Below are 65,871 nucleotides of genomic sequence, written 5' to 3'. Positions count from 1 at the left end.
GGAGGCGGATCTCCAATCATCCGGAGCATCCGTTTGTTTTGCAGGTACAGACGTCCGGTTTCAGTCTCGGAATTGTAACTCTCCCGCAGGACATCAGAAAACCCCGAAATAGTTATTGATCAAGGTTTATCAACTTTCAAAACCTTAGGTTAAATTTGGTTTTTTGATCAATGTGTTTATCAACAACCAAAGAATTTTAAAGGTGAACAAGTAGACATATCAAAGTTTCTAATTTTTTCTGCCAAAAAAAAAAAAATAAAAAAAAATAAAGAATTCTAGTTTCATATTGGCCTGGCACAAAGATTAGGACAAGTTATTAAATGTAGACTTTGGGGTGTAGCCCTTTTTTAGGCAAGGGGAAATAAGGATTAGTGATTGTACACTAAAATTAAAAAGTTTGTTATAGACATGCAGCTAGGGATGTAAAGGTGACTAGCTAGTAGCTAGTCCAAAAGTTACTTCATATCCCCCAACATCACCATAATGAACCATAATGAAGATCACGTACCTTATCTAGCTAGTTTAATCGATAAAAGTTTTTAGAGGATGATATCCAAGTCAATCAAATGTTGTTTACATCGTTTTTTATTACTAGATAAAAAGAATTATATTAATTGTAAAAGTTGACAAAATATACGGAAGAAATCTCGTGTCATGACTCCACTTGATCTTGCCTTTTTTGTTAGGATATCTAGAAGCTTGTTGGAAGATATTGGTTCAAACACAAGTGAAATGTGAAAGTGACTTGAAGTTGACAATTTGGGAAGATTATTAATGAATACAACAAACGTACACACTCTTAAATTAAAATTTGGACGAAATTCTTTACTTTTGGTGAAGAGTTGAAAAATAAAGAGGAGAAGAGCTTTAAGAGTTTAAGGCATAGACTCAATGCAAATTAATTATTGTCATTATTTTTTGACAAGCCAAGACAATGAACACAAATTAAATACCCTGCAACGTAAATTAAATACAGTAAAAATCTAGACGTAGGAGAAACAAAAAATGGAGTAAAAAGTGGCAAAATGCAGTAAAATACGTAGTAATTAATTTGACATATTTGTTATTAATCGGGTGAACAAAATCTGAGGGGGGGTTTTTTTTTTCAGCAATTAAGCAAAGTTTTTCTAGCAAGTTACTATCACTGAGTAATAGTGTGTATTAACTCCAGTTTCATCATTGACCATTAACATATGTATATTGCATTACAGATTTTTAAAAATGATACTTAGAAAATACATATCAAGACGAATATACTACTAACATGATTTCACATAATAAACGTGTTGATATAAGTAATATTGGGAATTCACGACTTTGGACACATTGACATATATTTAAATTTAGCATAAACAAGATAAATGCCCTAACAAACATTATATGAAGTATAATCGATCTAATATGGTGCTAAAAAAGATAGATGTACATGTACGCCTTATTTAGTTCGTTTCCATATCAATATACTTATAGATACAGATAGCAGTTTCATTGAGTAGGTTATTAGTTAATAGCTCAATCGTGTATTGAATATTTTGTGTGGTACGTACCTTGACTTTTCTGAAAGATAGCATCAATGAGTATGAGTATAAAGTTTATTGACTTAAGGTTAGAGGACGATGACGAAAGCACGAAGATAGATAGATAGATATCTAATATCTGATACAAATAGCCATGATTAAATTGCATCCCTATATCTTATAGGATGCAGCAATATTATGTTCTGAAAGACTGAAATTATATACGATTATATTATTGATGATATCTGCCAAAAAGCTGCTCAAGTTCTGAAACGTAACGTTATTGTATTCACATTTGAATATTTCATTGCTTGATCACTTATGTAGCCAATATGAACTACCACAAAAAAGTACTACGTATTTCGTATTATGGCAGTTGTATGAATTTAGGGATCTGCCGAGCTTTTGCCGACTAGTACCAAAATACTATGCCTTCATCTTTGCATTTACGTTGGTTTCCGACAAACAGGCGCAAAACAGTAATACTAATAGTGCACAAGTTGATAGCTTAAGATAAGTTTAGACAGAATAAGTTTTTGTAAGATAATTTTATACACATGATACTTCGAATGCATTTGTTTTCCTGAGGATGGTTACCTGCGAGCTGTAAATATGCTGCAAAAATTTCCAAGGTAAGGGTGAAGACGTGATATTTCTCAAAAAAAATTTCTTTCATGGTCAATGCATGGTTTTAAGACAACAAGCTTATTGTATTGATAATTTAAATTCATATGTAATGGTGCATTATTACATGACAAGCTTATTGTATTGATAATTTAAATTCATATGTAATGGTGCAATATTACATGGAATAGAACATAATTTAATAGACTGATAATACATACGTACTACATGTTCGTTGCTGAAATAACTTCAACTGCTTACATAAACATGCATAATCTACTTTATTTGAATCGTCCTAAGAGGATATTCTAACTTAGTGATATTACATATTACAAATAAAACCTGAAAACTTGTAATTAAACGAACTATTTAAGACTACGACATTGAAGCTTCTTCTTAACCCATGAAGGAGACAACACAGGGCTAGGCTCACACCCTGCAGAATTTGTATCTTCCGTATCATCATCTCCATTGCTATGGCGGCCAGGGGATTTCTTCATTTCTCGCAAGAGCTTTACTCTCCACACCTTAAATGTCTGATCCAAGCTAGCACTATAAACCAAGAAACTCGTTACAAGCTCGTCCTGCAAAGAAGCAGCCAAGCATCTCACAGGCCCTCTATGCCCTTCTAAAACAGCAAGACACTCATGAGTAAATCTTACTTTCTCTCGCCTCCAAATCCTGATCGTCGAGTCCTCAGACCCACTAATCACCAAATTATCTAGGGTCACTAGGCAAAGAACCGCAAACTGATGCCCTTCTAAGACTCCACCGTGATTGTAGTGAGTAGAAATCTCTTGCACCCAGAAATTTATACATCCATCAGAAGATCCGGAATACAAGAAACTCCTTTGTGATGGTGACACACCTAAAGCCAAGGCATAAATAGGGTAGGTATGAAAACTAAAGACCTTAATAAGGACATGGCTGTGTTCACCATAAACCCTTAACCACATCTTTACTGTTCCATCTGAAGAACAAGTAAAAAGGTAGCCACTTTGTTGGTTGACCACCATGTCATTGATGTGGTCACCATGAGCTACAAACGAGTCGATACACTTCTTTACACTTAACTTCCAAGCTTTGATAGTTTTATCAAATGAGCCAGTGTATAAAATACTTTCAACATAGTAAAAAGCCATGCAAGAGATAATATCCCTATGTTGTGGTGTAATTGGCTTATTAGCAGTTTAACCTATGGTGTGGGACAACAGACCTACAAATGAAACTCTTGAAATGGCTAGCACAAGGTAAGGTAAGGACTTTTCTAGCCCTAAAGCTACCACTGCAAGTTCTCATGTTCCATATCCTAATTTTATGATCCTTATGTGCAGTGAAGAGCATGTCATCATAGACTTGCATGGCCCGGACTTCGCCGGAGCTAGATTGTATGTAACCCTTTGCATGGCAGTCAGTGACTGCCATGCATAGACTCGACGACTACTTGAACCAGTTAAGACTAGGTCACCGAATACAGTGAGAGAATAAATATCACCATCACGACGGAGAGAGGAGATACAGCAGTAGAGAAGAGAAGGATGAGAGGGGTTAACGAAGGAGAGGGAGACCAGGATGATTCAGGGCTTTGAGACATCATCGGTGAGGTATCAGGGTAGAAATGGGTGCCATGAAAGGCGAGCAAGAAAATTTTGGTTATGCTTAGAGAGGTGTTGAAAGCTGGGTGATTGATCTTCTGTAAAATCTTCATCAAAGAAGCAAGAAGGCTTTTCTTGTGACTGAGCTGGCGATCCATCGCAAGAGAAAAACAGGAGTGGAGATGTGAACTAGGGAAATCTTTTGTGTGTGCGTGCATGCGGCGTTGGAACTAGGTTTTTGGGAGCTAGGGGGTATATATGCATGCAAAACCATGCATTTATTCAATGACAGAGAGTTTGTTCAATCATTATTTCACGAAACTTAGCTATGTTGTTTCTATTTCCTTGTAATTTATTTCATTTTAGGATGGGTTGGGGAGGGGGGGGAATTTGTTCAAATTGGCAGTCTGGGTACACCTCGTACATGTATTATACGTAGAAAGAGAGGAAAACCCTATATGGGTCCTAATGAGGACATGGAGATGGCAAAGGAAACGGAGGGATGGGGTTTTCCTCGCTTTTGCACAGTAGGCCTCATAGGGACCTACATGACGAGCCACTGCCTATCAAAATAGCATAATTGTGTCTGCATAATGGCTAAGACTAAACGATATGGATAGTTCATTAGTTCAACATGCTCATCAACCATTAACCTTAAGATGTGGATCATTAGGCACCTTAGCATGGCATGTAAACTCCTCTCAGATTTTAAGCAAAACTTCTCATTCACGTGATATCCAATGTAGATCCAGAGAGTCATCCAGAATCAATAGTAAGATGCAATCATACAGGCAACCTCAGGGCTACTATAGATCCTCTACCCTCAGAATTTGAACATACATATCTCTAGATCACAGTCTCACAGAGTTAAGGCAAAACCATATTAAAATGTATTCGAGTCTATTACCCAAAATTTGTTATGGAATTTTCATGAACCGAAATCGCACGAAAAAGAACCAGTTGAGCTTAGTTTTTCAGTACATTAACCTCGATAACCAAAAATCACTAATAAAATATTCATAACTTATCATTGACAAGCTTCTAGTTGTTGCTGTGCCCCAGCAGACATCAGTCATTCAAGCTTAGGGAGAGCATTTATAATAGCAAAAAACGAACCATACCACTGCTGATAGAAGCATTTAGCACTCCTATAACAGTATATAAGACATATACCAAGAAATTATTGCATCGATTGGCAAATTATAGGATTTGCATCGAAGAAATAGAGAAGAATGACGGGTGAAAAACATAAAAAGTCACTGCTAACAAACAGCATAGCTGTCTATCAACTTACACTGAATACTGATAATAAGGTTCAAAACAGGCTACGGACAACATTCTCGATAGATGATAAGGGATTGGTGATAAATATTATTACTCGTACATCAGTAGGATAATTGCACGTGACAGATGCAGGTTAATCCCAGAGAGAGATTTGCACCAAAAACATTTTTAATGAAAATTCTGTTTTCATCAATCTTGATCCTATTAACCGAACCTTTTAAAAAACCTAATTTACCAAACTAGATTGTATCAGTGCTAAGGCATGATTTGGTTACAGCTCCTATAGTAGCATTATACTAGGTTGGTTAACTAACCCTTTCTTTCCGGTACAATAACCATATACTCCCTTCGTGTTTTATAAGTGTTACAATTTGACCGGCACATAGTTTTAGGCAATTTAATTGACTTAAATAAATAAGGTAAGTGGGTAGTTGAAGGTATTTAAAAATTGTAAAGAAAGGTAGCTTTTTGCCAAAAAAGAAGTGTAACACTTATTAAAACAAAGAGGAAGCACGAAGTACTTGCCACAATTTCATTTTTTGGTTATCGAAGGAAACAAATCATACTCTCTCCGGTCTTCGAAATAAATGACATGTTAGACCCGGTTTACTTCACCTTGAAAAAATAATATTCGGTAAAATAATTTCACTTCAGTAAAATAATTTTAGTCCAGTAAATATAATTTTAATACTGTAAAACTCGGTAATTTTAAAAGGAAATATAATAGAGAATCAATAAAAATAATTTCACTTCAAACAAAAATAATTTTCAGTTCACCAAAAAAATTTCAGTTCAGTAAAAATAATTACAGTTTTAATGAAAAAATAATTTCAGTTCAACAAAAATAAGGTGAATTAAACAAGAACTTAGATTTTTTTTCAATATTCATACACTAACTATTACCATAGTTCTATAATAAATTATTAACAATGAATTGTATCAAGAAATATATTGTTAAATAGGTATTAATATAAAGCTTTAAAATATCAACTTTTTATTTTTTTACTATATTTAATTATACATCTATAAAGTCATATATTGACATGTGTGTCAAATTTGAATATGTTAATTATTCATAGATTTTACTCAAACTTCATTAAATATATTTAGACTAATAATAGGTTTAGAATTTAACACCTCTAAAACAATTACTTTTCCCTTTTACTTCCTACGGAGTAGATTTCAAAATACACGTATGGATTAAGTTCACTAACATCTCTAATGGCAAGCTAAATGTCAAATCAAACTTATCATGTCACATTGAATTTTAAACTAATATTCTATGTAGTTGATGACCTTCTTGTCTCTTCACCTATCTCACCAATCACCATGGTTAGTGTAATCCCTTAAACTTATGGTAACACACTTTAACCAAGAATATACCCTACGTATTTTAGGAAAATGTGTAGAATGAATTAAATTTTAGCAGCAGCAATAATCTATTGATAATAAATACGTAGTACTTTAATCAGTAAGCACGTGTGAATAGTATAAACCTACTTGCCTTATTTAATGAATAAATGAAAAGACTATATAGAAGTATTAAAAAAAAAAAAAAATTACTACGTAAAAAAAAAAGAGGGGCAAAAAACCTTTTGGAATAGGGAAAAAAAAATACCCAAAATGCCAACAAATTGAAAATGAAGGCATTGTAAATATAATATAAGGAAAGGAATTGTTCTCTACAACCTCAATTTAACTATCACGTTACTAATTCAAATTATACTATAACCATGATTTTTAATTTTAAATTGAGGTATAATATGAATGTTCATGTCATTGATACAAATAATTAGTACCTGTTGTTACAGAGGAATTATTCTAAACTAGGTGGGGAAACGAAAGATAATGCTAGGCAAACATAAGCTTAGCCAATTCTCATAAGAAATGAGTAGACATAAAAAAACTATCAGGCAAACATTAACTTGCTTCTACGGTTGAATTTTAAGTTCTCCAACGCAGCTAATGTTTTGGATTGACAAGTTGACAACCCGCCAATGTAGTACTGTTGAGTTAATGGACTAAGGATTTTACCAGTTATCAGCCTCCCCATAACTTCAATCCGGAGTTTCCTGACTCACCATACACCTATAACATCAGCATATAATAAAATTGTTGTTTAATTCTTTGGATAGATTGAGTCAACCCATAAATAAGCAACCACAAAGTCCCCACAGATATTACTAAAGTCACCAGATCGATAAATAAAAATCTCTTTAAAGCTTATGTTCTTTCCACTGGAATTTATTTATTTGAACTTATAAAGCATTTATTTTGTTTCAATATCTAAACTAATTGGAATCTATAAAATCTTATGTTTTCAAACATTATACACTAACAAATACTTTATACTTCCTCCGTTTTTAAATACTTTGCTCCATTTAATCTGGACATGTATACCGATACAAATTTTTGATCAATTATATCTTTAATTATTAATAAGTATAAATTCTAACAATTAAAAATTAATAATCTATTCATTGAGACGTTCTAACAAGTACCCACAAAAGCATATTTTTTCTTATGTATAAATCACAAACATTGGTCAAAGTAGGATGAATGAATAGTGCAAAAAGTAAAAATGGAGCAAGTATTTAAAATTGGGGAGAGTAGGGCCTTGTTTAATTCAACTTATTTTTACTTATTTCAGAAAAAATAAGTTCAGATAAAAAAAAAATAAGTTCAGATAAAAAAAAATAAGTTCATTTCAAATCATCGTTTTATGTGCAATTTTTTATCGCTAAATATCTTTAATTTCGTAACTAAAAAATATTATGAAAATTACATATTAATAAAATACACATTATTACGAATCTAACAAGATCCCACTTGATATATTTTTTCCTTACAGATTATCGTACACTTAAGGTTAAAATTTGGTCAAATCAGACAATAAGATCATATTAGACCAGACCAGACCAGACCAGATAAGATAAGTTCATATAAGCAAAAATAAGATGAACTAAACAGAGCCTAAGATTTACAGGTATTACTTTCCATCAACACAAAAGATTTTTTTTCTATTGATGGTTAATGTACAGTTTCATAAACTTTTTCTAAAGAATTATTTAATTTAATTTGCCGAGTGTAATATTTTTAGAAATGAAAAAAAAAAAAAGTAAATAATGGCATGAAAATTGGGGAAAAGGTAACAAAAAAAAAAGGGTTTTTCTATGTAGTAACCTCGTTTTTTTTTCACTTTTCTATGTTGTGACCTAACATATATGACTTTCTACGTTGTAACCCTAAAGAACGAAAAGTCACTATATTGTGACCTCACCGTTAAACTGCCGTTAGTTGCTTCCGTTAAAATGAAAATATTAATTTTTTTTTTTCATTTCCCCTTCCCCTTCTTCCCTCCATAACCACCAGAATCGCGACCACCCTCAATAGCTAGCCCCCTCCCGCCATTCACCGCTAACGTTTTGGGTTGCCAAATCCTCTCCCTCCTCTTTTTCGTTCGACCTGCTGCGTCGTGCCGCCATCGCCTCTGGCCAACCGTTCAACCTGCTGCGTGCCGCCATCTCCTCTCAGCCTTTCCTTCAACCTAAGCGCGCAACAACTCCTCCCCTTTCTGCTCACTAGGTCTGAAAACCTAATGTCGCCCCAGTTAGTTAATTCTAGTTGTGAATTGTTGATCTATTCTTGGGTATATGATAGTTTTGATGAAAATAGTTGCTGCAAATAAGCATTTGTTTGAGTTAATTAACATTCTAGCTTCAATTGTGTTAATCTTTGATGATGTTACACGTTAAATTGAGTGATATCACTAATATGTCGTTGCAACCATTGTTTGCTGAATTTCCACATTGATTTATTAAATTTTTAATTTGAAATTTTGAGAAGAGTTGCTTAGATTTGTACAAGTAATGGTCTTATTGGGGGTGGCCGGAATTTAAGAAGGAATGAGGTGAAGGGGGAGCGGTGAAAAAAGGTTGGCAGGGGAAGGGCGGCCGGACAGGGAAGTACGAGCGTGGAGGTGAACTGGCTGGAAATGGAGGGGCTGCGTAGGTGGGGGAAAGGGAGGGGGGAGGGGTGGCTGGCGGAGGGGGTGGCAGTGGGGTGGCTGGAAGGTGGCTGGACGGTGGTTGGGCCCCATTAACGGAAATAGTAACAGTTAACGGAAGCAACTAACGACAATTTAACGGCGATGTCACAATATAGTGACTTTTCATACTTTAAGATAGCGTAGAAAGTCATATATGTTAGATCACAGCGTAGAAAAGTGAAAAAAAAAACGAGGTTACTATGTAGAAAAACCCAAAAAAAAAAAAAAAAAAAAAAAAAGAGTAATTTTTTAAGATAAAACATTAGATATAAACACAACATGTCAGGACACCAAAAAAAAAAAACCGAAGTAGAAAACACATGCACTACAATATAGAACCCTGTGAGTATATTTTTACGCACACTTGGATAAGCTCCCACATACCATACACGCTCATCATAGACATAGTGCTCTTACCATCTTACTTGCCACATTATTAAACCAATTATACATTATAAATTTAAAATTAAGGTTGTAAGCAACAAAGAATGGAAGAAAAAAAAAATTTATACACAAGAATTGTAATTAGTCATCAACAATCACTTAAAAATCAACTTTCACAAAAACAAAACTGTAAAAGAGCATCATTTATGTGATTTGATGTGATTAAGTTTGATGTGTAGAATACAACTGTAGCATATAAGTTCTGCTGATAAGTCTTTTTTTATCAAACAAATTATTTCTTAATCAATGCCTCATCAATAGCAAGATGTAAATACTTATTCCTTGTATGAATTAGGTTCACTGCATACACACACACACACAAAACAAACAACATTCAACTAAATGTCTTTCTTACCTAGAATCAATTCATCGCTTACAAATTACAATAAGTTCACTGCTCATCAATAAGTAGACATAATTCCACAATACAACTATAAAATTTTACAGCAGGACCAATATCAAATGAATTAGCTTTTTTCCACAGGAAATTGGTAAAAAGCACTACTAGTAGATTTGCTATAGGTACCATTAAATTTGGGTGAATAGTACTCCAATTTATTGTCACTATTCTATGACATTGAGAATAAATTGCTAGAACTGTAATTGCCAGGGTAATTTGTACTCCGTACTTTATTAATCTCGTTCTCACCTAATTAAGATTCAGTTAAAATTTAAAAATTTACGGCAACACCAACTTTTCCCTCCGCGAAGATAGAACAAGAGTACCAATAGTAGGTTTGCTATAGGTGCAATTAGATTTGGGTAAAAAAGGTACTCATGTTTGGGTAAAAACTAAAATGTACTCCAATATAATGTCATTATTCTATGACATCAAGAATGAATTGCCAGAAATGTTATCACCAGGGTAATCAGTCCTTTCTTAATCTCGTTCTCACCTAATTAAGATTCGGCTTAATGTCTCAATGCCAAACAATAAAAGAAGACCGTGAACGCAGTAAATGAACCTGCAACTTAAAATAAATACTCCTGGCACCTAGACACTAGGAGGAAAAACGTTGTTTCCGTACTGGCACCCATACATGAAAACCTGCAAAATACATTATTTTGACTAAATTATCTGAGGGTCTTCCTCATGATCACTTAATACTAAAAATAGAGGAACGAAAATTTTGAAAATTACACCCTTTGCCATTCATAGCGAAAAAATACTCCTATCTTATGACTTTTCCATACATAGCAAATAAATACTTCTATCTATGACAACTGTCAAGTTCAGATAGTATGAAATAAATAAATGACCTAAGCTCTGACCTAAGGAAATTACTAATGTGAGTTGTTTTCACAGTGGAGGTAAAGGAAGATAAAACCTTTGGTTTCCATTTTGAATAAGAGGACGGATATTATCAGAAGGTCGTTCATAAGGGAATTAAGTAAAAAAATCATCATAACTATTCTTCCTCAGTTAAATTCATCTCACTTTTCATCCTTCCATTTTTACCTCCTGTAATATCATACTCCAATCCCTACCAACAAGTTGCTGCCTCCAAAAAAAAGTATATAATGCCTTAAATTTGGATCCTTCCTCTCCGCTAAGCTCAAGATAAAAATAAATAAATAAATAAAAACAAACTTAGCCAAGATTCTGAATCCTCCTAAGATTTTACAATCAGTCAGCCCCACATTTTTACCACATTCATACAAAAAACCTTGTAATCAACCACATTTAATACTCCGTATATGTGGAACCTAAAACTGACAAACCTTGACCCAACATGACCCAAACACAAAACCAAGTAGGTCAAGCCTTTTTAACCCACTTAAGTTAACTATTTGATAATTAAGTCAGCTTAGTGTTGATATTTTAAACCCAAAACTAAAAAGGGTACACCTACTTAATTTAAAAATATAAAAAATTTCAACATATTAGCACAATATAGAGGTATGACTATATGAGTTAGCATAATATAATTATTTCTTTAAAATTTTACTATACTAGCAAGGTAGGGGCTGGCCAAACATAGATAAAATGATACAAAACCAAGCAAAAGAAATTAATATATTGTTAAAAGTTCCTTGAATTCCAATCTTAAACAGCTAAATGTCTTAGTATCAAGGGTTTAAACTAGTTTGATAAAATGGGTCAGGCTAGTGTTACATGAAAATGAATTCGACACAACACAACCCATTTGCTAGCACGCACTTTCTAGTGGAAGATGAGGAGAGAGGACTAGAGTGTTGCTCCCCAAAGGTGCAAGAAAGCTGGTTGTACGGTACAGATGCTTAATTAGTGTGAGAAGGTACCAAATAGCAGAGCAGAGGTGTCTCATGTCTTAAGAAGCCATAGCACGCTTTCAAAAAAAAAAAAAAAAAAAGAAGCCATAGCACAGGAGTGAGTAAATGTAAGTGCAGTATATTAAGTGTCTAGGTAGTAGCTGTCAAAAATAAATAAATATATAGGGGTAATACAGGAAATGCTCAGAGTCTAGGTCAAAAAAAAAAAAAAAAAAAAAAACTTTTACTTCAATTAAGACAACTCAAAAAAAAATAAAAAAAAAAAAAAAAAAAAAGAGAAGCCTATCATATCTATCTATACTTAGTATTCGAAATCACAAACTAAAGTTGACACATGTCCTCCTCCTCTTTCACCTTTCTTTATAATCATTCTCTTTCCTTATGTTTTCAAAAAAAATTCTCTTCATCTCCTCCTTTATTATTTCTCATTAACTCTTTATATTTTGTAATTCTTATTTTAATTCAATCACAAATTAAATTTCCTAAACCTTCTCCTCTTCTCCCTCCATTTTTCAATTCAATTTATTCACATTCATCATTCAATTCTTTGATTCTTTATCTTCCCTATCTTCTAATATAAATACAAATTTTCAATAAAGCTTTTTCACATCACTTAAGTTCCAAATAATAAAAAAATTAGAGAAACATCGTTTAAAATTCTATGTAAAATTTCTACAACAATGAAGATGATTATTAAAAAGATTAATATTGAGTAAAGAAGAATTTTATACCTTCATATTTGATGTAAAAATGTAAATTTATAATAAAGTTTGGTATTTAGTTTTTTATACAAATGGATGATTAACTATTATGTAAATAGAGATTTGATTTTATAATTTTAAACCATTTTTTCTACAATTATTACTACTAATTTATAAAATGTTATAACATGTTAAAAGACGATGAAATAAATTCATTCAACTAATTGATAATTTTTTAAATAAAACTAATAATTTAAGCACAACCCGTGCGTAGAACGGGTCCAAAAGTTAGTTATCATTTCAAAACGAAGTGAAATATTCCCAGAATCGGCCCATAAGCTTCCACGTCAGATAGGGATAGCATGGTTTTTTAACATCATTCCGCTCTCTTAAAAAGTTTGTTCCCACTTCCAACACCCATGATTAGAACTTGGAACTACAATCACATGATTGAATTTCAAATCATTATCTTTGATGAAAGAGCACAGCAAGGCTACCAGAGTGCACAGCTAATAGGTTTCGCAACATGCATGTAAAATTTTGAAATTAATGATGGAGCCACATAAAAATAGAAGGCATCATGATTTCTAATCCTGTCTCCAAAAACGTAGTAATATTATTAGGGATATCAATGGGGCGGGGCGGATGTTGGTCTTCCTATCCCCATCCCCACCTAGCATTTTCATCCCATCCCCATCCCCGCGACGGGTCCAAAATTCATCCTTATACCCACCCCGACAGGTACAATTCCAAAACCATCCCCGCCCTACCCCCTACTTGGATATCCACCCCTACCTAATCCCCACCAAAGACCCGCCTGATCCCCGCCTCTCAAATACACAATCCAACATAATTAATACTTCCTCCGTTCTAGTAATATTGCAACAATTGGACTTTTGGACTATTTATCATGTTTGACCACAAATTATGATTTATACATAAAGTAAAATATAGTCCTGTGGGGTCTTGTTAAATTCGTCTCATAAAATACTTTCACAATATCAACTTTTTATTATTTTTACTCTTATATAATTACAGATATTTAACATATAAAATGTGCTTTGGGATGCGTAATTTCATCCTTGTTGCAATATTTGTGGAACAAAGAAAGTATAGATTACAATAAAAAAAAATAATAAAAAAAAACACCATTCTTAATATTTCACATTTTTTTGTTTATAATATAACTATATAAGTGTATTATAAAGTATTATAATTAATATTTTATTTAACATAATTATTTTTTATAAAATAGTATAAATATATACTTCCTGCGTTCTAGTAATATTACATCAATTGGACTTTTGCACTATTCATCATGCTTGTTTGACCAAAAATTATGATTTATACGTAAAGTAAAATATAGTCATGTGGGGTCTTATTAGATCTGTCTCGCAAACTTTTACAATATCAATTTTTTATAATTTTTACTATTATATAATTATAAATATTTAACATATAAAATGTGCTTTGGGATGCATAATTTCATCCTTGTTGCAATATTTGTGGAACAGAGGAAGTATAATTTTGTTTTTAAAGATATATAGATGTGGGTATGAGGTTGGGATGGGGCGGGTACAACCTAAAATCCACCCCCGCCCCCCATCACCCATGGCGGGTATGGTTATTATCCCCATCCCCGCCCCACCACCCGCCAAACCGAGACTCATCCTACTTGACCCGCCCCATTGACATCCCTAAATATTATGATCTAAAGCTCTATAGGGGCAAATCCACACTGCACATCACAGTAATTCAAATTCTATGACTGAAGAAAATTAATTACCTCAAAAAGCAATTATCCCCAAGCAATTCAAAACTTGTCCAGGTGGCTTCTAGAAATTAGGATAATTTTGGCATTGCAGCTTGTCCACTCTTTGAGACAGAAGATAATCTCCAACTGCAAGACAGAAATCACAACTGTAATAAGAGGAATAAAGGGGGGGGGTGATTTAAAGGTATACAGGTCAAAAGCAAATGCGATGCAACCAAACACAATCTAAAAAACACCATTAAGACTTACAAGGTTGAAAGATTGTGCAAAGCCCGGGATATTACGGAGTAATTCAAAATAAACAAGTATGAAGATAATCCTCAAGCAGCTTAAGAGAACTTATTTCAAAATAATGTTATCCAGAATGACATATCAAGCATTGGTTTGACTATGGTGAACAGAAGTGATTTTGGGACTCTATATTCTCTTCTCAAAAAAAGAATGCAATTTCATGACGAGTAGCATAGTTTTCTTAGGTCATGTTGTCACTTAAAAAGGTGTTGAAATGGATGGCAACAAAGTAGAGGACCCAACTGTTATTCAAATTTGGCCTACACCCTATTATATCCATAATATGTGGAGTTTTCAGAGAGTTAGCTTCTTTTTGCATAGATTTGACAGAATTTTAGTTTCTCCATAATTCCAATAATAAATGAGAGGAATTTTTTTTCAATGGATCCCATATATTTAGGGTCCAAATCAAAATCAAGACGAGGCTTCTTGTTTAAATATAACAGCATTAACATTCTTAAAAATTATTTGAGAAATATAGTAAGCTTCTCACTAGAAAACATTCGATAGGCATAACAAATGAACAAGCTCAAGCAATTAAGTGAGAGCACATCAACTGACAAAAGAATCGAAGCACCTATTACGAAACAAAACTCATTGAGGAAGTGCAGCATATAACAGATAGCACATAGCCCAATATAAACTTAGGGGCTTTACACTCCATCACTATCACCTATTCTTGATGGTATTTTGCTTACTTTGAGCATGTAATTTGTGCTAAAATTTGCCAAGAACACATAAGCTAAAGGACATAATGACAGTGATTGTTAATGGATTTCTACAATGGTTCATTAATATGACAACGTCCAAAGACTCCAAAACAGCTAAACACATCAAAAAGCTCCTTTCAAACCTATAAAGACTGTTCGTGGAAGACCGAAGACCAAATGTTGATCACATTTTTGGACAACTTCATGGAAAAAGATAGTGATTATATCACCAGAATTTACTTTCATATCAAAAATCACCCTTAAACACGTCAAGATTGGTACACTTTCTGCAAAATGAAGCTAGCCTAAGAATACTCCAAATATCATTCCGTTCATTCATACCTGTGAAAACATGTTGGTTTCAGTTCACTCATAGTTCCATCTACGGGACATCTTAGAGAGCTATTTAGTAAACAATATCTATGCAGTACAAAAATGAAGACTCTTAACTATGACAAGGAGGGTAAGGAAGCTAAGTATAGAGAAAAAGCAAGCACAAAGTTAAACTCACAAAACAAGAGGGTGTGAGAGAAGCACAGAGTAACATAGATTGAGAGAATAGGAAGATTTGGAGGATATAACAAATCAGCAAGTGGAAGCTGGAAAGAAATTTGGGAAAAGAGAATTTAAACAAGGGTGTTTGATGATAGGAGGGTTAGATGATTTGAAGATTGGGGAGATGTAACTGGCCTCTTCAGATTTTTCATAGTTATGATTGGTAAGGTTTTACTTTGCTTCATACTCTTTTAATCTCTCTTGAAGGGGCAAATTTTTTTAATGTTTATTCATACTTCATACGCATCACCTCAACCATGGACAACCTCATGTGCCCTAACAAGCACCTTATTGAGATCACCTTGCCTGGGAATTTTCTGATGTTAACCTCTCAAGCCAAGCTCCCATGCAAGCTTTTTGAGAGATAGCCAAACCTTCAACGTTACAGATTTATAACCTTATATTACCGATAACAATGAGGCAAAGTTGAGAGCAAATATCACTAACAGGGATTAAATGTTGTGCTTGACCAAGATCCTATAAGAGTTTTAAAAAAAACTACAAATGCCACCCCTTTAAAAGTTAGACGGAACAAAACAGCAGAACAAGGGAACTGCCCTTGTCATTAAAGAATTTATTAGCTTAATTAAGCATCATTAAGTTTTTAAATACTTCATTTTTTTTGGAAAGTTCTAGCTTTTTATTGTCTTCTTAGTGGCAGCAAAACCTATTTCAAGGACTTAGAAATAAAGATAAGAAATAACTTAATTAAGTAAATGTGCTGCAGAGGACTGGTTTTGCAAAATTTACTTGATAAGACATTAATTCAGGTTTCCTTATTAAGAATTAAGAAGGAAAAAAAAAAAAAAAGTGTCCTCTTTGTAAAAGCTATAAATTGCTAAAAATTTTAGTTAGAAAATAGATTTAAATTAAAGAATATTGCAAAAGAGTGAAAGACCAAGATATATTTCCATTTTATAAGAGCTGGTGCTATAGCAGACTTACAATGTATTTGAATGAGAGGATTTAAAGAGAAAGGAATGGCAGGGAGAGTGATGGATTGATATGGATTGGGGGAAGAGAAGAGGAAGGAAATGAAGGCATCCAGGTCTCATTTCTCATTTAATATACCAAATTCTTCCAGACTTAAGGTTTGGTGAAAAAAAAAGTCTCCATCTCCCTCTACTATTGTTATCCATAAACATTGTTAGAGCATGTTAAGTAAGAGTGTTTTTTGGGTTGGAAACAGATTCAATCAAACCATTACCGTTACCAAGTGTTTGTTAGAAAATTTAGGTAACTGGGTAATGGTTTTCACCTATTTGTTACCTCTCTAAAACCTAAGGTAACAATTACCCTTACCCTCCTCAAACAGAAAGAAAAGGAGTTAAGATCAAGTAATTCTTTTCCATGGCTAAACCAAACAAATTAAAAGGTAAGAGTTAAATGAATCTTTTCCTCCCTTTTATTTGCTTCCTTTCCACTCCATTGCTAATAATCATACCAAACACCCCCTTAATGTGATCAAAATCTAGTAAGAAGCCATCAAAGAAAGTACTTTTTTTTTTTAACACATCAAAGAAAGTACTTATATTGTCATGAATTGCATTCACTCCTATGAAATTCTGATGATATCCAAGATTTCTCTAAGTGAGCTTACTTATTTAGTGAAACAAGCATATGATTACCTCTATAACTACTAATACTCCATCAAGATTTAAAGAATCAAGTGAACCTTGTAGATCACTTAATTACATGAAACAAAAGAGAGGGTCAGAGGATGCATGGATGATATCTTCCATAAAAAATCAGAACCTTGCTAAAATGTTTATTTAAACTTATGAACAAGATGCTCAATTCTTTGCTGTCTCCCTACCCAATAATTTTAATTTTTTAAAAAACAAAAACATACTTATTAAATTAGAAAAACTGTAAGGAATTTAAAAAGAATCTATTGTTGTTTCTTTTACCCCAAAACACAAAATAAGTAGAGGTCAACTATATGATCTTATGTTCGTACTGCATAGAAAGTTAATATAAAATGTTTAACATAATTTTAACATCGTAGGAAAGACTGCAAGGATGTAATCTTGGCCCTGATGGCTCAAGATAAACGTGGAACTTCAAAGTGAGCCAATACAAATATATAAAGCTCCCAATCAGAAAAAAGCAGTAGTTTAAAGCAGCGATTATGCAAGGAAGCTTGAAAAGATTAATTTGTGTTTCAAATATATTGATTTACCATGTTTCACCATAAGAGTGACTGACACATAAATCCAACAACCACTTACTCATTCTACCATTCCACACTTCCAATTGCTAAATTTAACTAGATTTTAACACTGAAACTAGGAAAACCACCTTCAGATCAATCAAGTATGCAAGTTTGTTGCTATCACCAAGAACAAAAAATAACCAGCACAATTTCAGAGTAAATTTCAACTTATTTTGATCATATGCCAAAGAACATTTTATAAATCCTTATACCAAGGGAAATCATGTTAATTGTTATTTATTCTTCCAATATGTTCTATTTAAACTCCCAAATTGTCCGTAGCCACATTAGTTTTTAAAAAGACACCAACATTGTAAACTGTAATTAAATTAAATTTTAGCTCCCTTTGCAAACTAAGAAAACATCAATCAACACATAATTTAAATTTTATAGAATGAACATAGAATAATAATAATAACATAAGGACGACAAAGCACCCTAGGGAGAGATCACATAACACTTAAGAATAATAAGCTTTTAGCAGTAACAACTATAACATAATATAAACCCTATCTTACCAGTTTGTCCTGCTTTGGATTTCTAAATAACTTCAATAGAAGCCTTCTACGTATATTATTTGATCTAGTCCCATCAATAAACTGCAGCTTACACTCAATATCCCCTCATAAGCAAATGCGGCAACTAGTTTCTGCACATCAAAGAATGAATTTCAGGATACAATACTATATAGTATATCCTGACCAATGAACCCAGCTTCAAAATAATTTTGTCCTTACTGATGATTTCTAAGCATTATTGCGCCACAAACACGTCCAAAAGCGTCAAAATACAGGATTTACACACACTAATCCTCTACAACGGTCTTCAATTTCTCCTCTTCACCTATTTCAAGATTTTTTCAATCTTCTTCCACCATTTCACTCAATCTTACTATAAAGTTTTTCAATGAACAAACACACATAGCACAACGCAGCAATTAGCATCGCATCATGGAAGATAAATCCACCAACATTTCAACTAAAATGCTAAAAACAGCTCGAAATTGATTGATTTTCGCATATTTGTCTCATCGTCTTAAACTGATCAAAAACATTGGATCATCAATCGAACTAATATTGCCTAAATTCAATAATCCAGTAAAAAATGATTTATAAACTGAAATTAAAATTAAAAACAATAAAACTTCATGTCGACAAGAATTTCCAGAAACTCGTAACACAATAAGCTCGAATTTCCTAATAATGCCGCAAATATCACAAAATTTCAAGCAAAACGCAACTGAATTACTCGCCAAAAGTTTGTAAACCTCCAATTAACCATAAAACTTAAGCCAAATCAATAAAATTAAAGGTAAAAACAAAGAAGCAAAACCGCGAAATCGAACCTGAGAATCAATTGTGTTAGGGCTACTATCGGCGAACAGTGGCGGAGGACTTCTCTTCAACCTTAAGAGGATGAAGCAATAGACGAATAAAAACCTAACGCCTCAATTGGTCTGGTATCCGCCATTGATGATTTGCCGGAAGTTTTGTGGAGACGAAGAAGAGAGAACAAAATTAAGACCTGCTTAATGCTTTAGCAAGTAGGGCGGTAAAGCTTAACGAACAATGCATCATGGAGTGAGTGTATGTAAGACCCGTAAATGAAACTTTTTTTTTAAAAACTGAAATTATTTTTGGCTTTTTTTTTTTTTTTTTGGGAAAGGATTTTTGCTTATTTATAATACTGAAATTAATTTTACTAAATTGAAATTAATTTTGCTGAACTGAAATTATTTTTACAGATCTTTTATTATATATCTTCTTTTAAGTCTACTGATTTTTACTGAAGTGAAATTAATTTTAGAATATCATCGTTTTAAGGTGAAGTGGAGAGGGCCTCATTGTGTAAAGTGTGTTTATGAGGGCATTCAAGTTATTTTTTTTTAATTATCTGACTTTTTGAGCAAGGTTTGATTTAGGGCCCGTTCACTTCATCTTAGTTTTGCTGAACTGAAATGAAATTATTTTTGCTGAACTTAAATTATTTTTACCGAATTGAAATTAATTTTACTGAACTGAAATTATTTTTGCTGAACTGAAATTATTTTTATAGATTTTCTATTATATTTCTTCTTTAAGTTTACTGATTTTTACTGAATTGAAATTATTTTTACTAAACTGAAATTATTTTTGCTGAACTGAAATTATTTTACTGAACTGAAATTAATTTTACTAAACTGAATTTTTTTTTTTTACTGAATATTTTTTTTTTAAGGTTAACTGAATAGGGTCTTAGTGCCAAAATTTACATTTTTTAGGATCATACTTCACTATGATACTTTAATTAAAGAATAAATGTTGCATAATAAAAGATGAATGACTAAATGTTGTATAATGTATAAACAAGAATAAATATTTGATATAAAATTATGAGTGTAATACACAGAAATTCAATTATTATAAAAAGTGATTACAATAATGACTATGTCAACTTTCTCAAGCCTACACAGCGTTGTTTATGTTGAATTTGATTCTTAAACTTGTGTGAAATGCAACTCATTCCCAAGCATAGGAGGACCTAATTCGAGATGGTGTTAATTATAGTTAGGCATGGATCGAGCAGGCATGAGGGTCAATTAGGCATGACATGAAAATGGCTTGACCAAGCATGAACTCTCCACATCCATGCAGCGACCCAAGCATAATGAGGACTTGTTGGCATAGCATTACATGACCTAACCTAACACATGATGCAGATTGTATGGGGCTTTTTTTTTAAATCATCGAGATGAGTCCAATATGGCACAACTTTTTTTTTTTTTTTTGGCATGTTTCAAGCACAATCCACTAGAAGACATGGACGTTTGCATATAATATGTGTATATACAACCCCACTAGTGCCCAACTTTAATGTTAACGGTTCAAAAAGAGTAAATTTTAAGATTTAAGAGTAGAATCAAAGCTTCCATCCCCAAATTTAAGCTCTCACCTTTTTTTTCTGTTTTTTTTTAACCATTAATAACAGTGTATTATTTTGAGGTTCATCATTGATGTGTAATTATTTTAACAAGATATCAATTAGGAAACTACTCATAAAGATTACTTACTCATAAAAATGCTCAAATTTATTATTTAAGTTATTTCATTTTTAATAACCACACTTATCAATGCACAACTTTGATCACATCAATAATCAATCAATCATCAATCAATAACTATATACTAAAAGACACACCATCAACGACACGTGTCATCTCTTGGTGTGTCTTAAGTTTTTTTTTTTCTTTTTTTTGAATAAAATTCTAAGTATTAAAGAAACAAATCTTATACAAAAATAATTCCCTTATCTTATACAATATATAATTACTTAAAATAAAAAAGATTTGACATATCTTTAACACAAATATTTATAGCTATAAAAAAACACTCTTAACATAATTTGCAAAACCTTCTACTAAAAGAAAATATTCATTTTTTTTTTGCCTAATAATATATTTGTCTATATAGTTATTGATTAGAATCCATAATTCTATTATATTTAAATTTATATTCAAAACTACTAAAATAGTAAAATATATATTTTAGCTCCAAACATATGCAAAACTATTAAAACAACAAACCACTATTTTGGAAAAATTTAACTATAGTAAAATATTATTATTAGGATAATTTGTAAATTACCACCCAAAAATAAGACCATTTTTTATATAACCACCCAAAACAAAATTATTTTTATTTAACCACCCCTTAAATCAATTAAACACACAGATTACCATCGTCTTATAGCTGTGGGTACCGTTTGGCGTCGTCTGGTTTCGAAGGTCGGTGTTGTTATGGTTGGCCAGTCTTTAGGATGTTACTTTGATGGTCTCCAATTTGGTGTTGGGGTTACTTCGGGAGGTGAGGCGATTCTTCATGCTATGAATCGGTTGATTGAGGATCGTGGTTCCGATGTTGGCCTTTCCATGTTATTGCTGGATTCAGTGGCGTCACCAGGATTTTCGAAGTGTGGGTTCGAAACTTCCGAAATTTGAAATCATAATTAACAAAGGAATAAAAATACAATAATTAAATATTCAGTACATAAATAAGTTCAAACTATGGATTACAAATAGATTACACATAGAAAAATGAAAAAAAAAAAGACTACATAAGCATTCTTCGAGTCTTCATACTCCATAATTGGAATTCTTTTTCCAGGGTCATGTGGAAGAAGATCAACATCATAAATGCGAGTATCATCGGAGTCAACAGTAGTATTTGGAACACTTGGACCTGTGTTCTCAGGTGGTGGAATTGTTGCAGCAATAGGAACCTCATCATCATTAGGAGACACATGTTCTTCTATTGGAGGATCCCTTGAACTAGGTGAAGAACAAGTTGAAGACTTTTGTGACTTCCCGACACGTTTCCAAAATGACTCTAAACTCATGGTATAATAGGTATATACTGCTGGTTTGCTACACACACATGATAAATGCAGAATGAAATCAATGAATGAATGATAAATCTAGAAAGCTAATTAAAACTATCGTAATTAAAGATTACAGTCAATTACTCAATTAGTAAACGAAATCTAGACGGAAGAAAACGAAATAACATATGAAATTATGAAAACTAGAAGGCAGAAAACGAAATACAGAAAATAGCATATGAAATTCAACAATGTAACAAAAAAAAATCCCCAAATTGAGAACTTGAGAAGTAAATTAGATAATTATAACCAAACTTCAGCAATTTACAAAAAATTGGAAATTCGTAATGTATATTAGCAATTTAGCATATGAATTTCAAGTATTCAATGATTTAGCAAAAAAAAAATCCCCAAATTGAGAAGTAAATTACATTTGCAAAAAAAAAAATCCCCAAATTCACTTACCTACATACACCGATACACGGCTGTGAGGCTGTCAGTGCTGTGACGGACGACGGTGGGTCTGCTGGCCTGCTGGGTGAGTGGCTGGTGCGCTGCCGCTGCCACCGTGTTCTGGCGTTCTGCTGACTGCTGCCGTGTTGCGCCGGGAAGAGAAGGAGGAAGAACGGGAAGAGAAGGACTGAAGGAGGAAGAACGGGAAGAGATTAAGAGAAGGAGGAAGAAGTTAGGGTTTTGCAATTTGGGGGAATGAGGAAGAGGAAAGCTTGAAGCAGGGAAAGCTCATGAAACAAAATTAAAAAAAAAGTGTGAGTTATGGGTTTTGAACCCACAAACTCTTGTGTGATGGGAGGTAAAAATAACCACTGGGCTACAACTTTACTTGTTGTCATATAATACACAAATATTCTATTTAAACCTATTTTGATTTTTTTTTTTTTAAAAAAGATTTTAATTTTTTTCAAAAAATCAGTGGGTTCAATGAACCCACTTGAACCCACCCTAGCTCCGCCACTGGCTGGATTTTCAAAATGCCTTCAATCTAGTTGATCGTGCGGCCATGTTACGTGAAGTTCATCATCGTTGTCCGGGCCTTTCGCGATGGGTTGAGTTATGCTACTCTATTCCAGCTAGATTATATTACGGGGACCACACCTTATGGTCGTCTCAGGGGGTGCAGCAGGGTGATCCCCTTGGTCCTCTTCTTTTTGCTTTGGTTTTACAACCCTTGGTGTGTAAAATCAGAGACACTTTTGATGTATGTTTTCAGGCTTGGTATTTGGATGACGGCACTGTTATTGGTGACACGTTGGTGGTGGGTAAGGATCTGCAGATGATTATGGATGAAGGGCCTTGTCTTGGGTTACATCTTAACGTGGTTTTCTGGCCTTTAGAAGACCCTCGAAGCAAGCTTGTGGGTGTCTTTTCACCTAATACTGCTCGACCCTTACGTGGTGTTAAGTTGCTTGGTGGTCCCGCTAGTTCTGATTCCGGTTTTGAAGGTGAGCTTGTGCTGCAGAGGGTGACCAAGACCATTGCACTTATGGATAGGGTTGCTAAGCTTGATGATCCTCAGTGCGAGCTGTTGTTGCTTAGGGCTTGTACCGGAGTTTCTAAACTCTACTTTGCATTGCTTACTTGTCCTCCTAGTACTTTTGAGACGACTCAGCACACATTCGATGGGGATTTTTTATCTTCCTTAGAGCGTATTGTTACTGCTTCAGGGCCTGGGTTTGGTGATTAGCAGTGGTGGCTTGCCACCTTGCCTTTTGCGTATGGCGGCCTTGGTGTTTATTCCGCAGGTGATGTCCGTCATTATGCTTTTCTTGCTTCACGATTACAGTATGCTTGGTTGCAGACGAGGCTTCTATGGCATGCTGGCGTTGTTGGCCTTGGTCGAGCCTTTGAGGATGCGTTGAGCTTGTTCAATAGAATGGTGGAGTCTAACATTTTGAGTAATCCTAGTGAGGTCGCTGCCCCTAAACTCATGAAGAAATTGGCATATATATATATATATTTCACAAAGGTTACCGCTTCTGCAGAATCCGCCTTTTCTTTGTCTCCTCGATAATCTGCATTGTGGAAATCGCATCAGGGAGGTCACACCTCTTCTTGGCTTCGGGCGGTCCCTCTTTCTAGGTTAGGTCAGACGATGAACGCAAAGACCTACTGATGTGTGTTGTGCTACCGGCTGGGTGTTCCATTGTTCTCTATCTCAACGCCGTGCTATGCTTGTTCTAGGGTTTTTACTGGGGATATTTTCGGTGATCACGCGGTGTCGTGTGCTGGTATCGTGGGTATTAAACATCGACATAATGTTGTCTGGGATACCCTTGTTGATATTTGCTATAGATCTGGGATTTCAACAAGAAAGGAGGTTGACATAGGGTTGTTTGGAGGACATGACGGGGCCCTCAGACCTGCAGATGTGTTACTTTATTCATGGGATCGTGGTCGCGATGTATGTGTGGACTTAACAGGGTCTTCTCCTCTGACACAGACAGGGCTATCTGACTTTGTTCCTGGACGGGTTGTGGCTGATGCGGCTCATCGGATGCGGGTGAAGTATGAAGCTAGTTGTCGGCTAATTGGATATGGTTCCATTCCCTTCTCTTTTTCTTCGCTTGGGGAATTAGAGAAGGAAGTTGTTGCGTTGCTGAAGGGGGTTCAGAGGTTCTCGGCGACGCAAGACATTGGGGCTCGTGCTACAGCTCATATCTTCACTAGGGTAGGCTTTGCTATAGCTAGAGGAGTGGGGGCCCAGATTGTATCTCGGCTTCCCACTAATTTATTGTAGGTTGTATGACTTTGTCTGTTTTTGAAATATAATAATAATAATAATAATAATAATTATAATAATAATAATAATAATAATAATAATAATAATAATAATTTGTTGTTGTAAATTACCACCCAAAAATAAGACCATTTTTGATATAACCACCCAAAACAAAATTATTTTTATTTAACCCCCCCTTAAATTAATTAAGCACACAGATTACCACCCATTTCTAAATCCCGGTGAAAATTCCGTTAGTGGGCCCCACTTTTTTTTTTTTCCTTTTTTTTCTTCTATTCTCTGGATTTCTCACTCTCTCCCCCCGATTTTTTCACTCTCCTTCTTCCTACCTTATTCCTTTCTTCTTCCACCTTCTTCAACCTTCAAGTTCAGTACCTTAATTCCCCCATCAATGGCGACTAGATCCTCCACCACTCGTCAATTACAAAGAACAACCATAACCGGCAGTAATGGCCAACATGCTCATGGCCTCCTCCGCCAAATCCTTCCTAACAACCACCGCATCAACCACCTCTAAACCCAAATTCTCTCTCCTCAAAACCCCCCTTCTAAAGCAACAATAAAATCTCAATTTCTCTGTAACAAAAACCCACCATTAAAGAGTAGCTTGCTGATGTTAAGGATACTTCTTCTGAAGTTAAGCAGCTTGAAGAACAAGCTAATGCTGTCATGCGTGGTGCACGTGCTGAGATTTCTGCTGCCTTGAATAAGATGAAGAAGGAGACGCGGGTTGAAGTTGAGGCCAAGTGGGCTGAAGGAAGGAAGAAGATTGAGGTTGAACTTCAGGAAGCTTTGGCTAGTTTAGAGAAGCAGAAGGTTGAGGTTGAACTCCCACCACCACCTGCTAATTCAATTGAATTGGGGGTTTTCTTAAAATAGGAACCCTAATTTAAGAAAACCCCCAATTCAATTGAAGCATGAACCCTAAATCGACCCTTATTCTTTCGGTGGGGTTTGTTGAGGGCGGTGAGATGTGTGTGGAGGGTAGTGAAGTTGAAGGCGGTGGTCGCTGGGGTGTGTTGAGGGTGGTAGGGTAGATTGCAGTGGCTAGTGGTGTATGTTAAGGGCGGTGAGGTTGATTATGGTGGCTGTCCAGTAAATTGGGGTGAGGATTGAAGGTGGAAGAAGAAAGGAAGAAGGTAGGAAGAAGGAGAGTGAAAAAATCGGGGGGAGAAAGTGAGAAATCCAGAGAATAGAAGAAAAAAAAGGAAAAAAATAAAAAAAGTGGGGCTCACTGACGGAATTTTCACCGGAATTTAGAAATGGGTTACCACCACCAGGCTTGACAAGTGGTGTAAGAGGAGCACTAGCAACATACTCTCCTAGTTCCATAGGACACTTTCCAGCTAGAAAGAGATTAACCACCCCGGTAATAAAGCCAACTAACTCATCTGATATAGCCACCGCAGCACCACTCAAGCAATCCATAAGGTGCTGAGCACGTAAACTGTCCCTATTACATGAAGTGCCACGTGGAAAACTCTTAATCTGATCCAAAACAATAGCAGAAGTAGTAACGAGATGTAGGCCATCAACGAGTATACCAGGCAAGGATGGAGCTGGAGAAGTAGGGTGTTTAGACTGTAAATCCGCGAGAGTGGCGTCATTATAAGGAGCAACGCCAGAAGAAGAAAGAACCCGGACTGCAGCAGCGTAATGGCCGTCCCAAATCTTCCTACGACATTGCTTGATATTACGCTCCTCCAAATCAAGGTCCTCATCACCAACCACTAATAAAGTAGGAGAATCCTCTGCCAAAGTATCCCTAACAAGCTGCAACCACCTGGCGCACTCCAAGAACAAATATCATGGGAAATACTCTCTTCTTGATGCCGATGTTTTGCTGAAGACCTAGACTCAGAGCTGCTCCGCGGGCGAAAGGTTTTAAGGGTACAAAGAGGTAACACCAACAAAGAGACCCAACTAGAAATGTCATCAGGCCTAGATATGACCTTATCAAGGGCACCTTTGAGAACCCGAGAAAACTCCAAACGACACTTGGGAGGTAAAGACTTCACAGTATGAAACCCCTTGGAGAACAAACAATCAAGAAGAAGAGCCACATCAAAAGCACAATGTTGATCTTGCACCAAACCCCCTATGCACCCAAGCTGAGCCGAAGAAGAGGGAGCTTGCGGCTTGGAGAAACCATGAAGCACAAAACGAACAATACCATCTCCTTCATCTGGGGGTGACACAATCTCACTCGGACTATGACGACACTTAGTACGATGTGTATGCGTTTTGTAACAAACCCCACATAATTAACCAAATCCCCATACGCGAAAAAGTAACTTCAGCCTCAGTATAAACTGCCAAATTAGAAGTAAGAGAATGCCGTGTGATATCCCGCGCACCGATGCAACAATGACGATCACAAAGATGCTTGATCAAAGAACCTCTATTAAGGCCATTTCCACCCCCATCTTGACAACCACTAAGACCCACAAAGGGACAATGAAACCTCACGGACATAGCTTCACCACCACCATAGCCAAAAGCACCTTGAAACACCAACAAAAACCTATACAACCACCAAGAATTGCACCAAAAATAGAAGGTACAAGAAGACGCTGTAAACACAAATCCACAAAACTACACCACAATTGCACTAAAACAAAACCCAAAAATGCTCACCAAAATTGCACACCAAAATTGCAGCAGAAGACCTTGGAAATTGAACACCGAAAATTGATCACCGTTTGAAATAATGATCACCAACAGAAGTAGTGATCACCAAAATTGAACACCGACAGAAATAGTGAACACCGACAGATGATCACCGAAGATTGATCATCGCTAAAACCACCAGAAAAACCAAAAATCCTTCCCGTAACTGATCAATAATCTGCTGCCAAACACCCTAAAAACTGACTAAAAAAACACGCCTAAAACGCACAAGAAACTTTGCCTGAAAAACAAACCCAATTCGCGCCCGAGAACAGCCTGAAAATTGCCTGTAATTGCACCCAAAAACGCGCCCGAAAAGGAGCCTGAAAGTCGCCTGAAATTGTACCGGGAGCCGCTTGAAAACCACCCCTGAAGTACGCCTGAACCGTACAATGCCGCCGAGGTTCCACCGGACTTTCTGACGCCGGAAAACCCACTGGAAAATGAACTTACCTAAACCGTACCCTTATCGCCTATAAACGGCCAAATTTTCGAGAGAATTATTATTATTATTATTATTATTATTATTATTATTATTATTTTCTTCCTCATTCTCAATATTTATCTTTCTTCCAATGCTTTAAAAACACATGAAAGCAACATGGTACAAACTGAAAAACACATGAAAGCTCAACATGGTACAAAACTGAAAAACACGTGGATAAATTTTACTACTTCGTATTTTCTTCAATGCACCCCATAATATCGAGGAATAATCATGGTCAAAGTTTCTCTTTTCAAATGGAATATTGTATTTTAAATGAGATAGTTTTACCTTTTTTCATAACTTCTTTTTTTTGCCTTATTGTAATCAATATCTTTAAAAATTGTTTGCATTTTTTTTCTTTCTTAAGTGAAATTAGGTTAGTAGGTTTTTAGGTATTACTTCAATTAGTTTTGGGTATGGTTGAGGTTAGCTCAACTCTCATTCACACAACCACTTTTAATTATATCAATTAATTATTATATTAATTACTATTGAAATAAGTCAAATTAAAATAGATTAAGTTGTAGGATCACCATGAATCCATGATGACACGTAAAACTATTAAATCTTGCAAAACTTTAAAAAATGATAGGATGACAGTACATTTGGCTCTTAAGCATAATAAACTTCAATTCAATCATTACATCACATTTTTGGTGATTTTTCATAGGGTAAAAAACACCGTATACAAAAATCGTTTGAAAGATTGAATTAAGTTTCATTCACGCACCTAAATTATGTGAGTAAATAATCTCCTACTTTGATTAAAAGTACTTTCTACGCGCATATAAATTTACCAAACGAAAATTGTATTAACAACAAACCCAATGTTGCAATTTCTAATGGAATCAACTAAATTAGGTCCTGTTCTTTTGAGGTGTTGTGGTCTCTTCTACTTTGCTTGCTCAGAAGCTCAAAAAAACAGGGTGTTAAAAGATATCATTTACAGTGATCATCATCTATGTACTCTGATCTAAAACCAACTTTTTTTTAGGACTATTTGTTATACCACTCCTGCAAATCTGCTGCCCATGCATGAATGATTGCATAATAGAGTAATGATTTAACCTATGATCATTAAATGATCTCATGCATATTGAAGCGCCAATGCAATAATAAAATGGTGGAGTAATAATTATAGGGTTGATGTCAGCTTAAAATTTGTTTAATATGATACTCATAAAATCACATTGATTGAGGGAAAAAGTCAAAAAACGTCCTTAAAACAACAAGCCAAAATGACCTCTTAGGAGGTAAATAGACCTGATACTTCACCGCAATGACAAGCCTAAGGCGGCATAAAACGTGGAACTTGCAAATTATTTATTTTAGTTTTGTACCCATCGCTTTACTCTCTTCTACGTGCACGTATATTTTACTCAAAGTCTCAAATTACTTGTCGATCCGTCATCACTGGACGGTATCATTATATATTACAAAAAATTGATATTCGAAAACTATATATTAAAACGATTTTAAATAATTAATTTTATGTATAAAGCAGGATGTATGGAAGTAGTGTAAAAATCAAATTGAAGAATTAAAAAAGCAGAGGAAATGATAATGTTTAATTTGGTTAATGATTACTCCGTAAATTCTCATAATTTACCTTATACAATACTCGTAGATATTCTAAATAAACAAAATTTACTTTGGATAAGTCTGTTTCTTATTTAATTATCTTAGAACCAAACAATGAGAAATTATTCACGAGGTTAAGCAAACCAAACAATGAGATTATCATATTCCTTCCCCTAAAATTTTCCTCTATTCCTTTTGCGATCATTATCCCTTATTATTGTTTTTCATTTACATTAAAATGGTTTCCATATATTAATTATCGCAAACTCTATACACCCGAATATACCTAAATGAAACATATTTAGTCTTTTCTTCTGTGAGTACACTATAAGCCACATCATACATTCATATCACAGAACTGACACATTTAACTCATTTGTAGTAATATGTACACAATACATGTATTGTCCGTAACTCTGTAAGTCATATATAGATCCATTGCACAATACTATATTAAACGTTGAATCCATACCGACCTTTAACAAACATGCTCGAGTTCACCACACGAAACATACCTCTCATCACAAGATCACACTTGAACCCACTAAGCCAGGCCACGACCCATCCACACCTCATTCAAATGGCTAACATTTTCAAACCAAGGAACAAAGCATCACGCGTTGGCTACCCTCTCGTGGGCAAATCAAATCTCCTTTCCTTAGACACAAAAGTTTTAGTCATTATGAAATGTCAGATTCCAATTATTAATAAAAATAAAAAATACCATAGATTAAAAAATTTAACACTCAAATACTTCGTACTGGTATAATATAAAGTTAAATCATGGACCAACCTTTGGCTTTGCCCCAAAACCCCAAACTAGTTAAAGTCAGCTTAACACTCTTCTTTGGCTGCTAACACTCCAATTTGGAAAATTCTACACCTTTTTCTCTCTCCAAATTTCATTACTGTACATGAAATTCTCTCAAACTTTCTCTATCACTTTCTTACCTTAAAAATTCAGATCAAAATTCCTCTGTTTTCCTCTGTTTTTCTTTGATTCTTGCTCAAGATTATACTGGGTACGTGGTACGTCTTAAGTCTTCTTGTCTTTTCTTTTGTTAATTTCTTACATGCATTTTGTCATTTTATTAATGAATATTTTCTTGTATTTTTGTTCTTTAATTTTTCTATTTTATACTTTTTGAGTATCTGGATTTCTTGTTGAATTCATACATATTGTCATATTCTGTGAATTTTGATCAATGGATTGCTTTTTCGGGATTTAATTTCTGGGTTTGTACTCTTTATTGTTAATATATGGTCTAAAAACTTAATATTATCTTAAATTTAATTGCATGGTGGATCTCAAAATCTATACAAATACCAAGTACAGTAATAAATTACTGTGTTTGCTTCAACTGTAAGGTAGAATAAGGAAAGGACATTTGAGGATATTTCATAGTACTGTATTATTATGCTCTGCTCTTTTGTCTTTTTTTTTTTCCTTTTACTTGTTCCCTCTTTATCTTTTCTTTTTCTTTAATTTTTTTTTTTTAATTTTTAATTTTTTAATTTTAAGTAAAGTGATTGAAAAGTTTAATCTCAAGTTTATTGATTTGGTAGTTACTACTTACTAAAATTCTCATAGACTACATTATTTACATGTAATTAATTGGTTTATCTCCTTCATTGCAGCAATTTTGGTCATGTTTATTTTCTCTTTAATTTCAATTAATTATTTTGACATTTAAGATTTGGTAGGTAGAATTGTTTTATTTTTTTTATTTTTTCAATGTTTGGGACAACTGGAATTTTATATGCATGTAAGGTGCAACACATAATTCATTTATATCTCAAGATAATACGGAGTATCCATTATTACTATTAATAAAGTATAAAAGAGTATTCATTGATTAATTATTGGTTAATGAGTATGAGTACATGTTTAATTATTAGGTAGTGGAGTACAAGAAAGTAGAAAGTAGATTTCCACTTGCGTGTTTTTTGTTTTTTAAATAAATCTTATTCTATTATACTTCGTATTGATTCTGTTCATAGTGTTCAACCAACCAATATATTTAATAATGTGCATAATCTAAAATTGGTAGCTCCTTAATTTCTCATACTCCCTTAATTATCTTCCATTAGGTAGTAGTGTGCCAGTGTAGTGCCACATTATAAGATTTATGAATCCCCATGTCCCTATATAGAATACGCACTTGAATTTAGTACGTAGATTAAGTGCTTGTTTGGTTAGCATAAGATTGCATGAGAAGTGGAAGTTCCATGGAATGAGAACATTGTCAAGTTGTTTGGTTAACATAAACGTACACTTTTTTTATTTTTTGAATAAAACATAAACGTACAAGGGCATTATGTGAAGTTTTGAATTTAGCACGGAGATTAAGTGCTTGTTTGGTTAGCATAAGATAGCATGGGAATTAGAAGTGGAACAATGTCAAGCTGTTTGGTTAGCATTAAAACGCGGGAAGGGCTTTATGTGAAGTTCTACTTACCTGGCCTCAAAGTGTAGGAAGCCCCTAGGTAAATGGAGCTTACCTAAGTTAGTCCTTCTTGGGTAAGTGGAAATAATTGTGTGAATGTTTACTTCCTACTCTCAGTCAAACAACTTAACTAATGATTGGAATTAAACCTACTTCATAATGCAACTTCATGGGAGGTATAATATAAATAATATGTTCAACCAAACGATCACCAAGAAAGTTAAAGAAAGATTGGGTGTGGACGATTGAGGATATTTTATGTAGAAGGCAAGTATGAATTTATTTTGAGACTAAGGGAGTATGTTAAAACAAAGTATAACTTTTTACTGCTTAAGAGTTTCTGCTGATGTTTCATTTGATTATGTTATTTTCAATCAGAGTGTACAATTGTAATGGTTTTTTTTTTTTTTTTTTTTAAACTTCTGCGCTCTTTTTGGGGTCTTATCTTCTTGATTGGAGTGACATGATTCTTCTTGCTTGGATGTACCAATGAAAACAATTGATCAATGACCCCCACCCTTCATCCATCCTCGGACATTCATCAACACATATGTACGTACGTGTACATAATAACCAAGTTTTCCAATGCCTGACTTGTCAATATGGTTTTTTCAGATACTTAGCAACATCATGAGCTCCTCATTCTTAAAGAAAGCGAAGGAATTTTGTGTGGAACACCAGTTCTGAAATTTTCTGGTACATTTCTGTGGTAGATTCTTGCCTGAGCTTCAGCTCAATATAATATGGGAGCTGATTTGCTAAAAGCCTTTCCAGTGGAAACTAGAAGATTGCTTTGGCTAATTGGTTTGGTGTTTATAACTGTTATATTGTTCCAGTTTATTGAATTTCCAAAGGGTAGTGCTTTATGGTCCCTATTTTCTCGGGGTGAAGTCCCCGTGCCAAAAGACCTTAGCCTCGTTGGTGAGAACTCTACATCCTTATCAAGCAACTTGAGTTCACCTAGCGTTACAGATACAAGCATTATATCTGAAGACAGGAACAATTCTTTGGTGGGACTTGATGAAGGCCGAAATGGTTCTCTCACCTTGGAGGAGGATCCTGAACCTGGCAATATTACTGAGCTTAATTCTTCATCCATTGACACTAGGAAAGAAGAAATTGCATTGCCACCGGAGGATAATGGGAATCTTAGTTTGGCCCCAATAGAACCTTCAGTTGCACCATTAAGTTTACCACATAATGTACCTCCTAATTTAAGTATGGAATTAAGCACTCCGCCGCCACTGCTACCGCCACCTCTAGTTCATGTTTCAGAAAAGAAGCCTAAGTCCAAAATATATGAAAAGGATGTCCTTACATTGTCAGACATGAGTGAGGAGTTGATCCAAAATTATTTGTCACCTCCTACTATGGTATGTATGATTATCTGAATTCATACATTGTCCGCATAAGTATATTTCATTGTGTTAATTAATTTTGATTTCCTAATATTTTTAGGTACCGCGATGGTCATCAAAAGTAGATAAGGATTTAGTACTTGCAAAACAACTGATTGAGAATGCACCTCCCTTGAACGATGGACTCTATGCTCCCTTATATCGTAATGCAAGCATGTTTAAGAGGTAATGCACTAATGCCTATATTCAGCCTTTTTTTATACTCTCATTAGCCATGCATAAATCAAGCTTAACAGCACATTTGGGATTGAATTCTTGAAGCTTGGATCACGAATTGTATATTACTCTTGCGACTTAACCATTATGCTAAGTTTTTGTTTAATTACAACCATCACGCGCACACATATTGATCTTTAATGATCTTGGAATGCAAAATTTATCACTAACAATGATAACTATTCATTATTTGCTACTATGTTATGACATTTCAACAGGAGCTACGAGTTAATGGAGCAGATGCTTAAAGTCTACATCTATAAGGAAGGTGACAGGAGAATATTCCACAGGCCACCACTTGAGGGAATATATGCTTCCGAAGGATGGTTTATGAAACAGATGGAATCAAACCAGCATTATGTTACCAAAAGACCCAGAGAAGCACACCTCTTTTACCTTCCTTTCAGTTCTCGGCAGTTGGAGGAGGCTTTGTATGTGCCCAATTCACATAGCCATAAAAACCTTATACAGCATTTAAGGGACTATGTGAGTATGATATCCACAAAGTACCCCTATTGGAACAGAACTGAGGGTGCAGATCACTTCTTTGTTGCTTGCCATGATTGGGTATGCTTCCTTATCAATTATTATCTTAAGTTTTATGACTAAAATTTCGAAAGAACATACCTTGTATGTTTCTTCTCGAGTCAGTTTACTTCTTATAGAGTCTGCTTTACTTTGGAAATGTTGTGCTAACTGCCAAGTGCCAATTCAAAGGGAAAATGTAGGGCATGCATCCTGAGATTGATTGACCCTAAATTGGCTTACAATTCATTGGTTCACTTGTTTTGGAATTCTAGTTTTTGGCCTTTAGAGAGTCCTAAAGGTGTATCCTGTGCTTTCCCGACTTAAAACACCACAGCATCTCAAATCCACTACTAGCTAGTCAGCTTAGAACTACTTGTGACAATGAAAGTTTCCATGCAACTTGTATTCTTAGATCGGAAATAATAGTCACATACACTAGTTTAGGACGGTGTAAAAAAAAAAAAAAAAAAAAAAAAACCCACATATTTAAAACAGAAATAGGTTATGATTTGATTTCCAAACATACATTTATGTTGATAAGAATTAGACAATATTAGCACGGGGATTTTATAGAAACCACGGTGAATCTTGATTAGAACTGATTAGAATTTTTTATTTTTTTACTTATATTGTTACTCTACTAAGTGTGGTCATATATGAGTGTTGATCTGATCAGTTCATTGTTTTCCCTCACAGGCTCCATCTGAAACAAAGCGAATAATGGCTAATTGCATTCGAGCTTTATGCAATGCTGATGTCAAAGAAGGATTCAAATTTGGCAAGGATGTATCCCTCCCGGAAACATATGTACGAAAAGCACGAAATCCCTTAAGAGACATAGGAGGAAAACCTCCTTCCAAGAGAAAAACCTTAGCTTTCTATGCTGGAAATATGCACGGTTATCTCCGGCCACTTCTCTTACAATCTTGGGGAAACAATATTGATCCCGGCATGAAAATATTCGGTAGCATGCCACGTTCTAAGGACAATAGAAACTACATCAACTACATGAAAACTAGCAAGTATTGTATCTGTCCTAGAGGATACGAAGTCAATAGCCCACGAGTTGTCGAGGCCATTTTCTATGAATGTGTCCCGGTGATCATATCAGATAACTTCGTTCCTCCATTTTTCGAGACATTGAACTGGGAATCATTTGCTGTGTTTGTGGCCGAGAAAGATATACCAAATTTGAAGAACATCCTTCTTTCAATACCAGAAAAGACATTTTTTCGAATGCATATGAGGGTTAAAAAGGTACAGCAGCATTTCTTGTGGCATCCTAAACCTCTTAAGTATGATTTGTTTCATATGATTCTTCACTCAATTTGGTATAACAGAGTTTTTCAATTTAGACCTAAATGATTTATTTTTGTTAATAGGTATGGAAAGTCTCCAACATTAGTTTGTTGTTTGTATTGTTTTTGTAATGTTTTTGGTAGAGGTTGCTAATTCTTTATTTATTTGTTCAATTTATGTATATAATTTGTGTTAGGAGCAAGGAACTTTGTAGTTGTAAACTTGAAATAATCGAGTTCATTGATAGTATAGTATAGTACTCCAGATGCTATCATAGTATCACATTGTTGAGCCTTTTGATTTTGATGGACAAATTGACAAACTCGACTAATGAATGTTTTGAGTCTTTGGTGAATAAAGGGTTCAAGCAAAGTTCGTTCCGGAGTAGGAACTTGGATGCGGAGTAGCATTCTTTAAAAAGCCTCGTGCAAATCTCACGTTCTAGTTTTAATTGTGAGCACTCAATAATATAAAGTCGGAAAGGAACTCAATGACTTATGTTAAAGACTACTGGAATAAAAGTTAGTTTTAAAAGATAATTTCTTAAAGAAAAGATAATTTGTAAAAGTTTTAATAAAGATAATTATCGAAGATAATTATCTAGTTGTTTTAATAAATAATAAATTTATCTTTTCAAATAAAATCTTTTTAAACAAACTTTTGATAATCTTTTAAATAAATATTTGATAAAGTTAGCAAGTGGTTTTTCTGTGAGAAAATCTTTTATACGGCTAATGGTTATCAAGTTGTTAGGATAGTGGTTTAATTAGATAAGGCTAGGAAACCTCTTCATGATCACAATCTGTCAAGATAACTCCACAAGTTGTTAGTGGGTTGTTGACATGTGGACGTGATTATGGTGGAGGTTAATGACTAAGCCTTCTCTATAAATACTCATGCAAACTATCTCAGAAAAACATAACTCTTGAGCATAAAAATTCCAGTAGCCATCTAATAACATAAAGAGAGTTATTTTCCTTCATATATTCTTGAGTGCAATAGGTATTTGTAATCACAGATTGTATTCAAGTACTTAGGGGTTGGGATTGTGAGTTTGTAAAGTGAGGTCAAGGAAGCTTCGTTGCTGAAGTCTTCTGTGAGAGTTGGGAACAAGTTCCTAATTTGTGGAACTTGTTAACGGGTTTGAATCTTCACTTGTAAAGAGTTTGATTACTTAGTGGAAATTTAGAAAAGCCTATATCTTCTCTCGTCACTATTTCATTTAGTTAAATTCCGCAAAAAGTTTTTAGATTTCACCTCAAATACAATTCACCCCCCCTCTTGTATTAGCCAGTTAGACTTTCAGTTGGTATCAGAGCAGGAACTCAGAACACGCAGGCAACCCTGTTGAGTAAGTTCCTGGAAAATGGCTTACACAGAGGAAAAGGAATTCGGGAGTACATCCATTCAAAGGCCTCCATACTTCAACGGCAAATTTTATCCTTATTGGAAGGATAAGATGGAAATCTTTATCCAAGCAGAGAATTATCAGGTATGGCGAATTATACAAGTAGGAGATTACGAAATTACGAAAACGAATGCTAATAATGAGGTAATCCCTAAACCTATGGATGAGTATGAAAAAACTGATTTTGAAAAACTTGAAATGAATGCTACTGCCAAAAAGTTTTTAATTTGGGGACTTGGACCCGATGAACATACTCGTGTCAAAGGGTGCAAGTCCGCAAAGGAAATTTGGGATCTTCTGGAAGTTACACATGAAGGAACGTCAGATGTTAAACGTTCCAAAATAGACATTCTTTTGTCTCAGTATGAGCGCTTTGAAATGGGAAACAAAGAATCCATTAAAGACATGTTTACTCGATTTAAAGGTATTACTAACGAACTAACGTGTCTTGGCAAGATAATTCCTATAGATGAGCAGGTCAGAAAAGTCTTAAGAAGTCTTCCAGACAATGACAGATGGAGAGCAAAGGTTGCAGCGGTGCAGGAATCAAAAGACTTCACCAAGTTTAATCTGGAACATCTTGCGGGTTCCCTCATTACTCACGAGATCCAGTCGAACAATCGGACTCAGGAGACTGTCAAAAGTCAAGGGCTAGCATTAAGAGCTAATGAAGAATCCGAAGAGAAGTCTGACATCGATGAAGAAGAAGCTGCAATGTTGGTGAGAAGGCTGAAAAAATTCTACCGTAACAACAAGTTTTTAGACAAGAAGAAAGGATACAGTAAAAGAAATCAGGAACCCAAAGCCAAGTCTTCTTGTCACAAATGTGGAAGCACCAACCACTTCATCAAAGAGTGTCCATTATGGGAATCTGAGAAAGGCAAGGGAAAAGAAGCTGATCAAAGCAGAAATTCCAAGCCTAACTTTTCTAAAACAAATTTCAGGAAAGCAATGATTTCCACGTGGGAGAATCAAGTTCCGAAGAAGAGGAACAGGAACACACAGACGATGAAGTAGCCAATCTCTGTCTAATGGCAAAGCATGATGATGAGGTAGTCATTCAACCTAATTATTTGAAATCTCTCTCAAAGGATAAATTAATCTCTTTATTGTTAGAAACCTTAGATGAATATAAAGAATTATGTGCAAAACTAAGGCAAGCCGAAAAGGCAACTGGAATTTGTAGAGATCATGTTAAGTATCTGAATAGCTTAAGAAATGATGTTCAAGGCAGATTCTTTGAATTGTTAGATAAAAATATTATGCTAAAAGAATCCCTTGAAAGAGTCAAGAGTGAGAATATCATGCTGAATATTGAATTGACTCAATATAAAATGTTGTGTACTAACATTGATTCTTGCAGGTCTACTGAAGTTCCTTTAATCATGTTTAATAATGAACTAGAGCATGTTAAGAAAGAGATAAAGGAAACCAATGATAAAAATGAGAAACTAGAAAAGGACCTAGAAATTGCAAGAAAAAATACAGCAAGCACGGGTGTTCCCAAGTGGGTAAAGGAAGCTCAGACAAAAAGAACAGAAGGTCTAGGCTATGTTCATAAGAAGAAGTCCACTGGAAAGAAAAAGAAATATGTGAACTTACCTAGTGAGACCGTTTGTTCTTTCTGTGGTAAAAAGGAACATCGCAGTGAAGAATGTACTAAGAAAGCAAATCTGTACAATAAGAATGTGAATTATGTTTGGCAGAAGAAATCTGATTTAAATGTGTCAACACAGGAACCCATGAATGAAAGGGTTCCTACTACTAACTCTTAATTTCTTTTGCAGGTCGAAGTGAGGGGGAACAACCAGTGGTACCTCGATAGCGGTTGTTCTAAGCACATGACAGGAGATGAATCCAGATTTCTCTCACTGACGGCCTATACAGGGGGAACAGTGACCTTTGGAGACAATAAGAAAGGCAACATTGTTGCTGTTGGCAAAGTAGGAAGGTCAAGTTCCCATGCAATTGACAATGTATTTTTAGTCGAGGGTTTGAAGCATAATCTACTCAGTATTTCTCAGTTTTGTGATAAAGGAAACTTTGTAAGCTTTTCTTCTGAAAAATGCAAAATCATCAACAATAACACTGGTAAAATCGTTTTGGAAGGAACTCGTAAAGGGAACACATATACCGTGGACCTTAACAAAGTTCCAAAATACAATCTATCTTGTTTAAGTGTTATTGAGGATGATCCACTTCTATGGCATAAACGTTTTGGACATGCTAGTCTTTCATTGCTTGACAAATTAAGGTCAAAGGACTTGGTAATCGGATTACCTTCTATCAAATTCCTAAATGACAAAATTTGTGAAGCCTGCATCAAAGGAAAGCATGTTCGATCATCATTTAAATCAAAGAAAATGGTAAGCACCACAAAACCATTGGAACTCATTCATATGGATTTGTGTGGCCCCGTTAGAATTCAAAGTAGAAGTGGAAAAAGATATGTCTTAGTTCTTGTGGATGATTATTCTAGATTTACATGGGTCATATTCTTACATAGTAAAGATGAAACTTTTGATATGTTTATGACTTTCTTGAAAAAGACACAAAAATCAATAGGTAATCAACTTATTCATATGAGAACTGACCATGGTACGGAATTCGAAAATTCCAAGTTTGATGAATTTTGCAGAGAACAGGGAATAAGTCACAATTTCTCAGCGCCAAGAACACCACAACAAAATGGTGTGGTTGAGAGGAAGAACCGAACATTGGAAGACATGGCAAGAACAATGCTAATAGCAAGTGGGCTTCCAAGAAATTTTTGGGCAGAAGCCGTCAACACAGCATGCTATATCGTCAACCGAGCCATGCTCAGACCAATGTTGGACAAGACACCTTATGAACTGTTAAAAGGGAGAAAACCTAATATTGCTCATTTAAGAGCTTTTGGATGCAAATGTTTTGTTCACAATAATGATAAAAGAAATCTTGGAAAATTTGATGAAAGGAGTGATGAAGCAGTCTTTTTAGGATATGCATCTAATAGTAAAGCTTATAGAGTTTACAATAAGAGGACTATGTGTGTAGAAGAAAGTATACATGTGATTTTTGATGAAACTAATAATTATGGTTGTATACAGGAATATGAAGATGGAGATTTTGAAATTGGTCTCACTCGTTCAACAGACCAAGATGAAGAATTAATTCCCAGAAAGCAGCATGTTCGAATTACTGAAAATACTAATAAGGAACCTACTGAAGTTCCAAATAATACTGAAGCCTCTGATCAAAATACAGAAGAAACAGAAAATACAGAAGGCGAAGCAAATGCAGAAGCAGAACACCATGAAGAAATGGAAGAAAGAGCAACTCAAAATAACACTTTTATACCAGCTCAATCATTCCAACCAAAGCCATGGAAACATCAAAGGTCACACCCCCTGGATAAAATTATAAGTGACCTAAGCAAGGGAACTCAGACGAGATCCCAACTGAGAAACTTCTGTGCATTCAACGCCTTCTTATCAACACTGGAACCTCGAAATCACAAAGAAGCCTTGGAAGATGCTGATTGGATTGTTGCCATGCAAGAGGAATTAAATGAATTCGAAAGAAACAAAGTGTGGCACCTTGAACCCAAACCAACAAATCAAAAGGTTATTGGTCTCAAATGGGTATACAGGAATAAGCTAGATGAACATGGCACAATTGTAAGGAACAAGGCAAGATTAGTTGTTAAAGGCTACAATCAGCAGGAAGGTATCGATTTTGAGGAGACTTTTGCTCCTGTAGCTAGATTAGAAGCAATTCGTATTTTAATTGCATTTGCTGCATTTATGGGTTTTAAACTTTATCAAATGGACGTCAAATGTGCTTTTTTAAATGGTTTTTTAAAGGAAGACGTCTATGTTGAACAACCACCTGGATTTGAGGATCCAAACTTTCCTAACCATATTTTTAAACTTGATAAAGCACTGTATGGATTAAAACAAGCTCCAAGAGCATGGTATGAAAGACTTTCAAAATTCCTTTTACAAAATGATTTTAAAAGAGGAAAAGTTGACAAAACTTTGTTCTTAAAATCAAAAGGAACTCATTTATTAATTGTACAAATTTATGTTGATGATATTATTTTTGGTGCAACTAATGAATCCTTGTGCAAGTACTTTGCTGATTTAATGAGCAGTGAGTTTGAGATGAGCATGATGGGGGAACTCAACTTCTTCCTTGGGCTCCAAATTAAGCAAACTAACGAAGGAATAATGATCCATCAGCAGAAATATGTGAAGGAGTTATTAAAAAAATACGGTATGGAAAGCACAAAGATAAACCACACTCCCATGGGAACAACCACAAGGTTGGACCAAGACCCCAAGGGAACTCGTGTGGATCAAACAAAATACAGAGGTATGATTGGTTCCTTGTTATATTTAACTGCCAGCAGACCTGACATTTCGTTTAGTGTAGGTCTTTGTGCTAGATTTCAATCGGATCCAAAGGAATCGCATCTAACAGCCGTCAAAAGAATTCTACGATACTTGAAAGGGACGGAAGACTTGTGTCTGTTTTATCCAAAAAGTGACTCGTTTGACCTAAAAGGATATGCTGATGCTGACTATGCAGGAGATTTGGTCAATCGTAAAAGCACATCAGGTATAGTCCAATTCTTAGGCTCTTGCATGGTTTCTTGGAGTTCCAAGAAACAAAACACTGTTGCTCTATCCACTGCCGAAGCAGAATATGTGGCTGCTGCTGCATGTTGCTCTCAATTGCTATGGATAAAACAACAGTTGCGTGACTATGGCATTATTTTAGAGTGCGTTCCTATTCATTGTGATAACACAAGTGCCATTTGCATTTCTAAAGATCCAGTACAACACTCTAAAGTTAAGCATATACATATAAGGCATCACTTTTTGAAAGATAATGTTGAAAAGGGCTTAATTAAGCTAGATTTTATTTCTACTGAATTTCAAATTGCTGACATTTTAACTAAGCCTTTAAGCAGAGACAAGTTTGAAAAGATGCGTGTGGAATTGGGGATGCTACGGCTCAAGTGATTTTTGTTTGGAACCCCTAAGGTAAAATCGGATGTAACTAACAATGCTACGCTCAATCTTGTGTGAATAACACAGCTGAAATTACCCAGGGGAAAGATTTGTGAAGTATTGAAAAGTCACTTATACATACTTTTAAATATGTTAAAAGTATTGAGCCATGTTGTTTCAAGTTCCTTTTTCATCATTCTTTACTCTCTGTATCATGATCACGTAAATTATCATCATAATTTACAATCAATCTGCTCTCATTTATCTTTTTCGTTTTTTTTTTTATTTTTCTTCTTGTTATTTTCTTTCTTATCTTTTATTTCTATCTTATTTTTTATTCTTATCTTTTTCCTTCCTTATTTTTTCATGATGAATTTTTCTATTCCTCATAGAATTCAAAAATACAAAAAGATCTTATTTGCTACGTAAGATAAGAAGCATGTATATCAACTTCTTAACTTACGATTTTATTTTATCAACATTGAATTAGATGAGTGCAATTATTTCACCAAATTAAATCCTACTACCTCTAAAACTACCCCACTACCTCACAGTTTAAACCGTCACTTTTCTTTCTCACTCCTCCCCATTAAACTCTTTTTCTTCTTTTCACTCCACCTTCACCTATCAAATCAATTAAATTCCCCATACACTCCCATAACCGGCCTCACTCTCTCTCCTTCCTATTCACACTATTCATCTTCTCCTTCCCTTCATTTTATCTTCAACACCATGAAAACCAACCGAAACACCACCCCAAAAACCCGATCACCACCATTCAAACCCTCCTCAAACACGGGGTCTCCACAACCGGTGCCAATTGCGGTGGTGCATCCATCTGCTCAGCCAAAGAGGAAGGCTAAGGCTGTGAAGGGCGGCGACAGGAAACGGCGCGCAACCACCAAATTCCCATCATGGAATTACACTCTCGGATATCACATCAACTATGATTGGTGTGTGGCGAGTAAGTTCACTGAATTTACTTCTTTAATTGATTATCAAAAATGGACTCACTTGTTCCAGAATTGTTCTCATTACCCTGTTTATCCTAAATTTATTTATGAGTTCAAAAATACCTTTCAATGTGATAATGGTGTGTGCTCGGCCGTAGTTAATGATATTCCAATTTCGTTTGATGCCAATTATCTTGGAAATCTATTTCAAGTTCCTGTTAAAGGCTATTGTTCTTATTTAAAGCACAAACAATCTGTAAACATTGGCCATAATGATGAATGCAAAATCCTTCAATTTATTGGAGGAAATCCGAAAGTGAAAACTACTCACCATCATGCCCTAACACCCCTTCATAAGCTACTGTTTACCTTCACCTGGAAGGGTATAGTACCCCGTTTACAAAAACGGAGTACCGTATCACTCTTGGATGCCTCCCTCATATTCTGTCTTGCATGCAAAATACAGATTAATTTCCCTGCTCTAATGATTGAACACTTGAATTTTTATGCTCAAAAGACCACAATTCCATATGGCTCTTTCCTTACTGTGTTGTTCAAATCTTTTGGTATTGATGTTGAATGTGAATCCCCAACATATCTCAAACCCGATAATATCCTCTCTGAACAATCATTACTTAGACTGAGTCTTAGGCTTACAAATGGCAAAGTATGTTTTGTGCCTCGGAAAGGAGGGGAGAAAAAGAAAGGGAAAGGGAAAGAAGCTAAGGAAGAATGTGATGCAAGCAGTGACCAGGGTAGTGAGGAGGCTAGTGAGGGTGCTACCACCTCCAGTGATTCTGAGGGAGATAAGGAAGAAGAAAAAGTTCTAACGGAGAGAAAAACAAAGAAAAAATACTTGAGGGAGATGTGCAAGGAGAAAAACAGGAAGATTCTGAGGGGGAACATATGGAAGTTTCTGAGGGGGAAGCTCGACAATCTGACTTACATGAGGGGCAGGGAACTGATCAAAGTGAGAGGGAACATACCACAGACTCTGAGAGCACAGCTGGACCACCTGTCATTCCTGTGTTTACAGGGGGCCTTAGAAGGAGTAAGAGGAATGTGGTCAAGCCTGCCCTTTCTACTACACACCCTGTGACTGTAGAAACCATCAGCTCCTCAGACAAATCTGATTCCACCTTCAAACCTACCCAAGTTCCCTCTTCCACTGAACCCTCTTCTATTCCTGTCTCACCTACTAGGCAGCCTTCTCATTCACCTTCTCCTCCTCCATTTCAGCCTACTGGCTTTGCTGCTTTCTCTGGAACTCGTGTGTTTGTTTATGATTTTCAACAGGTTCAAGCAGATATGGAGAAGTTGACTACTCTGGTGAGCAAGAAACTGGAGGAAATGGCCTCGGAACTGCTTTCTCTTAAAGGCCAGGTGCAGGCTCTGGCAGATTCTCAAGCAACCGGATTTGCAGGCGTAGAGGCACAGCTTGCACAGGCTGAAGGCAAGTTTAGTGAAGGCAACAAGGAGATCTTGGAAACTATCAACAGAGTAGCCTTTGAGGAAGTCGAGGAAGACTCTATTGATCCCACAAATCCAACCCTTGATCCTACCAATGCAGCCTTTTAAATCCTTGATTGCACTTATTCTAATTTCATATGTTGAACAATTTTATTTTGGTCTTGTTTAATCTCTCTGAACTTTGGTTTGTACGCCTTTATCCTTTGCTACATTCTCTATGTTCCTCTTCTATTTCCTAAATCGGAACTTGGCTCGTATTTTTCATATGATTGTGTGAGGTTGCTGATGATTTAGTACCTAACTTATTTTTGCCTTGCATTATTTGAGCTCACTATTCCCTACGTAGTCTAGTGGGAGTATAGCAAAATGTTTTTTTTCAATCTTTTGATAATGCCAAAAGGGGGAAAAGACAAACTTCATGGCGGCTAAAGTGTTTACCAAGGAACTCACACATCGAAGGTACAAACTTTTCTAAGTTAATAAAGTCCTAGTAATCTAAGTTTTTAAACTTTTTCTAAGATTTTTAAAGTCTTTGTTAATTTTTTCTCTTTTGCTCAGTCTTTTTAAAATAAATACTTTTTAGCTTTTTTTTAAGTTCTTTAATTACTCTGTTTTTTTTTTTGTTTTCATGTCTTACTTTAAATTTCTGTTGCATGCCTGGATGATTTTATTTACTTAAGTTTGTCAATGTTTGTCATCATCAAAAAGGGGGAATTTGTTGAGCCTTTTGATTTTGATGGACAAATTGACAAACTCGACTAATGAATGTTTTGAGTCTTTGGTGAATAAAGGGTTCAAGCAAAGTTCGTTCCGGAGTAGGAACTTGGATGCGGAGTAGCATTCTTTAAAAAGCCTCGTGCAAATCTCACGTTCTAGTTTTAATTGTGAGCACTCAATAATATAAAGTCGGAAAGGAACTCAATGACTTATGTTAAAGACTACTGGAATAAAAGTTAGTTTTAAAAGATAATTTCTTAAAGAAAAGATAATTTGTAAAAGTTTTAATAAAGATAATTATCGAAGATAATTATCTAGTTGTTTTAATAAATAATAAATTTATCTTTTCAAATAAAATCTTTTTAAACAAACTTTTGATAATCTTTTAAATAAATATTTGATAAAGTTAGCAAGTGGTTTTTCTGTGAGAAAATCTTTTATACGGCTAATGGTTATCAAGTTGTTAGGATAGTGGTTTAATTAGATAAGGCTAGGAAACCTCTTCATGATCACAATCTGTCAAGATAACTCCACAAGTTGTTAGTGGGTTGTTGACATGTGGACGTGATTATGGTGGAGGTTAATGACTAAGCCTTCTCTATAAATACTCATGCAAACTATCTCAGAAAAACATAACTCTTGAGCATAAAAATTCCAGTAGCCATCTAATAACATAAAGAGAGTTATTTTCCTTCATATATTCTTGAGTGCAATAGGTATTTGTAATCACAGATTGTATTCAAGTACTTAGGGGTTGGGATTGTGAGTTTGTAAAGTGAGGTCAAGGAAGCTTCGTTGCTGAAGTCTTCTGTGAGAGTTGGGAACAAGTTCCTAATTTGTGGAACTTGTTAACGGGTTTGAATCTTCACTTGTAAAGAGTTTGATTACTTAGTGGAAATTTAGAAAAGCCTATATCTTCTCTCGTCACTATTTCATTTAGTTAAATTCCGCAAAAAGTTTTTAGATTTCACCTCAAATACAATTCACCCCCCCTCTTGTATTAGCCAGTTAGACTTTCACACATCTACACGTCCTACACAGTACGGCGGAATTCTTTGATTTTCGAGGGAATCGCTAATAATCTCACACATGGCTACGGAGTATGTCATAAGTGAATTAAGTGATTAGATTTGTCCCTTTTCTTTTAAAAGAAAACAGAACCACGGTTTATAAGGACGAGTAATGAGAATCAATCCCAGAATTTCTTAAAAGTGGGAAGGAAGCTCTAACAATCTGTCCCTCACACTCATATTTGTCCAAAATTAACAAAGCATCCATAATACAACTAGTAGTTATTACGGAGTAACATATATTCCATATTTTAAATATTGTTAAACTAAAGATATTCAATTTATTCACTTCACCTTACTTTTCTTGAAATGAAATTATTTCACTAAACCAAAATCATTTATATTGAACTAATTTTTTTTTTAATAGAATTGAAATTATTTTTGCTAAACTTAAATTATTTTTACTGGTTTCCTCTATTATATTTCTTTTTTAAAGTTATTGATTTTTAATGAAATGAAATTATTTATACTGAACTGGAATTATATTTATTGAACTAAACATATTTTTACTGAACTGAATATTATTTTTTTAAGGGGAAGTGGACAGGACCTTAAAAAGTTGATTTTTTGATATAAATATTCAATTATATATATATAAGAAAACATAATTACTCGTGTATCTCTTTATTATAATTATTTATAATTTATAGTACATGTATACATTTATTAGTACTTATTTAAATGCGTTTGAAGTTGGACAAAAAAGCAATTAGAGATAAGAATAAAGTAGAGGTGAAAGTAATTCCGTTTAAAACCAAACCGAACCGCAAATCAAACTGAATAAGCAATATGGTTAGGTTTTTCTTTTAATATGGTGCGGTTTGGTTTTGAAAAATAAAATAAAATATGGTTTGTCGTTTGGTTTCAGTTTTGAGTTTAGAAAAACCGAAAACCGAACTACAAACTGAAATTTAGGATTCCTAATTACGGCCTAGAGTCCAATCCCTTCATATATAAGGCAACCAAAAAAAAAAAAAAAAAAAAAAAAAAAACTAAACTCTTGCGCCATCATTAGGACTTGCAATTTGTTAATAGCCTAATATATAACATTTGTTTGCTTTATTTTTGGAAAACTAAATTAAATCAAGCCCAAATACACAGGTTTTGAAAAATTATGCCCAAAAAATAGTACGAAACAACATTAGGTCCAAAATTGCGGTTTGGTTTGGTTTTTTTTTTTTTTAAAAAAAAAAATCGAATTAAATATGGTGTGGTTTGGTTTAGACCGAATAGCAATATGGTACGATACGATTTGAAAAAATCCAAACCGAATTAATATGGTTTGGTTTCGGTTTGGGCTATAAACCACACCGCAAACCAAACTTTCAGCCCTAGAATAAAGGGTGTATAAGATATAGTTAATTGGTTTGTGACTTAGTGTCAAATGCAACCAAAATTTACTAAAATTAACATATGATATATGGTCACATATCTGATCATATTAGACCAATTCAAAAAATAGTACGTAATTTAAATCATTAGGCATTGTTTTCTTCATCTTATTTTTATTTCTTATTATTTATATGTTAAAATCAAACCATATTAAATCAAGAAACTCAACAAAACAATTCATCCCTCTAGGTTTTCTCCTTGGGAGGGTTTTTTGGTTCCCTCTAGGGTTTTTCTAGCCTTCATTGTTAGATTTTTTCTGCTTTTTTGAAGGTTTTCCTTCACTCTTCTCCTTTTCTCTCTTTCTCTATCATCTCTTTTCTTCTGCTCTCAATTGTAATTTTTGTAGGGGCTTCCACCGATGTTTTTATCAGTGGTAAGCCCCAAAAACTTTTTAATTTCTTTCAATAAATGGATCCCATCTTTATGATGGTGTTGATCTTATTAAGTTTAATTTCTTTGTTTGTTCGTCTGCCAAAGATTGAAGATTTAGGGTTTCATAGTATTCGGAAGTATCTAGAAGGCCATATGAGTTTTTTCACCCAAACAACTATTCATCCGTGGATCTCAAGCTAAATTAGTGCTAACTCACAGATTGTATTGTTTCGGATGAAGTTTTTTGTTAAGGCGATTGTTGATCGAATCTGCAATGTAACTAGTTCTAAGGTGATTTGTATTTGTGTTGAAATTTTAGATTTCCTAGGAATTGTTTATAACTTGTAAATGTTGTTTGGCTATCTTTCGTTAATGAAATCCTTTTTCTTCTTGTAAAAAAAAATAGAAGTAAAAATCAAACCATATTAGAACACCTCAAAGTAAATTTAGACCATAGCACACCAAGTCTTCTCTTTTTTTTTTTTTTTTTTTTAATTTATTTTTTGAAACCACCAAGTCTTCTTTTTTTTTTTTTTTTTGAAACCACCAGCAAGGGAATATATTAAGAACGATCGATTTCCGCCAAAGTGAGAAGACTTTGGGGAAAAGGACCCAAACAAACACGTTCGTTACAACCATTAGTTTCCCACCTCGCTACAAGGTGAGCTAGAGTATTTCCCGCCCTCTTAACATGAGACAAACGAAAAGCATTAAAAGACATAGAAAGACTTGCAATATCGTCTAACAGCATACAAAAAGGATCGTAACCAGCAACTCTTCTCTTCACCACATCAACAACATTACTTGCATCACTCTCCATATGGATTTTGGTATAGCCCAACCTAGAAGCTACTTGAAGCCCAAATCTGCACGCAGCAGCCTCAGCCAAAGCAGGAGACCATCGAGCAAACTCTCGTTGTACAGTAGCAAGAAGGATCGTACCCCATTTATCACGAATTACTACTCCGAGCCCTGTCACACCACCTATGTAAGCGTCACAATTCACCTTCACGAAACCAGACCCTAGAGAGCTCCAGGAGTTCGCTAACGAAGAAGAATTTCTTTGCCCAGGTTTAAACACCTTCACTGCATACTCCCCATACTCTCTGACAGAACGCAGCAAGCCTGAAGCCACAAGAACAGGGCAAAAAGGGTCATGCCCAAACATTGCTTTATTTCTGCACCACCACGCTGCCCACGCCAGAGTAGCAATTTCGAGCAGTTCCTTCCTAGTTACCTTGGCAGCTAACCACATAAATCTGGCTGTGAAGCTCACCGATGGTGCTTGCATTACCAAGTCTTTGAGACTGTTATGTGCCCAGATTGCCTCAGCAGCAGAGCACTCGAAGGTAGAGTGGATAATGGACTCCTCATCACCCCACGTACAATCCTTTACAGGAATCATATGACTATAGTTTAGCCTTTCCCCAACCGCTAGAAAACCCTTACTTGCCCTCCACAAAAAGTGGCATAATTTAGGAGGCCCTGCAAGTTCCAGATTGTTCTCCATATGTCATCGCATTGTTGTCCAGTAAGTACCATGTGACTTTGTTTGCTGAGCCAATAACCCGATTTGACACTATATTCTCCCGACTTCGAAGGCCACCAAAACATGGTATCACAAGTATTTCGTATAGACAAAGGCAGGACAGGATTAGAGCTTGATCAGATGCACAAAAATTCTCATGAATAGCATTCACACGCCAAGAGTTAGTGGAGTGGTCAATAAGTCACAAACTCTCAAAGTTAAGTCACTGTTTGGAAGGGGAGTTAGGACACTAACAGATGAGTTTCCTGGCAGCCATGCACTACTCCACACATTGATATCACAACCATTCCCCACCCTCCACTTCAAACCCTCCAAAAGCAACGGTTTAGCACCCTAAATACTCCACCATGTATTACTCGGGTCGTGGCCACAATAAGCATCCAACACATCCTAGTGTTTAAAATATTTTGCCTTTAAAATCGACTGAAGAAGTGTACCTTGATATGGTGAAGTCTCCAGCTTTGCTTATCCAGTAATGCACGGTTGGAACACTGGAGATCACGGAAACCCATACCACCTAATTTCTTAGGCTTGCATAAGTCCTCCCATTTTTGCCAATGTAGCTTCCTAGCTGTACCGGTAGAGCCCCACCAAAATCGAGCAAACATTGAGTGGATATCATCAATGAGACCGTCCGGGATTTTAAAAATGCACATCATATAAGTCGGAATGGCTTGAGCAAACCGCTTTGATAAGTACTTCCTTTCCCGGTTTTGACAATAATTTTTCTTTCCACCCTTGCAATTTCGTCCATATCCTCTCCTTCAAACAAGCGAAAATAGCCTTCTTTGATCTACCAATGATGGTTGGGAGGCCAAGGTACTTCTCATGTCGATCTACCTCTCTAACACCCAAAGTATCCACAATCTCAATCCTCCGGTGAGCAGAAACTTTCTTACTAAAAGCTACTTCTGTTTTGCTGAGATTGACTTGTTGACCCGACGCTCTCTCATATTTGCTAATAATATTAGCTATCACAGAGCATTCACGCATATTAGCTCTAGCAAAAAGAATACTGTCATCGGCAAAGAACACGTGCGATACACGGGGATCTCCATAACATATTCTAGCACCATGGATTTGCTTCTCTCTATCCGCCTTACGTAGTAACATAGAAAAAGCATCTGCGCACAACAGAAAGAGATATGGCAATATGGGATCACCCTACCTCAGGCCTCTAGTGGGAGTGACCGAACCTGAAATTTGCCCGTTAATTTTAAAAGCAAAACTCACACTCTGCAGACAACTCAAAATTCTGTCACACCAGGATTTAGAAAACCCCATTTTTCTCCATTACCTTCAACAAAAAACCCCATTCCACCCGATCGTAAGCCTTACTCATATCCAGTTTCAATGTAATGATACCATTTTTCCCTTCTCCACTTCTTTTCATCGAATGAAAATTTTCAAAGCCACAAGAGCATTATCTGTAATAAGTCGTTTCGGTACAAAAGCACTCTTCTGATTTTGTGAAATAACCCCCCCTAAAATTCCCTTCAGTTTATTAGCCATTGTTTTCGAGATTATTTAGTATATTACATTACAACAACTAATAGGCCTGAATTCTGAAATAACAGTCGGATCCTTGCATTTTGGAATAAGCACAATACAAGTATTATTCACATCCGCTAAATCCACCTCCCCCCTCCACCATTTTTTCACAAAATCAGTAATATCAGAACTAACAATATGCCTTGAAAGAGAAGAGCATGCATACCCTTGGGCCCTGGTGCTTTATTCGGGTGCAGTTGAAATAAAGCATTTTTACTTTCCTCCTCCGTCGGCTCACGATCAAGAATGACATTCATATCTTCCGACACAACATTATCAATAAAGCATCCTGGAAACCGGTTGGAGAGCTTGTGGCAAAGATATTTGAGAAATATGCCGAAATTAATCTATCGAGATCAACCCGCTGCTTTAACCAAACACCATTATCATCAAATAACCCCTCAATTCTGTTTTGTGCTTTTCTCTGATATGCCTATTTTATATAGTGATTTAGCCCCGTCCCTTGGTCATATTTTGGAATATTTTTTGCTCTATGGAGCTACTTTTATTACTAATATGCGTTTTCTAGTGTTTTCGTAGCCTTGGTATTATTTTATAGGAAATTGCAGATTTGGAGCATTTTCCCAGACTTATTTGAGCCACTACGAGCATTGGAGTAGGATCGCATTCATATGAGCATATTTCGAAGCCCAAGACCGCGTTGAAGCAATCAAACCGGTGATTAAGGGCTCGGTGAAGAAAAAGAGACCGAGGCACTGGATCGAGTTATAAGGACCCAAAGAGGAAATCCGGATTGGGCCAAGAAATTAGCCCAATCGAAGATTCCATTGATGTCCGGATGCTCGCCCGACTGAGGGTACCCTCGCCCTGAGGCGCGCACGGCCGGGCAAGGCAGATAGAGAAGAAGCACTCCTCGCCCTAAAGAGCCCGACTGGGCGCGCGAGAGAGAGTCCACCAGCCGAAGGCAGGCCTAGTCGGGCGAGATGGCGCCCAACCGGGCGCGTGTTTCTGAGGATCGTTTAGCAATTTTTAATCTTTGTTTTAGCTTAGGATTTTTAGCTTTAGTATAAATACGCTTTGTTAAGCGAGATTTGCAACGTCTTTCATTAGTAAATTCCAGATTTTTAGTTTTAAACTTTAGATTATTACTCTTGTTCTCTCAACTCTTTTTGATTTATGCAATTCATTATTTCCGTTTAGTTTGGTAACGATTTATTTCCCTTTTATTTTCAGTAATTTAATTGCTTTGATTAATCATGTCTTGTTTTATTGCTTTGTTTGGTTGAGATTTTAATATGTGTGAGTCATTTTATTTCTAGGGTTTGTGGGGATCCATAAATAATATAAAGGGTAATTTATTATTGTTAATTGTTAATGCTTGATTGATTTCCAATTGATTGATTTAATGCTATGCAATTAGATTTGGCCAGGTTTAATTGTGTGAGTTATGCAATATTGATTCGAGATTCGAGAGATGAGAATTGATGTTTAGGCTTAGTTTCAATAGGTAGGTTAATTTATAAATGGTTAAGTCAAGATTCGAGAGATGCGATTTAATGCCGGTAGATTAATTCTGTGATTGTAATACGTAGCAAAAGCCCTTTATGATCTGATTAATTGATGCATTGATGATTGATTATTGTGTTTTACCCTAGAATATTATTTATTGGTGAACCTATACCCTAGGCTTTGATTATTGATTTCTCCTTAGTTTAAATTGCTTTAATTTATTTATTCTCCTTAGATTAATTCTCACAAAACAATTTGGTTACTTGCTTATTTAGATTATATTTAATTATTTAGGAATAGAAAGACTTTGTTTCCCTGTGGATTCGACCCTACTTCCCTATCTGCTTTAGTTAAAGGACTTAGGTAATTCTTTTGATTAGGTGATACGACTTTATCCTATCAGCCTTGTGATGGAAGTACTTGGTATTCTTGTCACCATCCCGGAGTTCATTAACTCGTGCTCTAGCAAACCAATAAGTTTCTTCAAGCATTTTCAAAGAGTCGAGCTCCGAAATAATAGTATTGCATTGCTCCAATTTAAGACCGTCCATCACCCCCCCCCCCCCGCTTCTTTTAACTCCTTAAGTAGTTTCTCCTTATCTTTAATATTCTTCCTTACTGACCCAAAAGAGAGCGCTGCCCAAGATCCCAACTTTTCACCACATAAAGCAATTTTTTGAGTAATTCCCAAGTCAACCCCCTCTGCCCATCCCTTAGACACCACCCCACTACACTCATTATTTGACAACCATAAAGGCTTAAATTTAAACGCATTACCACCCCACATATTATTTCTTCTTTCTATTGTAGAAGCTATTATTGGAGCATGGTCAGAGTTTAATATGGGTAAATTCCTCACCTCAGTTTCGGGAAACATAGAGCACCACCCCACATCAGCTAAAAATTGGTCAAGTCGTTCTCTAACATAAGTTTGCCTCGTCCTCCCTCTCTCCCAAGTGAAAATACTACCTTTGAAACCGAGATCTCGAAGAGAGCACATATTAACGACATCTCTAAATGCATCAATGAGTCTATCACATCTCGGAACCCCACCTTCTTTCTCCGTCTCACTCATAATCTCATTGAAATCACCAAAGAAAATACAAGGTATGTGTAATACCCCGTATTTTTAAAATGTATTTTCTAATTAATTAATTAATATTTTCAAAAAAGGGTATCTTAGTAATTTATTTTACTATTTGAGCTTTGGAGCCAAAATGATATTTGAATTTTGGCGCCAAATAAATTTTAAAACTCAATAATTATTTTGGATTTTGGATAAGATTTATTATCCATTTATTTTATTTTAAAAACCGGATTATTTATATATTTTGGATATTTTAATTAAAGAAAAAACTATATTTTATTATTTAATTAATAAGGACCGAAATTCCTAATTATTTACTAAGATTTTCTTATTTTCCTAGTGTGGAAAATCTAATTTTCTAGGTTAATTTATTTAGTGAATAATTGGTATTTTTTTAATTAATTATTTTATACAATAAATATTATTTACACAATTATTTTTAATTCCTTAAATCTAGCAAAATAACTCCCTAAAATATACTAATAGGATCCAAAAATTTGAGCTATGGAAGCTCAATATTTTCGGCCCTCATGGTCAAATTTTGGGTGATTTATTTTGGAAAATTGTATTTTTAATTACCTCCTTAAAATATCTTATTTTCTTTAATTTTATTTCTCCATCTCCTAAATATTTGATCATCTTATTTTCCTACCTTATATCTTCCTTGATTATTCCCCAAGTAATCTCTTTGCCATACAGTGCCGGGGCTAAAATCGCAAATTATTTATGGGGCCCTGTTCAACTTTTTAAAATGGGGCCTTCTACTCGATAAATTTAATACCCAATTTTTATTTGATAAAAAAATTCGTTACATCAGAAAATTCGTCAAAATTAAATTAATCACTTAAAAAGAGTAGCTCATTTTGCATGTTTTGTAGCAAAATCATCGATGACATTCTCTATATCGACTTCATCTAAAAGATCAGATTCAATTGCCATCAAAGCGAGTCCATTTAATCTTTCTTGTGACATGGTCGTCCTTAAGTACGATTTTAGCAACTTTAACTTTGAAAAACTCCGTTCTGCAGAAGCAACAGTTACAGGAATTGTTAATAATATCCTATATGCAATTGTTGCATTTGGGAAGCAAGTATATCGTTTTAAAAAATTTAATAAATCAATTGCTCCCATTTTCTCCTTGGGTAAAAACTCTCTAAGCCATGTTAACTCAACAAATAAATCCTGTCCATCAACATCAGAAACCTCACCTTTCTTAAGAGCATTTTCAAAATTAATACAACAAGATAAAAGTTTCTCATCATCCATCGAATGCAATTTATCAGAATTGAACAAAAAGCCAAAGATATTCTCATACGATTCATATTGTTCAAACCTTATTTCCAATGATGCAATAGTTTGATCCACAATGTATATAAAATATTGGATTCTAAAAGATTCCTCAGGAGATAATAGTGTTTCATTACCATCTATTTCATCAAATTGTCTTTTTCTACGTATTATACGTCTTTGAGGAAATATAGGATCAATTCCAATTTCAATAGCTATTTTTTTTGCAATATCCATGGCCTTTGAAAAACCATTCTCTCTACATTTTTTAAAAAAGGAAATCAGTCCTGTAATCTCACTAATGGCAATATCAATCAGCATATCCTGGGATTGTAATTGTTTACTAACAAAGTTTACAGCACATAAAATTTCATACCAAATGATTGTAGCAAGCAAAAATTCAAAACTACCAAGCTCATTGTTTGCTAAAGATCTAGCTTCACTTTGAAGTTTATGGTCATTGTCAGCATCAGCTACTTCAAGTATCTCAGTTATTTGAAATCTAATTGCTTTGATACTTTTAACACGACTTTCCCATCGAGTGGCAGATAATGAATTAAGAGTTAAACCTTTAACATTTTCTTTTAAAATATGCCATCTCTTGGTAGAACTAACAAATATAGTATAAATGCGTTGGACTATTCCAAAGAATTCCCTTGCTTTAGGTGAAGCATTTGCAATGTCACACAAAACTAAATTAAGACTATGATAACCACATGGAGAATAAAAAGCTCTAGAATTCAAATCCAATAGTCTCTTGGGAGATGAAAAATTGGGAGATTAACAACGGTTTAATAATTAATTTCATCTTCAAATTGAAGATTCAACCGTTGAAATTATGAACTAATATGGGGAAAAATAATTTTGGGAGATGAAAAACTTTGAAAATTAATTGAATAATTGAAGAAAATGAAGATAATGTTAGAAAGTAAATAAGAAAATATAGAGTTTAGAAGATATAGAGTTTTTTTGGAATTAGAATAGTAGATTGAAAAATTTTTGGGAAAAAAGAAATCTGAATTTTTGGGAAAAAATATCAGACTACATTCAATGAATCAATGTATTGATGAAATCGAAGCTAGCTGTCAGCTCCCAAAAAAATTAGAAAATTGTATCATGTAGGTCTCGAGCCCAAGACTTTGTATACACAATGCAATTGCTCTAACCACTACACCAACTGCAATTTCATGATATTATACAAAACTTAATGACATATATCTAGATTTTGGGGCCCCTCAAATTTGGGGCCCTATTCCGTCGACCACCTTGCGTTGGCCCAGAACCGCCCCTGTTGCCATATTATTTTTCACGGCAACACACTTTCCTTAATTCTATTATTCTTTATCACCTTAATATCAAAACTTTCCATATTTCTTTCATTCTCTTCTCCAAGTAATTCCTTAATTTTTTTTTTTTACCATAATTCTTCCTACATTCTCCTACCATAATTCTTGCATGAGCTAGCCTATAAATACCCCCTCATACCTCTCATATTCTTCACACCAAAAACTCAATTCTCTTCTTCTCTCTTACTCTTCTTTTCCCTCAATCTTTTCTTACTTTTCTTCTCCTCTTTTCTAAAAGAAAATCAACCCGTATATTTTTGGAGCCAATTTTCGGGCACTGTTGGTAAGTTTTGGGTTTTGCTATTTCACGGAAAATTGTTCCTCTCAAAAACTCCTTGAGGTTAGGCTCAAGAATCACCCAATTCAGAGTTATATCAAATTAAGGAGTTATGATCTCTACAAGTTCTGCCTATTCTTTCCAACGCAAATTCAATTCTCTTTAATCATATTCCTTTATTTTCTTCACGGTTAGTTTTCTAAAATATAAATACCTATTTCAAAGTTATAATTTTATATTAAAGTATTATTTTTAAAAGAGTTTATAGTCCATGCACATTAGATTTGGGTTTATGTCTAAAAATGTTGTGATAACCTTATGACCTGGTTATGTTAATTGCAAGGTGTATTCGTGATTGAACTTTGAAAGTGCGAAGTGTTGATTGATATTCGGAATCAAGGTACGTTTAGGTGGCTAGATACCTTCGAAAGTGATTGGTTTGAATAATAGCATGTTTTATATGATTTTATTTGTGATTGAATTAAATTGATTTGAATCATGATTTATGAAATAAAGTATGTTTGGAGGTATTGATTTTAATATTTGTTTTAATAAATGTATTTTTAAAGGATTGATTTAATATCATGTTTTGAATGGTTTGAAATTATTTATTATGTTTAAAGGAATTTGGTTTTAAAAAAAAAGTATGTTGGATTGTTTTAAAGAGTTTTTTTTTAAAAAGGTTTTTCAAAGGAAGAGTTATTGATTTTGAAAAGTTATTTATATGAGATTTAATTCTCAAGTATTTATTAAAAGGTTGATTTTGAAAGCACGTTGAATTAAATAAAAAGGAGTTTTGAGTTAACCTATTATAAAGGTTGATTTTATTTAATTATTTATTAAAGCTTTACAAGCATGTTATTAGTAATCCCACTATGCGGATTTGGTTGATAAGACTTTGGACTTTGTATGACCGAGTCTTTCCTCAAGAATAGACTTGCAATATAAGGAGACTAGCTTGGGAGATGTGCACACTTGGGTGAAGAATTGGTTTTAAAAAGAGGAATTGGTTTTATTGAATTGCTTATTGAAATATTGAATTATTGGAATTGGTTTTATAAATCGTTTCATCGAAATATTGAATTATTGAGAATTGGTTTTGAAACATGAGTTTTCGAATTCATTGGATTAATTATTGGAATTAGTTTTAGAAGCATGTTTGCAAATAAATCGAGTTTACATTTTCTTACACTTCTTGTACTTAGCATATTTTGCTAATCCGTATTTCCTATTTGTTTTGGTTTGCCCTGTTTACCGTAATGGTAAGCAGTGTTGACTTATTTCAGGTGGAGTCAAGAATTATGCATATGGGAGTCCCAGGAATGTTCTTCACCTAGATTAGGAAATGTTGGTCTTTGTTCAATTATGAGTACTTATGACTATGGTTACTATTTATATTACTATTAATAAAGAAAGTATTGAAGTTTCCGCTGCAAAGTATTGATTTTGGTTAGTAAGTTTGAGTAGTCTTGCGTAATCAAGCGGCGGTAATACGCCTAAGTCTATCTCTACGATATAAGTATACGTATTATACTAGTATTTGCGTAGAGGGAGATTTGGGGGTGTTACAATATGGAGCATTCAGATTTTAGAGTGGACATAAGAGACCATGTCATATGTTTATTCGATGGTTCCGGCCATTGCATCTATATATCCCAATCGCCCTCCAAACAGACACAATCGTTCTCATTCAACACATCAACTACAAAATGGTGAGACGAATAAGACACCACATTCACACTAACATCCTTCCACAAAAATCCCATCCCTCCCGATCTACCCGTACTACTAATACAGACACCATCTGCAAACCCGCATCTATTTTTTATAGTCCTCAATCTACCATCATCAATCTTCGTCTCCATGATAAAGATGATGTTTGGCCTCTCTCTCCAACAAAGATCTTGGAGAGCCTTCTTAGTCCACGGGTTGCCAATCCCGTAGACATTCCAACTCAAGATTTTCATTTCTTTTCAGGGGCTTGGCCTACACCAAGACCCTCTACTTTGTTTGCGGTTTCATAAAAGTTGCCACTTTGTGATCCACCTTAATTTTCTTTCCTCACCACACTCCATTTGCTCCTCCTTTTCTATGACAGAGTGTACACCTCTCTTCTTTGACATACTATCATCAACCGCTCCTTTTGACACATCCATTTCTGTCTCAGTATTTCCCCTCGTATTGTTTCGACCAACCCTCTTCCAAGACCGAGCACCACCAGCAACCTTCGAAGGCTCCTTCTCTAAGCTACCAGGTAACATCTTATCAACAACAATATCCGCCCCTCTATTAGTAACATCCGTATCGATCAGAGCCATATCAGAGTGTTGTTCCGGGTTGTTTTGAACACCAACAGCCACCAGTTTCATCCTGAACAGCCACCAGTTTGATTGAACGAGCTTTCGGGGATTGATCAGAGTCCGCAGAAGGGACGAGAATAACAACTTTCGGGCAGCCCCAGGTGGCCCCAGAGGAATGGCCTTGGGGTCATTTGTAGTTGGTTCTCTGAATCCTTGCGACATCGGACGGTTGCTCATTGGCCTGAACTTCTTTCAGTAATAGAATTTGAACCTCATTGAAGAACTGAAAACAAAAAGGTTTGTCTCAATCATACGAATCGCGACATTATCATCGATCCGCCATAGATTCTTAAGTACACGCTTCATCGCTTCGAATTAAACGGTTTCCTTGTGAGTAATTTACCCCACCAAGGACAGAGCAATTCTAGGATTGGAAGCCCTCTCATCCACGTTTTCCTCAGAATTACGAAAAAACAAAATTTTCTTCTTCCGTCAATTTTAAATTTTCCCATTCCTTCACCAATTGTTCATCCATCGTTGATCAATTGATTCGTTAGCATCCACAAACTACAGAAAACAGAAGTTGTGACAACATAATCAACTTCGACCACAGTAACACGTAGTAACTGCCTTTTCTCTCTACCCTACTCGAGGGACTTGCTACCAAGTCTTCTTATTTTAATTTGCTTTTTATCTTTAAATTTTATTTGTAAAAATTATGAAAATAGAATCTTTGTAAATTATAAAATTTTAGCAATTTTAGTCTTGAAAAAAATACACATTAATACAAATTTTAACAATGTTTTTTTTTTTTTTTTTTTGGAAACCAATTCAACATGTCTTATAAAAAAATAAAAAAGCTTGTCTCATAATTATTACTCGTATTCAAAAAACAAAAGAATTGTTCTTAATATTTCTTTTTCTTATACATCAATGTACATGTTGAAGTTTATCAAATAGCTTTGAGAACGTATAAACCTAAAAAAAAGTTTATACGTTCGGATAAGGGTATTTTCTGCTGATGTAATTTTTTTTTTTTGCTCATTTTTAAAAAAAAGTTATCAAATGAGCAAAAAAAACCACCCTTGGTGCACATACTTTACAAGCACCCGAAAGTATATATGGAGTAATTGGTATGAACCAAAACATCTCATTTTGAGATACTAGTCATACTACCTCCGTATTTGTTGATATTCAATTGTTTTAATTTTAATTATGGAAAAAGTGGAAAAAACAGACATTGAATAAATATTAATTACACCAATTTACTCGTGAATTGCCGATAAATTCCCAACTTAAAACTAAAAAAGGAAATATATTAAATGCTTATATGCAGCTCTTAGAGCTATGTATAACATTACCCTTTAATTATTGGTCAAAAGTTTTTTTTATGCCAATAATATCTTTATACTTTAATTTACTCGTGAATGTCCATAATTCTTACAATTCTTACAAAACCTATATTTTTTTCTTAAAAAAATAAAAAAAAACCCTAAATCTTTATACTCTTTCCCATCAAAATGCAAAAAATCACCTACGAATCTACAATACGGACACACTAATCTCCGAGAAACGTAAGAAAAAATGGCAGATATCATGAACAGAAAACTACAATTAACCACTCAATATTCAATGCCCTCTTGCCCCTTCTACCTTTTTTCACCCAGAAAAAGTTTCACCATTTTCACAATTAACCCTTTCCCTTTTATTATTTTTTATTATCTTTTTATTTAATTTTTTTGTTTGGGTTGCTTCTTTACCAAATTCCATTACCAGACAGGGGAGGTGGAGAGAGAAAGTGAGAAGGGGTTAGACATGATAAAAACCCTGATTTTGATCAGATCTATCCATTGCAATACTCTATTTTGAATGGTCTGAAAATTCAATTTAATTTAATTCTAAAAAACAAAAAAAATTCATTAAAAAGATTTAATTTTTTTTGATTTCAATGGCAAGTGCTTCTGTGAAGATGAAGCCCATCAACAGGAATCAAGCTGGGCCTTCATCTTCTTCAAGCAAACCCATTTTAAAGAAAAAGATTGAACCTTCAAAATCTGTTGCTGATTCCAAGTTTAATAAGTCTGTCCCAGTAAAAACTGCAAAACCTGAGGTACCCATTTTCTGATTTTATGATTCTTTGTTTCTATTGGATTAATTAATGAATTTTATATTATAAATTGTCAGTTTTACATATTGGTTTATTGGGTGTTTGTTTATCCATGTGGGTAAGTGGATTATTGTTGTTTTGGAGTGTGGAGGATTAGACATGGGTACTTGACGTGAAATGAAAAGTCCGAGTAACATAGGCTTTCGTAACTATAATACAGCTGATTATTGTTTTTGTCATTGTTTGAATTTGAAGGAGAAAGGGAAAGCAGTTGTACCTGCAACACCTGTTAAGAAGAAAAGGGAGAAGAAGGTTTTCAGTTTGACAGGACAGAAATATGACCCTCCAGAGGAGGTATAATGGATTGAATTATTGATATAATTTTTCATTATAGCATATGTCTTGTCACATTGGTGTAACTTATTTATATGTGATCTATCTGACAGAGAGAGCCCCTGAGGATATTCTATGAATCGTTGTCAAAACAGATACCAAGTAGCGAAATGGCGGAATTCTGGTGAGCATTATAATGTTCTGTGCTTATTGTGATGGTATGTGCATCTATTGTTATTTTGTTCGGCCTTGGGTTGTTGCTGTAATGAGTATTCTATGGGGATATTATGTAAAGTGCATTATGTGAAGAAGAGATATCGCGCTACTTGTCTGACCGAGTTAGGAGACCTAGGACTTTGGAATTAGGATTGATTAGCATCACTGTGCATGTCAATCATGCATTCTTGAGGTGGAAATTAGTTTTAAGTCTTCTAACCAATGTTTTTGGCAACGTATGTTTTAAATATCTACATAATTGTTGCTCTTCCTTTACTTAATAAATAAGTTGATAATCATTGAACAAAAGTTAGACAACCAAATACAATTAAAATCGCATAAGTGTCACTTCAAATTGCATCAATATCTTTGCACTCTCATCTTTGAGGAAGGTTTGAGTGCTAAAAACTCTTCTTGTGCAATCAAATTTCTTAACTCATACAAGCAAAACATTAATACATCATTTCTCTACATAAAGTAGCATGACTTGTAACTGCACAATGCACACTGTTTCAGCTAAAAATTATTATACAGCTTGCTTCTTTTTTCTTTCTTCCTGCATAAATGACCAGCCATGTCTTCTCAACATCAAAGTGCAGCAGAGGCCTTAAAATGTTGAGAAAAAGTAGGATTTGTTGAACTACTGTCTGGTTTCCTTAGCATAACAACGGATGAAAAAAAAATAGATGATCACAAATTCAACTTCTCTCTTGGCAATAAAGAGGATCACTGTTGATTTGCCATGGTTTAAACTGTCTTTAGATGCAATTCTATTCTGAATTATGAACCATGTAACCTAAATTCTCTTTGGGTTAGCAGCGTTTTTACGTATATTTCTCTTCCGAGCTACCTTAGGATTAAAATTTCGTGCACTTCGGTTATTACAACAGGCTATGGATTTTGTTTCACTTAGGCTTTGGGGAAGAGGAATGCTTTACATGATATGGTATATAATGACATAACATGATTAGAAGCTGATTTTAGACATGGGTTGAGATGGAGTTATACAATTTCAACCTCAAGATTCTTATGGCTGCATGCCTGTATCAGGATTTGTCATTGGCATTCCAGAGTTTTGATATGAGTAATCATTTACTGCCATATAGCATCAGGTAACTCAGGTCATTGTCATATATTAGAGTGCTGATCTTGGAAGCTAAGTAGGTGTTTGGCTCATGTGACACACTCACTACATCTAGGGAAATTGGGAATTATTTAAAAATCAAAAAGTGATGGTATACACATTATATAATAAAATATCCAAAAAGGAATTAAGGTTGTGGCAAGGGAGGAAAACTAAGATGTAGCTGCACAATTAGATGTACCATTGATTCATCTAATAACAAATCATTAACAGTACAAAATCCTATCATTTTTAAGCTCACCTCTTTCACTTATTGATTCATTATTGGAAAATGTGAAGGTTCCAATTGAATTCATTACAGTTTTAATCAAAGTTGAAAATGGAGGAGAAAATATTGTGAACATAATATAATTAACTGAGAGATTGAATTTGAAGGTAGAAGGAATATAAGGACTAAAATGAGGAATGGAAGTTGAACATTGAAGTCTTAAAGGTGGAAGGTGAATGGGAAGAAGCAAAATTTGTCCCTAAAGGGTTTGTGTTTTTTAAAAAACTAGGTATACATATATGACTTATGGAGAATTGGTAAATAGACAGACAGAAAGTCTTTGAAGTGCAATTCCTTGGACTTCACCATAAAGTATTCTTGAAACAAATCTACTGTGGTATGAGTATGGAGATACATATGTGTAAAAGACTTGCCTTAAGGGGAGGGGCACTTTAGTTAAGGAAAATCAATTGAAGGAGGAGGATAGATTAATTAGAGAAATGGAAGCAGAATTTTTGAGAGAGTTTCATTTTACTTCCAAGAAAAGATCCGAGGTTGTAATCTTAGTGGTGATTTAATTGGACTGCTAAACCAATCAAGAAACAGGGAAGGCTTTTAGCTGGCAGGGGCAACCAATTATCAAATTTCCCCCAATTTTTCTTCTTCCTCATTTCTACAAATCTGATTTTTCATGTCTATAACAAATTGGGTGAATAAAATTTGTCCAAAAATTTAAAAGGACTTTGTAAATGGCTGATCCTCTCTCCCCTCTATTGGATTTTATTTTTTAGGCTCTTTTTTTTTAGTTGAAGTTGTGCACACTGTGGCGATTTCACAAATCTTTCGGGGTATGGAGATTAGATGCCCCCCCCCCCCCCGGCTGTGTAGAATACTTTTAGTTTCCATTGGTTGAAGAAAAATACCCAGCTAAAATGACCAAAACTTAGGTGTCAAATGAAGTTTTAGTGGCGGAGGTTGTATATGATGTTGTCATTGGGATAGGAGAAAATATATTTAAGAGTCTTGAGTTGAAGATTGGAACATGGACAAAATGTAAATAGGCAGGCTGGATAGGATGTTTAAAAGCTTTGGTTTCCAAGCTTTATTATTTTTTTTAATCACAGTAATGGGAACATAAACAAAAGTGCATGTAAATTGACCACCAAGAAGAAGACCCACAAAGGTTGAAGGAAGAACTACATCCCATAACCCAAGAAATCAGCTTAAGACTTTCAAAATCGACACCTCACCAGCTCTAATTAGTACGTACTTCTGAAGGTCTGCAGAATAAACTAGAGTATGATTAGAGAAGAGGAGATGAAAGATGATGAATTGCTCATAAAAATGAGAGATTGACATTAGTGAATGTTAAAGAATTAGGTCTATTGGTCTATATATTATTAAGTACATCCTTCGTTTCTTAATAATTGCAACACTTTGATTGTTGTTATATACATATTCTAATTTGTCCACATTTTAGTAATAAAAATTGATATCCTTTGAATTTCCAACAATTGTCTAAGGAGATGTTTCCAAAAAATTTCAACACTTCTAAATTTGGTAAGTTTTACTAATAAAAATACTATAAATGACCTTACTTTGTGGAGTGAATGGGGAGGAAAGGGGTTAGATTAGGTTATATGGGTAATAAAGAGTAGGTGAAGCCTTACCTCTATATCTTTCCTTAAAAATGTGTCATTCTCTAAGAATTGTAATTTTATTTAAACAGGGATGTATTATGTAAGAATTTTGGGTTAGCCAATGTATAAATTGTAAAATAAGTAAGTTTTTTGTAGTAGGAGATTGTAGAGGATATTGAGAGATTTCTTATGACCTTGAGTAGATGAAGAGAAGCGAGATCTTCTTGTTAGAGAAAATGCAATGGTAGGTCTAAGGAAGAAGCTTGGATTTTGGTAGGCTGGTATCTAAAAGCATTTCTTTAGTGGGAATAATAGTTGAGTGTTGCATGAAATTGGTTCTCTTTGGCATGGAGAAAATGAGTGATTCAAAGTGTGTATGATCTTCTACGATGGTTTGGATGTGTTAACTAGGACTAAGTGTTCACTATACTAGCCTGTGGGAGTTTATCATCACTCGCCTTTTGCTTGGTCAAATACAAAGTGGATAATGAAGATAATATTATTTTGTGGGAACTTCTCTAGTATCCCTTTGTCTTGCCTCTATTTGTTGTCAGTTACCCATCAAACTTAATAACATTTTTTGGGGAGGAACGGTTTTAAGTCTTGTTGGAACCTTCGTTTTAAATAGCCCTTTATGATTGGGAGTTTGGAGAGCTGACTAAATAGTGGGGCATTCTTGATTCTATAGTATAATTATTTACATAAAATTCTAAGTTCACCATCTTTACCTCTTACTATTATTCTTTGGAAGGCTAAGGCTCTGAGCTGGCTGAAATTGTGTGGGTTTTTTGTTTGAGAAACTCAGTACTGTTGAAAATCTGCCTGGAGGCCAAACAAATTATCATCTCTTCATGTGTGCCTTTTCTTTCCTGTTTTGGGGAGACTTGTGGATAACTTGTTTTTGGGTTGTTAGGTGCACTGACTTACCTATGTCAGAGGCTTTGTAGTTTGGTAGGGAGTTAATGGGTTTTCCTATTAAATGCTTTGGATCATTTATGCTCCTGTGAAGTTTGGGAGGCTAAAGTGGCGCACAGTTTTGCGGTGGGTTTGCTAATATATGGGTGCTTGGGTTTGAGAGGAATGTTTTTGATAGTATTCTTGGCTTTGTTATGCGATTTGGTGTTCTATTTAGCTAAACTACAGTCAAATTCTCATGAGCATTTGTTTGGCATGTCTCCTTTCAGTGTAATGAGTTCTGATTTCCCC

The 65,871-nt window shown here is 34.8% G+C and overlaps 3 protein-coding genes and 1 long non-coding RNA gene across 7 annotated transcripts; 2 read left to right on the top strand and 2 right to left on the bottom strand.

Moving 5' to 3' along the window:
• Positions 1–2,275: 2,275 nt before the first annotated feature.
• Positions 2,276–3,285, bottom strand: LOC110682825 (protein JINGUBANG-like). Its single transcript, XM_021859173.1, has one exon. It carries the CDS (start codon positions 3,281–3,283, stop codon positions 2,507–2,509), a length of 777 nt encoding a protein of 258 aa, XP_021714865.1. The 5' UTR covers positions 3,284–3,285; the 3' UTR covers positions 2,276–2,506.
• A 3,690-nt stretch (positions 3,286–6,975) lies between these two features.
• On the bottom strand, positions 6,976–20,029 carry LOC110682841. 3 transcript variants are annotated; one of them, XR_002503489.1, is made up of 4 exons: positions 19,357–20,029; positions 18,530–18,660; positions 14,253–14,366; positions 6,976–7,108 (listed from the first exon to the last, which is right to left on the bottom strand). It is a non-coding gene; the product is annotated as an uncharacterized LOC110682841 (long non-coding RNA). The 3 variants fall into 3 exon arrangements; XR_002503488.1 differs by lacking the exon at positions 6,976–7,108 and adding an exon at positions 9,830–10,560; XR_002503487.1 differs by lacking the exon at positions 6,976–7,108 and adding an exon at positions 11,399–11,821.
• Positions 20,030–30,652: 10,623 nt separating this feature from the next.
• On the top strand, positions 30,653–36,053 carry LOC110682832 (probable glycosyltransferase At3g07620). Of its 2 annotated transcripts, none has more exons than XM_021859181.1 (5): positions 30,653–30,885; positions 32,926–33,683; positions 33,769–33,893; positions 34,163–34,511; positions 35,169–36,053. In XM_021859181.1, the coding sequence occupies exons 2-5, from the start codon at positions 33,054–33,056 to the stop codon at positions 35,835–35,837; spliced, it is 1,773 nt and encodes a 590-aa protein (XP_021714873.1). In that variant the 5' UTR covers positions 30,653–30,885; positions 32,926–33,053; the 3' UTR covers positions 35,838–36,053. The 2 variants fall into 2 exon arrangements, with proteins under 2 accessions (XP_021714873.1, XP_021714870.1); XM_021859178.1 differs by having other exon boundaries at positions 30,653–30,892.
• Positions 36,054–60,935: 24,882 nt separating this feature from the next.
• Positions 60,936–62,016, top strand: LOC110682816. The gene is made up of 3 exons (XM_021859164.1): positions 60,936–61,127; positions 61,380–61,478; positions 61,571–62,016. Exons 1-3 carry the CDS (start codon positions 60,966–60,968, stop codon positions 61,643–61,645), a joined length of 336 nt encoding a protein of 111 aa, XP_021714856.1. The 5' UTR covers positions 60,936–60,965; the 3' UTR covers positions 61,646–62,016.
• The last annotated feature ends 3,855 nt before the right edge of the window (positions 62,017–65,871 follow it).

This window comes from Chenopodium quinoa, unplaced genomic scaffold, assembly GCF_001683475.1.
Source record: "Chenopodium quinoa cultivar QQ74 unplaced genomic scaffold, ASM168347v1, whole genome shotgun sequence".
Classification (NCBI taxonomy): domain Eukaryota; kingdom Viridiplantae; phylum Streptophyta; class Magnoliopsida; order Caryophyllales; family Amaranthaceae; genus Chenopodium; species Chenopodium quinoa.
This window is presented reverse-complemented; position numbering and strand designations above follow the sequence as displayed.

Coding starts and splice junctions, on each gene's coding strand:
- LOC110682825 (XM_021859173.1), bottom strand. CDS start 3,283: ATGGCTTTTTACTATGTTGAAAGTATTTTATACACTGGCTCATTTGAT.
- LOC110682832 (XM_021859181.1), top strand. CDS start 33,054: ATGGGAGCTGATTTGCTAAAAGCCTTTCCAGTGGAAACTAGAAGATTG. Junction 33,684..33,768: donor ATTTGTCACCTCCTACTATG/GTATGTATGATT, acceptor TAATATTTTTAG/GTACCGCGATGGTCATCAAA. Junction 33,894..34,162: donor AATGCAAGCATGTTTAAGAG/GTAATGCACTAA, acceptor ACATTTCAACAG/GAGCTACGAGTTAATGGAGC.
- LOC110682816 (XM_021859164.1), top strand. CDS start 60,966: ATGGCAAGTGCTTCTGTGAAGATGAAGCCCATCAACAGGAATCAAGCT. Junction 61,128..61,379: donor TAAAAACTGCAAAACCTGAG/GTACCCATTTTC, acceptor TTGAATTTGAAG/GAGAAAGGGAAAGCAGTTGT. Junction 61,479..61,570: donor AATATGACCCTCCAGAGGAG/GTATAATGGATT, acceptor TCTATCTGACAG/AGAGAGCCCCTGAGGATATT.